We start from the raw sequence: 72089 nt of genomic DNA, 5'->3' as shown, positions 1-72089 counted from the left end.
TTTTTAAGTGAAAATGTAACGAGAAAGGTTGTGACAGCAACTTTTAAATTTCATGTGTTTCTTCTACTACTAAGCTGCCCATGTTAAGAGCGTTCAATTTTGTTTAAATAGGAATGAACCACAACAAAATTTACCAACACAACCAGATTTTGTTTCTGCCATTTGCTTTAAAGACAGAAATCTAAATCCTAAATATTGCAGTGTTTCTTTTCTACATTCTGGCTGTATTTATAAGTGCTAAGGACTGAATGCCACCCCTATGGCCAAGAATGTGTATTTTTATATTTAATTTAGTTCTTTGAACATGAAAATATCCCTTAATTCTAGGAATTTTCCAAATGTCTATATAAAATTTATTAGATTTTGTTTTGTATGTAATTATAGACATATATGTTCTCCTTTAGAAAATATTCTGTTGTAAAGGAACTATTTCAGTCAATCAGATGTTTCTAAGTATACAGTTATTAAATAACATGGGAGAAAATCCAGATGGCTTAAAATACATTTTGGTAAAACATGTAGTGTTTATTGTGAAGAACATAATTTTTCAAATATTAAATTTGTGTCACCTAAATATATTTAATATAAAAATATTAGTTTTATTTTGTAACTGATTAAACATTTTATAATGTTATACCATATGCCAGATATTGGCATTATGCCAAAGAGCCAAAAACCTGACCCACAATATGTTCTGAGACTGATTATAACATAAGAACTCTTATATAAAAGATTGAGTGCAGTACTATGGGAAATAGAAAATAAAGACTTGGTCTTTTTTCTTAAAGAACTTCTAATTAATAGGAGAGGTAAAACATGTTACTAGCAAGTACAGTGCAAAACAGAGCATGGTAATGCCAGAAAAGAAGTGAAGTGTTCAAAGAAATTAGTGAAGTTAGAGGGAATTTGCAGCTCCAGGGACAACATTTATTTCATTGATAGTTAAACCATATATTTGAAGGACCAGTGTAGGTCCTGTTGCTATTACAAAATACCTGAGAATGAGTGATTTATAAAGAATCAAGGTTTATTTTGGTTCATGGTTATGGAGGCAGGGAAATTCAAGAAAATGATCTGCTTCCCTTCTGATGAGAGTTTTATGCTATTTCAACTCACAATGGATAGTAAAAGAGCAAGCAGGCATGTGTGGAAGATGAGAAACACTTATGAGAAAGAAGAAAAAGCCAAGGAAGCCAAATTTGTCTTTTAAACAAAGCACACATGCAGTAAAGAATCTGGTTCTATAATAATCAGGGCATTCTTGCAAGGAGGCATCAACCCATTCTTGAGGGCTCCACTTCTATGACCTAAACATCCCCGCTAGGCCCTACCTTCCAACCCTGTCACTTGGGGGAACAAGCCTCAACATAAGCTTCGGTTGAAATGAACCTCATTCGAACTTGTAAAAGAGTCCAGTAGGAGGAGCTGAATTCAGGGAAAGAGTATTGTTGGCAGATGGAATAACATAATAATTAGACTTAGTTTGCCAAACCACACATGGAGCAATATAGTCCATTATGGGCAAATGAAAAATTTCAACTGGAAATATATACAGAGGAAGGCAGCCAGGTTGGCGAGGTGATTGAAAACCATGTGATGTGGTGCATGGATAAAGGTTCAGATGCTATTTAACTAGAATAGAAGATAATCCATCAAAAGAAATGTGATAGCTGTCGTCACATATAGTGCTTCAAAGTCAGCAGTGTGACAGAGGGATTAGCCATACTCTGCATGCTTCCAGAGGCACAGCTAGTGCCAATACTAGAAACTACAGGAGGACAGACTTCAACATAGGAAATAAATGTGTAATGATAAAAATTATTTGAAAATGGAAAAGATGGCCTCAGGAGGAGGATTTTCAGGCAAGAAAAGATATAGAGTATGTAGAGCCATTTTACTAACGACCAACCCTTTCAAGCTGTATAACCTACTAACATATCCTAAGCTTCTGTTTTCTCAGCTCTAGAAAGGGGAAATTAATTAAGTATCTACTTCAAAGAGCTATTTTAATTATTAAGTGAGTCCTTAACCTGCACAGGCACTGGCAAATCACAAATGCTTTCCTACAAGCCAAAGACTGGGCAGTCTCTTAACAGAGTCTTTATAGATGCAGATTTAGCACAAAATGATCAAAGTTGTGTTCCCTCTAATCATTTGATTCTAAATCAGTTATAAATAAGAAATTAGCACTATTTGAAGATAGTGAAATTATCCAAACATTTTAGTCAGTTTTTTCCACTGCTGTGACCAAAAGGATCCAACCAGAACAACTGTAGAGGAGGAAAGTTTATTTGATGGCTCATGGTTACAGAAGTCTTAGTCCATAGAAGGCCAGCTCCATTCCTTGGGGCTGGAGGAGAGGCTGAACATCATGGTGGGAGAGTGTGGCAGAGGGAAGCTGCTCTCATCATGAGCAGAAAACACAGAGACGTCTTCACTTGCCAGATACAAATATACCCCAAGTCCATGCCCCAATTCCCACCTCCTCCAGCCATACCCTACCACTTTGGGTAGGACTCAGTTAATCCCTATCCAAGGATTAATTCACAATTGGGTTAAGACTCTTACAACCCAATCATTTCTCCTAGGTACCATCTTGCATTGTCTTACATGCAAGTGTTTGGGGGGGTACCTCATATTCAAACCAAATTGAAACAAACATATAAAAAGTTGCAGGATATAAAATAGATGGATACAAAAAACAAAAAAAAGACTCATAGAGTTATAGATAGAACTAAACAAAGTATCCCAGTGTCACCAAAGGCAAGAGTTCTTTATACTACAAGGAAAAGTATTAACTGTTGGACAGACTTCAAGAAACAGTTCAATGAGCCTTGCAAAAAAAGAAGGCTCACTGGTAATTTTTCAGATTTCAGTTCATAAGTCAGATTGCAGTTGATTAAGAAGTAAGTGGAGTTGAGGATGTGGAAGTAACTGGTGAGTCACATGCTTCTGAAAGGATAATTTATTATTTACCAGGCACTCATTTAATTAGTACAGTGGTTTAAAGAAGTACATTGAAAAGAAGTTCCCAGTGGCAGAAAAGCAAAGGAAATTTGGAGAACATTGTTTTATATACAAAAGAAAAGGTTTCACTGGGTGGGGAGCTGTGAAGTTTCAGGGGAGGAAGAGGAAATAAATATTCAGTGGATCACTGAAATCACACATTGTTCTCAGAACTTTGGTCCATTTTATATGCAAGGATATATTGAAATCACAATCTGAACACTGAATGAGGCCTTCATTACTGGGGTATCTTTATTTTTTGACTGTTTCAGTAGACTTAGAAAATACATATACAAACTTGGATAAAAAATATAAATATAGAGGCAGATTGCACCTGGTGAATCATAAATGCAATTTTGTATCTATCCTCCTATTTTGATGAAAATCTATTTTTCCTGATTTAAATGCCATTGTTCTTTTACGTTTTAGTTTCATAATTTCATGAAACTAGAGAGTGTTTCTTCATGATATTTTGTACGGGCAACATTTACCTAGATTTACCTATGTCATTCAGTTTCTGTGTTCACGTTTCTTGCTTGCATGAGTCTCGTTCGGCATGAGGTCAATTTAGTTTTTTCTGAGGTATAAGATCCTTGAACTTGAGCAAAGATCTGCTGATGGTAACCTCACTTAGTTTTTCTTTGATTTAACATTGCTTTATTTCATCCTGGATCTTGAAAGATAGTTTCTTTGGGAGTATCCAGTTGAAAGATGTTACATATAACATCTTTTAAGTTATTTCAATGTCGTCTAGTTTCTATTATTCTTGGTCAGTTTGATAGAGGCCAGTATAATTGTTCTTTGTCAATCTTCTCTTTCTTCTTTCCAGGATGATTTTAAGATTTTGACTTTGCAGTTTCACTATTTCTTGGGGTGGATTTCATTTTAGCTTCTTTGGTTTAAGTTAGGCTTTCTTCCCCTGCCTATGAAATATCAAATTTTATGCATTCTAGATATTCAAATACTCAAATAATATCTATCTTAATAATATATAAAGTCCCTCAGGCTCAGATTAATTGTCTATTTTTGTAGCTGTCATGAAACCATGGTATTTGTTATTTGATTAAATTTTGAACTTTTTTCATTGTGAATTTACATTTGGTTAATCTTAATCTGTCCATGTCCTGAAAGCCCAAATATAAGATGCTTTTTTGCAAAGGGAAACCATTTGCTTTCATTGGAAACCACAGAGCATTATCAAATTGAGACTAAATTGATGAAATTTAGGAATCTTGGCTTAACAATGTCTCAGGATTACTCTTCCCATTGAGAGATAATCCTAAAGCTATGAGACTCCAAGCCTTGGAGTTGGTATCCACTATCCTCAGGCTGACTGATTTCACATTTACTCTTCACTAGCCTTAAAGATTTGCTGCATTATTTTCAGCATTGCATTATAAAGTGTGTTTCTTGCAATTTATCTAGCATGTTCATATTGTAACAGGAAAGTAACTCAGCTTATCTAGTCCAGTGCTTTTTGGAACCAGCTATCCTTGAATAATTTCTTTCAGTTTATATAAAATTCAAATGTCAATTAAAGCCACATTCTTTGTTAGATTTTTTTTTTTTTTTTTTTGAAGTTGAAAATGTGTCAACACCACTGGGGAATTTTGAAACTGACAAAAAAAGTGTATGCTCGATTAATTACGTAAACAACATTTAACCTGAGAGTTTCTGATGGGAGCCTGCTCTTAATTATTATAAAAGCTTAATTTTATAACTCTTGGTTCTCTGTTTTTTAATAAGTTAGCCACTGGACAGATGTGGCTATTAAGCATATGAAATATAGATAATATGAATTAAGATATTTCTCAATGGTGAAATATCCACTGAATTTCTAAGATAGTACCGATAGAAGATGTAAAATATCTTGTGAATAATTTTATAATTATTGCACATTAAAATGATAATGTTATTATCATTTGGGTGAAATAAAATATATTTTTTAAAATTAAGCTTTTCTGTTTATTTATGTTTTTTAACAGAACTCCCAAGTTTAAATTAAATTTGTGGCTTACATATTTGTACTAGAAAGCATGATAACTCTAGCCAGCATTTTTAGTTTCTTACAAATTTGTTTATATTTTTTAAATATCATTTTTAAAATTAAAAAAAATCCCATTCACAATAGCCTCAAATTAAAAAAAAATGTATCTGGGAATCAATCTGTCAAAATAAGTCAAAGACCTCTACAATGGAAAAAACACTAAGGAGAAATTGAAGAAAACTTTAGAAAATGGAAAGACCTCCCATGTTCTTGGATATGCAGAAGTAACATTGTCAAAATGCACATACTAAAGAACAAAATCATGGCAATTGCAGGTAAATGGATGGCGTTGGAGAAGATAATGCTAAGTGAAGCTAGCCAATGCCCCCAAAACAAATGTTGAATGTTTTCTCTGATATAAGGAGGTTGACTCGTAGTGGGGTAGGGAGGGAAAGTATGGGAGGATTAGATGAATTCTAGATAGGGAAGAGGGGTGTGAGGGAAAAGGAGGGAGCAGGGGATTAGCAAGGATGGTGGAATGTGATGGACATCATTATCCAAAGTTCATGTATGAAGACTTAAATTGGGTGTCAACATACTTTATATACAAACAGAGATATGAAAAATTGTGGTATATATCTGTATTAAGAATTATAATGCAAAAAAGTACATGTATAAAGACATAAATTGGTGTGAACATACTTTATATACGGAGATATGAAAAAATGTGCTCTATATGTGTAATAAGAATTGTAATGCATTCCACTGCTGGCTTGTATTTTAAAAAAAAATCAATAAAATATTTTTTAAAATGAGCATACTACCAAAAGCTCCATTCAGATTCATTGCAATTCCTATAAAAATTCCAATGATGTTCTTCATAGATATAGAAAAAGCTGTCATGAAATTCATTTGGAAAAACAAGAGGCCCAGAATAGCCAAAGCAATTCCTAGTGAAAACAAAAACAAAAACAAAGCAGGAGGCATCATTATAACAGACCTAAAATTATTCTATGGAGCAATTGTAACAAAAATAGCTTAATATTGCCACCAAAACAGGCAAGAAGACCAGTGGAACAGAATAGAAGACACAGAGACAAACCCACAAAAGTATGGTTACCTCATCCTAGACAAAGGCGCCAATAATATATATTGGAGAAAAGAGACCTTTTAACAAATGGTGCGGAGAAAACTGGAAATCCATATGGAGCAGAATAAAATTAAACCCCTATCTCTCACCCTGCACAAAATTCAGTGGATCAAGGATCAAGGTGTTAGATCTGAAATGCTGCACATACTAGAAGAAAAACTAGACCTAACACTCTCCATATTGGCACAGGAACTGATTTCCTTAATAAGACTCGTAAAGCACAAGAAGTAAAATCAATAATCAATACTAAAAACAATCAAGAACGTGAAGAGAGAGACTACAAAATGGGAGAAAATCTTTGTCACCTGCATCTCAGAGCATTAATCTCTAGGTTATACAAAGAACTCAAAAATCAAAATAACCAAAATCAAATAACCCAATCAATAAATGGTCAAAGGGACTGATCAGGCACTTCACAGAAAAAGAAACATGAATGGTCAACAAATGTATGAAAAATGTTCAATATCTCTAGAAATTAGAGAAATGCAAATTAACCTTACACCAAGATTCCATCACTCCAGTGACAATGGCAATTATCAAAAATACAGGTAACAACAAATGTTGGCAAGGATGTGGAAAAAAAAAAAAGTTACACTCATACATTTCTGGTTGGGCTGCAAACTGGTTGGTGCAACTACTCTGGAAAGCAGTATGAAGATTCCTCAAAAGTTATCTCAATCCTTGATATATATTCAAAGGAATTAATATCAGCATACTACAGTGATACAGCCACATCAATGTTTATAGCAGCTCAGTTCACAATAGCTAAGATATGGAACCAACCTAGATGCCCTTTAACAGATTAATAGAAAAGGACAATGTGGTATTACTCAGTATTACTCAGCCTTAAAGAAGAATGACTTTTTAATACTTGAAAGCAAATGGATGGAACTGGAGACAATCATGCTAAGTGAAGTAAACCAGTCCCCCAAAAGCAAAGGTTAAATGTTTTCTCTAATAGGTGAACCTAACCCACAATAATTGGGGGTGAGGGAAAGAATAGAAGTGCAGTAGATTAGACAATAGAGGATGGAGGCCAGGGAGGGGTATAAGCAAAGACAAGACAGTGGAATGAATCTTATACATATATGAAAACAACACAGTGAATCCCACCACCATACACATCCATAAGAATGGGACTCTAATTAGAATAAGATATGTTCCAAGCTTATATAATTATATCAAAATGGATTGTGTTGCCATATATAACAAAAAAGAACCAATGATTCATAAAACAAAATATTGCCTTTAAATATAAATATTATGATTTCATAATCTTTCAAAGGATAATTCCAAAGAAGTTTCAAATAGTAAACAAATGCTATAAATAGACGTTACATTTCTTATTTTATATTTGTTTTACCAAAGAAATGGCTTCATTTTTATTGTATTTACAAATATCATGAATTCCCATGTTAAAAATTCAAACAATTTTGACATTTATAAATCAAGTCAAAACCTAAACAACTCAATCCTAAGCATTCTGAAATAAATGAAACTACAGCATTTGATCTTTCAAAATTGTTAAAATTATGTCCATATGGTCATGATTTTATATTAAAGTCTCATTTCAATAGTGAGCAGTATATACTCCCCTCTAGAAAGTTGGCAGTAGAGGCTAAGATGGTAGTGGGGAAAGGAATGGTTAAAGACTAAGGATGGGCACTAAGTTATGGTAGCACAATAGCAAAAATTTACAGTGTGCTATTGCACTGTAGGATGACAATAAACACAAAAATTGTATGCATATTTCAAAGACCTTGAAGAAAAGATTTTGAAAGTTTTGACCATGAACAAATGAAAAGAGTGTGAGAAAATATAAATGCCTAAACTGATTTTTAAATATATAATATACACATGTATCAAAACATTGCATATTACCCCATTAACACATATTATTTTTGTGTTTTTCATGTTATTAGTTAAAAGTAAATTTTAAAAGAGGAGGAAATTGTTAAGAGGGTAGATCTTATATTAAGGGTACTTAGCAGAATAAAGTAAAATAAAATTTCCCAGAAAAAAAAATATATATATATATGCAAGTAAGCCAAAAACTATTTTAAAATTGGTCTAATTACATACAAGATTAATGTATATTTTAAGAGGTGGCCTTAATTTTTATGGAATTGATTTTTCATGATGGTATGCCATTCTTTCTAGGTGTGGTGGAAGACATTTTACTGGGTAAAGAGCTCCAGTTACTGAGGGAAAGCCCTGGGTGGATTGTGTGCATTGCATAAAAATGTTCAATTCTAAGATAACTTTAGAAAGCCACTGCTAGAATTCCAGTATTTTCTAACTGATGTGACTCTGTGAAATCTAATGATAACTTCTGGTTATAATCGCTAGATCTATATGAGTTCTATTCCTTGTCCTCTGCCTTTTTCAAGAGCACCATAACAGGAACACAGGAACACCACTGATGTTCTGCCCCTACTGAGTCTCACAATGTTTCTGTGCACAAAGTCATTCAACACTGTGTCATTGTTTTTTTCATTCATCTTGACAGATTTTGCAAGGTTTTGAAAATGAGTTTTGAAACTTAACAATCAATATGAATTGAGAGAGAGTATTTGAAGTCAAATCTAGTATTGTATTCAACTGAGAACTGCAGTGATCTTTTTGTTGATTTTGTTTTACCTCTGAGGGTTCATTTGCCTTTACTCATCTCTCCTGGTCTGGCCTAAACCAAATGTGGTGATTTTTGACTTTGAGTTACATTTCAGTGGCTTAATAAAAAAATGTTGATCTTTTTACTGTTGTGGGAAATTTAAAACCCATACAATTGCCCTTAGATTTAATTTCAGTTTTGATTAACAGCCCTCTGGCATGTACTCTTTTCTAATTAATAAGTAGTATACAGATTTTTAAGATAAATTAAAATTATTAGCATTTTTTAAAAACTTGGAACAGAGAATATTGTGATAGGTTTATATGAAAAATAAAGTATATTACCTAATAGTTTCTGGAAGCAATATTGGTGGTAGGAAGCTTTCTTTTCTTGTGATGATCTGGGGTGTGAGGCTAGTGGTGGAATAACAAAGGAGATGGCTTGACAGTATAACCTCCAGGAGAAAAATATAAAGGAAAGAAAAAAAAGTAAAGGAATGGAATGGATCTAGAGGCAGGCATTCACCACCAACACCTATCAGGAAGAAGGCCTCCAAGAGTCCCTTGTGGGAAGGGCAGATTCATGCAATCTGAATTGCCTTATCCATCCCTCATTTTTCCCCTTTAATTAACAGAACAGTGTCTCTTTATGCTTGGTCATTCTTGTACTAATGGAAAAAAAAATAGTGGTTATAAATTTTGAAAGCTGGAAATATATTTGAAAGTATATCTGATTTTATTTTTTACTTAGCTAAAACTTTTGAAACTTATAATTGCATTTCAACAGCAAAACAATGTAATAATGAGGTCCTGACTTGGGTAGTACTGGGGAAGGAAATATGTTGGCAACATTTCAGAACCATACCCAGCAGGCTTTGGTGAGCAGAAAAGGAACGAGGAGAACTTAAAGATGATGCAAAGGGTGGAATTAACTCAAGTGAGGAAAAAAGAAAAGCAGCTCAATATTCATCTAGGCACCTAATCTATAAGGAAGTGAAAAATCAATTATTTAATCAGAAAAAAATGAAATTACAGTATAAGTCAATTTCTCATCTACAAGCCCAATGTTGTCAGTAGGTATTGTCTTAAGTGATGACTATATTATTTTATATCTTATCAATCTATGTAAACTGAAATGGCATCACATAGTTCATAAAATTCACAATTAAAGCACATTAATTCTTGAATTTACACATGGGCTAGGAAATGGAGTACTTAATTATAATTGAGTCAATAAAACTAGTTTATAGACATAGAACTTCCTTTACAATGCCATAAAACTTCAAGAATCATTAACTATAAAAACACTCAAAGAATCATCTTCTATATTCACATCTGTGAAACGGGATGATTTGTGCTGTTTTCATCTCTGTTAGAATTTAATGTAAATATATGTAAAGTAATATTGAAACATTTAGGAGCAAGTTCCTACAGATGGTTTTTCATTGCCTAATACTTCTGCCTGTGATTATTTGTTCTCCCATAAAGGATCATTTTTAACAGATTGCCTGGAAAACACACACACACACAGACACACACACCCATCATACTCCCTATGTAATATTAATTACTTTGTGTTTATACTTCAGTTCTCATACTGTACATAGATTAAGCAATGCTATCTTCCTAGTTTTTTCAATTATTTATATTCAATATTACAACCATATTACTTGCTCTAACTTAATGTCATAATGAATGATGCAGTGGTGTTTAAAAACCTTTTTTTCTGCAACATTATTTTCCTTATGTTTATATTCACACATTCTGAATAGATAAATTATAAGTTTGACTACCTTAAAAACATATTTGAGAATTGCGTTTCACATTTCTAACTTCTCATCTATAAAAAAGACATGTAGAGAAGGTGAATGAATTGGCTAGTTAACTGTAAAAGTTTGCCTATAAAAGTTATAAAAACTTTGAATAAATTACCATCCTTATGACACTATAATGTCTTTTCTAAACATTTTAATTGGTTGCCAGAACAACAGTAGTGAAAATTAGAAGCATCTACTTTTTTTCTCCACCAATCATTGAGGAAAAAATACCTGACCTATCATTGAGCCAACGAAAAGCTTTGCAGTATTTACATAATCTAGTGAAAGCTTTAACATGATTATTTATAACCAGTAGACACATGGGGCATGCCTCTGGATTGGAGTTTTTGTGTCTTTTTTTTTAAACTTACTTATGAAAAACAGTGAGCTGATTATAGCCTTTTACTTGATTTATGTTGAACTAATTGTCTGAGTTACCAACATTTATTCATATATTTAACACATTTATTGAGCTTCAACTATGTATGTGGCAGGGTTTTAGGCACCAAAAACCTATTATGCCTAAAGTAAATTCCTAACTCATGGTGATTGTATTCTGGTGTGAAAGGAAGACAATAAACTCATAAATAGATAATTAATAACAAAATACCAGAATATAGTCTGTGTTTGAAGGAACACAGGGTCAAGGATGACAAGCATGTATGGCCAGAGTGGATGCAGATGGCAAGGTTATGCAATGATCTAGAGAATGAAAAGGAATTTCAATTTTGTTCTATTAGAGTGGAAGCCACCGGAACTAGGATGATTAGAAAGTAAACACTTCTGTGTTTGTTTGGAATCTCATCTCTTGGAGTCAATTGGTAACAAATGAATCCTAATTACATAGTAACCCAGGACATAATCACTCCAGTCTTGAACGGAATACATGATCTGAACTACACTTTATAAAAATTATTTTCACTCTTCTTGACCAGGAGGGTGAGAATTAGGAGAGAGAGGCACTGGTTAGCTCAGCTGGGAAGTGATAAAAGTATTCAGAGAGGCTGGGGAGAATAGACAGGGAGGAATGGGGGAAGTCCAGTGAATGGGTGCAAAGTAACAGGAGCAAGGAGTCTTGGGTGCTATGCATGGTGGGGTGCCTCTAGATAACCCTAATGCACTGTATACTTCAAAAAGCTAAAGGAAAGGGTGTGGAAAGTCATATCCCAACATTCTACATTATACATCATGGTGTGCACCATCACATCAGCTTAAAACTACTCTCTTCTCCAGTCAACATGTTGTACAATAAATCATTGGAAGTGGGATTGCTGGTTATTTTCTTTTCCTCTTTGTATTAATCTATAATTTCTAATTTTTATGATTAAAATGCAGTTTTAACAAATATGTAAAATTTAAAGATTAAAGATAAATTTCAAAATATGTATTAATTGGTCTTCATTATTTCAGTGACCACAGATTCTAAACTTGTACAACTTGTAACAGTCTTTCTTGTAAACTTGCAAACTTGTAAACTTATAACAGTTGATCTTGTTATTGTTGGTTTATTTTTTCATGGAAATAGTTTTCTGGTGTTTTTTGTTTTGTTTCTTTTTTTCTTGACCAGTCACATATATTTCTAGGAGGTAAAGTGGCAACAGTCATATGTATTTCTAGAAATGGCTTATAAATTCTTCTTACAGGATCTGATTGAAATAATCAAGGAGAATTTTAAAAATAGGGCAGAAAGTTTAAAATTCACAAAAATCATTTATGAACAAAGAAAAATTTTCCCACAGAGTGGAATTTTCACGAAGGGCAATTGGAACTAGCATTTAACTTCATTTCCTGAGAAAGCATTGCCGTTTTAAGTGAAATTATAGAGAGATGTAAAGAGGTGCTGGTAATTTACTACATAATTTATTTTTATTATATTTTATTTTTTTAAATTAACAAAAATTTATAAAATATGTATATTTGTGGCATACAACTGCATAATGGCTCAATAGAGCTAATTAAGATATACCTTACCACACATGCTTATTGTTCTCTCTCTCTCTCTCTCTCTCTCTCTCTCTTTCTTTTTGTTCCAGGGTTTGAACTCAGGGTCACTCAATCACTGAACCACATTCCCAGCCCTATTTTGTATTTTATTTAGAGACAGGGTCTCACTGAGCTGCTGAGCACCTCATGCTGAGGCTGGCTTTGAACTCAAGATCCTCCTGCCTTGCCCTCTGGAGCTGCTGGGATTACAGGCATGCACCATCACACCCAGCTTAAAATCTACTCTTTTAACTTCAGTCAACTTTTTGTACAATCATTGGAATTTATCCTCCCATCTAACTGAAATATTGTACCTTTGGACCAACATCTCCCCCACTCTGCTGGCAAACCACAGTCCCTGAAAATCATCATTTACTCTCTGCTTCTCTAAATTCAATTTAAGATTGCTCTTGTAAGGACATCCTGTGTATTTGTCTTGCTGCATCTGGCTTAATTCTCTTAACACAATGTCCTCCAGACTCATCTATGCTGTCACAAATGACAGAATTCCCTTACTAAACTGAGAATTATTTCTCTGTGAATGTACCATATTTTGTTAATGCACTCATTTGTTGATGGACACTTAGATTGATTCCATGTCTTGATTATTGTGAATAATGCTGCAATGAATGCAGGGATACAGATGTCTCCTTAATATACTGATTTCATTTCCTTTGAATATAAAACCAGTAGTGGAATTACTGGACCATATGCAAGTTCTTTCTTAATTTTTAAATAACCTCCATATAGTTTTCCATAATGGCTATACAATTTACATTACCACAAATAATGCACAAGAGTTCCCTCTTCTCTACATCATTGCCAATGCTTATTATCTTGTCTTTTTGATAATAGTCATCTTAACATGTTTAAGGTGATAACTCATTGTAGTTTTAATTTTAATTTTCCTGATTATTGGTAATTTTGAAACTTTTCATATACTTATCCAATTGTAGATCTTCTTTTGAGAAATGTCAATTCACATCATTTGCTCATTTTCAATTGAGTAATTTGTCATTGGTGCATTTTTTTTTCTTCTACTAAGTTCCACATATATTTTTTATATTAACCCCTTATCAGACATATGTTTGTCAAATATTTTCTTCAATTTCATGGGTTGACTATTTAGCCTGTTGATTATATTCTTTTCCATGAAGAAACATTTTAGTTTGATGTAATCCTATTTGTCTATTTTTGCTTTTGTTGCCCATGCTTTTAGAATCATATCCAAAAAGACTTTCCCCCAGAGCAACATCATAGAGTCTTCCCCCAAGGGTTTCTTCTAGTAGTTTTACAATCTCAAGTCTTATCTTTGAACCTTTAACTCATTTTGAGTTGATTTCTATGTTCAGTATGAATTTTGGATCACATTTCACCTTTCTGCATATAGCTCTTTAGATTTTCCAGTATCACTTATTGGAACCATCCTTTACCTATTGTGTGTTCTTGCATCTTGGTCAGAAATCAAATGTTTGGAAACTATGGATTTATCTAAGGGCTTCCAAAATTTCCTAATTCAAAGTGACAGAAGAGAAAGCATTCTGAAAACCATTTGAGACACTGTGCTTCCTATATTCACATTCCCATTCTTGATTTTGAAAGAACCAAAGTATTGAAGAGCAGTGATGTATTTCATCAACATATCTTACATTGTTTATTTTTCCTTCAATGTTCTAAAAAGTTATCCAAAATATTCTTTCCTGTCTTGATATATGCTATCAAAATATTCTGTCCTCTTCTCTAGCTTCTACATACTTTATGTCTTTTCTTCTTCTTTATTTCCTTTGACAAATATTTTAGTGGTCTAATATCTAATATCTTTTTTCTTTCTATTTATCTTGGAATGAGTTTAAACCTCTAGAGTCATGCTAAGAGTCAAGAATAAATACTGAAGGAATCCCTTTGATAGACCTGTTGGTCTTCAGCTGCAACCCCACATTACTTATAGAAGAACTGAAATAGGAATTACAGCAGACTTTTTTTACAAAAGTTATGGAAGCTACAAAGAATTAAATGGAGAGACATATTCAAAGTGCTAACAGGAAAAAAAAGACAAGAAAAGGAACTAAATAAAAAAGAAAATTGAAACAAAAAAAATTAGCCTCAAATGCTGTGGTTAGAGAAAATATCTGTCAAAATGAAGCAGATATAAAATATAAAACCTTTTCCAGATAAATAAAAAATAAGAACTATTGTCAACAGAACAGCTCTACAAAAAATTTTAAATTAAGTCCTTTAGATAGAAGCAATGATCCTAGACAGAGATGAAGTATAAACAAAGAAAAAGAGATCTCTGGAAATGGTTAAATGAAAGTAATCATGATAGACATTTTTGTTATCTCTAATACTTGAAACAAAAATTGTATATCTAATGTAAAAATAGTAGCAATATACTTTGCATTCAAAGCATAAATAAATGACAACAATAACACAAAAAATTATAAATGAAATTGGGAGACAAAAGTTCTTACTCTCCATCTGAAATTTCATGATGTTAGATGTTTAGAGTGAGATGACATTGACTCGTTTATAGTTTTAAGGATGAGTCAAGGGAAATGGGATGTTTAGCATTGTAAATGCCAGTATAATCTGAGAGAATTTTTTAAAATTTGTTCTTTTTAGATACACATGAAAGTAGAGTGTATTTTAATATATGATATATATATATGGAGTATAACTTATTCTAATTAGAATCCTATTCTTGTAGTTATACATGATGCGGAGTTACCAAAGTTGTGTATTCATATATAAGGTAGGAAAGTTGTGTCTGATTCATTCTACTGTCTTTCCTATTCCCATTCCTCTCCTTTCCCTTCATTCTCCTTTGTCTAATCCAATAGATTTATTATCTTCACCTCTCCCTCCCCTCCTTTGTTGTGTGTTAGCATCCACATATCAGAGAGGACATTCAGCCTTTGGTATTTTGGGAATGGCTTATTTCACACCACATGAGAGTCTCAACCTTTACTGGCAAATACCATAATTTAATTCTTCTTTATGGCTTAGTTATATTCCATTGTATATACAGATGACATTTTCTTTATTCATTCATCTGTTGAAGGGTACTGGGTTGGTTCCATAGCTTGGCTATTATGAATTGAGCTGCTATAAACATTGACATGGTTACATCACTGTAGTATGCTGATTTTAAGTCCTCTGAGTATAAACCAAGGACTGGGATAACCGGATCAAATGGTGGTTCCTGTTCAAGTTTTTTGAGGAATCTTCATACTGTTTTCCATAGTGGTTACACTGACTTGCAGTCCCACCAGCAATGTATGAGTAAATCTTTTTTCCCACATCCTTGTCAACACATTATTACTTGTATTTTTTTTTATAATTGCTGTTCTCACTGGAGTGAGATGGACTTTCAGTATAATTTTAATTTTCATTTCTCTAATTGCTAGATATGTTGAACAGTTCTTACACGCCAATGACAAATCAGCTGAATGAGAAATCAGGAAAACTATCCCATTCACAATAGCCTCAAAAAATAAAATACTTGGGAATCAATCTAACAAAAGAGGTGAAAGACCTTTACAATGAAAATTACAGAACAATAAAGAAAGAAATACAACTAGACCTCAGAAAATGAAAAGATCTCCAATGTTTTCAGATAGGCAGAATTACTATTGTCAAAATGTCCATGCTACCAAAAGTGCTATACAGATTTAAAACAAGTCCTATTAAAATTCTAATGATGTTCTTTATAGAAATAGAAAAAATAATCATGAACTTCATTTGGGGGGCAAAAAGAAAGAAGCTCAGAATAGTCAAAGTAATCCTCAGCAACAAAAGAAAAGCAGGAGGCATCACAATACCAGAACTTAAATTGTACTATAGAGCTATAGTAACAAAAATGGCATGGTATTGGCACCAAAACAGACATGAAGACCAATGGAGCAGAATTAAAGACACAGAGACAAACCCACATAAATACAGTTACATCATACTAGACAAAGATGTTATAAACATAAGTTGGAGAAATGATGGCTTCTTCAACAAATGGTGCTGGGGAAACTGGAAATCCATATGTAATAAAATGAAATTTAATGCCTATTTCTCACCCTGCACAAACCTCTGCTCGACATGGATTAAGGATCTTGGAATTAGACTAAAAACCCTGCACCTACTAGAAGAAAAAGTAAGTCCAAGTCTCCATTATGTCAGCTTAGGAATTGACTTCCTCAATAAGACTCCTAAAGTGCAAAAAAGTAAAATCAAGAATCAATAAATGGGATGGTTTCAAAACAGAAAGCTTCTTCACAGCAAAGGAAATAATAAAAAGTGTGAGCAGAGAGCCTACAGAATGGGAAAAAATCTTTACCACCATACCTCAGATTAGAGAATTAATCTCCAGGATATGCAAAAACACAAAACACTTAACACCAAATAAACAAATAGTCCAATCAATAAATGGGCAAAGGAACTGAAGAGACACTTCACAGTAGAAGATATATGAATGGTCAAAAAATATATGAAAAAATGTCCAACATCTCCAGTAATTAGGGAATTTTTTTATAACCACTAAGCTATAATCAATCATTTTGAAATAACAAATTAATGTGTCTCTTGTGATAAAGAATATTAAATTCTAGAAATGATATTAAGTCATTTAGGTAAAATATAAATTTAAGTCTATAATCAGGACTTTAAGTTTTAGATTTATCATTTTTTGTGCTTTTTTGCAGTGATTATACAAATTTATGAAAAAGATGTACAGAAGCATAGTTTTACCAGGAAACCAATAAAAAAAATCTGTTACAATATATGATAAAAATGATCTCCAAAAGAGAATGACAAATAAGATTACAAGAGGAAAAAAAACCCAACAACAACTACAAATGGAGAGTTGGAAATTTGGCAAGGACATAAAAGAATAATCATGAATTCTACTCTCATTAAAATAATATGTCAAAAGAACGTGAAAATAATAAAAATAATATGTCAAATCTATAAATTTAATATAAACTAAAGTTGTGAGCAAGCTGAAAACATTTGCTTGAGTACCTGTATCACTACAGATCTCTCTGTTACTAAGTTATTAACTCAATAAATGAGTGTTGAATGAATAACCAATTCAGCACCAATCATTATATTTGAATATTTAGAGAAAATGTGTGTCCTATGCTTAGCCATAGCTTAAGGCAAAAGGAACAATTGGTCACACTGCTCTGTGTTTATTTAAAATTTGATATTTTGGTCATTATGAATTTTTTAAGGTTTTTTTTATTGTTACAGATATGGCACTATACATTCCTTGTCTTGATTACCATATTTTCCACAACCTCCTTAAATTTTGTGTTCCTCACTTCTCATCCAGAATGAGCACCAGACTGTGTCTACTGCTAAAATCTCATGTGTTATTCTAATTATAAAACAAATGAAATCAATATGTGACAAATGAGAACCCATACCATAACAACTTTATCTTCAATTAGGAATATGACCCTTTATGTACTAAAACTATAGTGGTTAGAAAGCATTTGAGATATGAACTTTTCTTCTATTATGAAAGAGGAAAACATTTCTTCCCATGAATAACTTAGAGGAAGAAGGCCAATTAGCATCTCAGGGTTATGTATTTCCCTGTTTTTGTAGAACAGAGGTCACTGGCTGAAAATCAGACACACTAGAATTTTTGATTCTCCTCCCCCTGCTACTAATGCCTCTGGGAGAAAGAATCTGGAAGACTGCCAGCCCAGTAATTTTTTCATTGTCTAAGGGGCACTGTGAAGAGAACCTGTCAGCAGTAGAAGAGACACAGGCCTCAACCAAATGACTGTTGCACAAGTGAGAAAAATTCATGCTTAAGGAGCAAGGATTCTTTCCTAGAACTGGTCAAGCTTATAAAATTTGTCTCTATTTTGTAAAACAGCGTGAGAACATACATTTGTCTCCTTTCATAGAATGTCTGATTCCATCATCAGCCATAGTAATTGAGAGGTAGATTTTCAATAAATATTGATTGAGAATTAATACAAGTATGATATAAAACATTATTATTGTTCTCAAGTTAGAGTACTGTTGACTTAGTTCATTAGAATGAGACATTAATTCTTTATTAGAAGTGATTATTAAATACATCTAAAGTGAAACTGATGTCTAGAACATATTCCGATGAAAAAGAAGTCATTCAACCACTCACTGCTGTGTGATGTGTTCAAGTGTGCTGAGTTGGGGTGCTTTCTTGTTTTGATTTAAAGCAGAAAGTTAGAAAAACAGGATGAGACAGAAATTTCAGTTGAGGTTCAGTATCTTAAATAAAGAGAAAGTAAATGCTGGGGAAAGCAAAGAGAAATAGAAGTGAAAAAGTTAAAAAATGTGGTTGACTTGAGAAATTTCAGGACAGTTGAAAGTGTGAAAAATATTATTAAGTAATTATACCTCTTTGGTGGGACTGCTTGAGAGGTTTGAAAAAGAATTATGAACTGGAGAACTTTGATCATATCCAGTAATAGGAAGGAAGCTGCCATTATTTCATTTGTAAATAAAAGGAAACATTTAAAATGGAGTTTTTCATCATTAAAAAATCCCAATTAAAATGAACAAATATATTCTTTAAACAAAGTTTGTGAAAGGTAAAATTGCTGACTCCCACATACTGTCAAACTCATTTTTAATCATTGGCAAAATTTTAATTGACTTTAATATTGTTTATTTTCATTTGTTTCTTAATTATTCTTTTCCATTTAGTTTTTGCTTATTTTTATAACATATACTTAGAATTGTTCCCTTTACCACATTGTTTGTGCTTTAAGATTCCTCTGCTAATTTCTTTTTCTAGAGTTACTTCTTAGTTAACCACACTGGACTCTAGCCTTGGTTTATATTTTTGCAACATAAATTAAATTCTAGTTTATTCTACTGGGTCAAAAATATCCCCTTTTTTTTCCTGAAGTATTATTTCCAGGCATATTTAAGTTCAGTCCCTTAGGGCTCTCCTTATTTTACTCAAATTTTTCCCACATTAAAAAAAATAAACTGTTTTCTTTTAGCAAAGTTGAGCAGTTTGACATATAATTTTGCAATACTTATTCTTAATTTGGCTCTTATTATTCTAAACATTTGGATACTTTTAATTTAATTTATTAGGACAGAAGTGATACTTTTCACACTGAAATGCACTAACATGAAAAATAAAAACATACAAATGCCTTGTGTTAGGCACGTGGAAAGTCTAGTTTGGGACTTGCAGTTTTTAATTGCTCAGAACTAAGATATCTGAGTCTGCATAATATTCTGATACAGGATTTTTACCTTACTCATTGTGTTAGTTCATTTTCCATCACTGTGACCAAAATACCGGGTAAGAACAACTTAAAGTAAGAAAAGTTTATTTTGGGTTCATGCTGTCAGAATTTCAGTAATTGGTGGGTCAACTCCATCACTCTGGGTCCAAGGTGAGATGGTGCATCATGGAATAAAGGCATGGTAGAGTAAAACTACTCAACTCATAGGAAGGAAGTAGAGAGAGGCAGGAGGCAGGAGTCAAGACATAATCCCTAAGAGAACTCTCTCCTCTAGCTATCCCCTGTCTGCCTATAATTACCACCTAATATAGTAGTCCCTTCAATCCATCAAATGGATTAATCCACTGATTAGGTTACAGCTCTCATAATCTAATCACTTACCTCTGAACATTCCTGCATTGTCTCACACATGAGCTTTCAGGGAATTTTCCTATAACCAAACCGTAGCATCTATTTGAGAAATTTTCTTTATTTTCCCTGGTGTTTAAGTCTGGGTCAAAAATGTTTGTGTCTGTGTGCATGAAAGAGAACAATGATTGATACTGTCTTCATATTTTGAATTACACAGTACTACCTATGAAATAGATAGAAATTATATCCTTTGTCTCTGAAGCCCAAAATTTTTCAGTAGAAACATTAAAAAGCACATTGTCTTGTCATTTTATATAAGCATACATGATATTTAAAAAACATATCTGAGCAGCATAGTTTTAGTATTGGCATATGGGAGATGGTTAATAGGTATGTAGTGGATGAACCACCTACCTACCAGCATTGTTGCCTTAGGTGTAGTGATGACTCTGCATGTGCTCTATTTTGGCCTACATGTTACTTTCTTCATCTGTTAAGATACTGCCAGTAACCATTCAGGAACCAGCAAGCACAGGAGCACATTCAGTAGAGCTCTTTACTAGAAGACACTACATGAACAAAGTTCCAGAACCTAGAAACTATTGACAATATAAGTAAAAGACTTACTATTTCCCCATGTCTCCACTGATTAGTTATTTGGCCTTTCGGGTCCTCACACTGTTTATCTGCAAAATGTAAGAGCTGGACTGGATCTCTTGTGTTAAACTGTATTTTTTTGGGTGGGGGGCAGATACAGGGAATTGAACTCAGGGGCACTTGACCACTGAACCGCATCCCCAGCCCTATTTTATATTTATTTAGGGACAGGGTCTCACTGAGTTGCTTAGCACCTTGCTTTTGCTGAGGATGGTCTTGAACTCATGATCTTCCTGCTTCAGCCTCTCGAGCCACTGGGATTACAGGTGTGCACCACCATGCCTGGAGTTAAACTATATTTTGAAGAGCCTTAGAATTGAGCAAAGATACACTAAGGTCTGCCTACAAGAGAAAACCTCAGTAAAACAGACTCTGAGGTTTCCTTTAGCAGATAGATTTCTTATTGCTTTTCTATTATCTATTATGGGTATTAGGCTTTCTATGAGAGTATGTTTGAAATAAGGTTTTGATAAGTACATATATTTGAAACCATCCAATGGCCTTTTCCATTTTAAAAGCTGATTTTCTTATGGATTAAATATAATATGTTAAATAAATCATATATATTTTATTACAGCTTTCAGCTTTTATATGGTTTCCATATTCACCATTATTTAATTGGGTGTTAGGGCAGATGTGATTCCTGTTTCACAACAGGGGCTCAGAGCCATCACAGGACCTGTGCTGTTAACACAGGGACTAGAATCCAGGCCCTCTTCCAAGTCTGCTATTCTCCACCATTTCTCTTCCTCCTGTGTCAGATACAATCAGAGAGCTGTCATTCTTTATACTCTTTGGACTTGTTCATCCAACAGAATGATTTGTACTAATATTCTTGCAGCACGTCTGAACTCAGTGTTTGTGCACTGTTCAAGTTGACTTATAGGCATTATGTAATTAAGTGAGTTCATTACTAACACATGTTTTCATTCTATGTATGTACGATTAATGGATTCTCAATTCCACATAAAACACCCTATTCCCTGTGCAAACCCTAGCCAAGTGTGTCCACAGGTCACTGAACACTGGTGACCACTCTGCATGTTGATCTTCATTTCCCTACATCTATTTTCTTCCACCAGTTATGCTTATCAAGAGGAAGTTGTGTTTGTTCCCGAAGTTGGTTATGCAATTTTTGATAGTATAATTATGCATTAATTATGTCTTATAAAACCCTATAATATATGGCTTTGGAAGAGGTTTATTTTATTTTTTCTTGGTGAAATATTGAGGGCTTGGTGGAGGTTTGATGAAAGAAAGGTACTTAAAATGCTATCTGATTAGATACAGGTGAGGAAACAATAATAAAGAAAAATAATGCACATATGGAAGGAGTGTTGCTCTTAAAAGTAGTCATTATTTTGTCCAAATAATCTCATAGTACTTTAAATGAGCCTAGTAAATTGTCTAATATTTACCATATAGATGAATTCATCCTTTATTGAGGTCCAATACCAGGTCCTCAAAGGATTCATAGGTGGCATTTAAAGAATAAATCGGCTACTTAGACAACCACCAGGAGGCTCCAGAATTAAAAATTACTTTCAGTAACCTAATTACAACTTTAAAATATCAAAATGTTATATTTATTATTGCTTATGGTTATCATGAAACACTTCATCAGCCAGACATGGTGGCACACACATGTAATCCCAGCAGCTTGAAGGCTGGAGGATCCAAAGTTCAAAATCAGCCTCAGAAAATTAATGAAGCCCTAAGTAACTTAGGGAAACACTATTTCAATGTAAACAAACAAACAAACAAATGATAAAAAGGGCTGGGGATGTGGCTCACTGGTAAAATGTCCTTGGGGTTTAATCCCTGGTACCAAAAAAATTAAAACAAACAAACAAAATCTTGTCATCGTCAACCTAAAACTTCAGATCTTTCTGCTTAAACCAAGAAGAACAAATAGAAAAAACTAAGAGAATTAAAGGAACCATAGGACTGAATATAAAGTAATTATCTTTACATTGATTAAAGTGATCATTTTGATCAATTATCAAGAAAACTGGCACCATCTAGAAAATAATTTGTGTTGATCCAAATTGAGATGGGAACATAGCCTTTTAAATACATGTTTTAAGTGCCTGATGAAAAATCTATGACATTAATAGTGCTTGTAAAAAGGAAGATGTTTATGTTTCTGAGAATTAGAACATAGCAAGCAGTTATTAATCTGGTGTCTCCTTAAATTCACAGAAGAATCAAACAGTGTTCACATGAAGAGGACTTGACAAACACAGACACAGGATTTGGGGAACATAAATGAGATACTCAAGCCTTTCTGAAGTGTCAGTGGTGATTTTAGAGAGAAGGTACTTGAACTGTGTCTAAGAGAAGCAATTTCGAAGGTGGGGAAATGGTGAAAGCAACAAAGAAGTGGTAGGGAGGGATCCAGGGAGGCAGCAGGCAGGACTCAGAGTGGACACAGTGTGGAAGGCATTGGCAGGTTTCATAAATGTGAGGCAGGGAAGTATGAGTTTTCCAAAATATGGCTTTCAGTTTCTCCAAGTTTATCTTGGATTTTCATTCTCAGTCTAGGCACAGACATACAAACAACTGGTAACTCTGATAAAATGGTACTCAACAGAATGGTGCAAAAGCCATGATTTATGTTAAAGGATAAAAGAAAGACAATTGCACCAGGTGTGGAGCTACACATTCATTATGGTTTCATTTAATACTTAAAATTTTAGGAGATGGATTATTATTTTCTGCTTTTTAAGTCAACTGAGTCTTTAAAATGTTGATTGTACTGGCTTTCAGCGCAAAATCCCACAACAGCCACAGGCAAAAGTCTGTGCAGGGGCAGGCAGGTGTGATAGGCTACAGACAAGCAGAGAAAAATGCACAAATTTGGCTGGAATTCCCATGAACAGAGGCCTTTAAGCTGTGGAGTGTGTGATCTACAGGGGGCCACACACTGGTAACAGAGAGAACTAGATTCTTCTGACTGACATCCTAACTGGATGAAGAATGAGTCCACTGGACCCACTGACTGGATACATTAACCATTCAGGCTTTACCAGAGGTCCAGGCACATGAATGCCTCCATTTTCAAATATTACTGTTGCCTCTCTAAATTCACAGAGCATTGTGGACCCAACCCAGACACATGGGGCATAGTTTCAACACTCATGTAAATTTATCTAGGATGAGCTCAGATGGTTTTATGTATAATCACTCATTTATGCTGGAAAAAAAAAAAACAAGCAATTGTAATCAGGTACAAGTCATCCCTTTTAGTGCATAAAAACAAACACACATTTAACAGGGAGATATGTCTGTAACTGAGCATTTATTTACTTAATATTTTTTAAATGATTGGAATTTCTATGAGCAGCCACAGTTGTCTTTAAAAATCTAACTGTGATCAGGTGGGGTGGTGTACAGCCGTAATACCAGCAGATTGGGAGGCTGAGGTAGGAGGATCACAAATTAAAAGCCAGCTTAACCAATTTGATGAGGCCCCTAAGCAACTTAGTGAAACACTGACCTAAAATAAAAAATAAAAATGGCTGGGGATGTGGCTCAGTGGTTAAGCATCCCTGAGCTTAATCCTTGGTACCAAAAAAAAAAAAAAAAAAACAGAAAATCAATAGATCAATATATAAGATTTGTGCATACTCTGTGTCATAGAGATAAACTTTTAATTTACATACAGCTTTTGGTTCTGTATTTAGTCAGATATATGTTACTTTCAAGAGCTTTATAATTGTACCTGTTAATTGTGTGTCTGAGATATTGCTAATTGTATGTGTAATGAGGTACAAGAATCAATAATACACATTATAATTTTATTAGTAATTTAATCATAATAAAATAATATTAAATTTGGCAATAATAAATTGTATTAATTATGGAAATCTATCACCGGTTTTCTTTGAGGGAGTGATTCCAATTCATCTTTTTACTTTATATTTTAGAAAAATAACTAAAATTTTCAAAAGTAAATGTAACACTTCATAAAAATCTTCTCGAATTATTATAAATTGAAGGGAGCTAGATCACATTATTTTAAATGTTTTCAATTCTTCTTTCAAAGAAGGAAAGAGACCTGTTAAAAAGTCTTAATTAAATATGATGGTTTGAAACATAAAATGCCTTGCTTGTCATGATGCACTTATGCAAACTGGAATATCAATTCAGTTCCTGGCGGAATGATTAATGCATTTACATCAAGCCTCAGGGAATGCGGTGGCAAAGGGGTTATAAGTGCCTTTAGTTTGCCATAGGAGGAATAATTACTCTCGCGTTTGTGCTTCCACCTGGGTCTTCAAAAATCAAAGGATAGCATTGTCCAGGTGTCTCATAGAGCTTCTGTATATAGATAAGGTGAAAAAAAGAAGACTCCCAGACGCCATTGTTTCAAATTATAGCAGCACTAGCCTAATTATTACAGAAACAATAAAAAGGATTTGACTAAATGGCAAGTGATGGGCTTAAGATTCCTTACTGGGCATGAGGAATGAATTAATTTGAGGAAGATGGATCAGAGATAGGAACAATTCGATATTGTCATTCTGGGCCCACTACTGACTGTCTCTTCTTAGAGTTTGCTTTTTGACATACAATAAGATGCATGTGTTTTACTTCTGGAAATCTGAGTCTTTTTAGTGTTTGTAACAAAATCTTAAACATGTACACCCATTTATTTATTTATACAGTATAGTTTTGATAGGAGAATTCTCTTTCAGGATAACATATTAGTAAAAATATTGGTGAAAATAAACAAATGCAATTTTGCTGACCAGAAAATTCATTCAATATCACTGTAAACAGAAACTTTCTTCCAGCATCATTTTTTTCCCTTTATATAGAAGTCTTTGCCTTTATCTGTCTCTCTCTTGTTTATCATATTCCTTTTTTCTTTAGGTGATGGGAGATTTTTAAAATTACAAATTATTGTTGTTAAACAGAATTTCATCTCAGTCCATCCTCAAAGGCCTTTTACATTTCCAACGAATTTTATTCTCTTTATAAAGTTTCTGACCACATACAAAATGTCTTAGTAGAGTTTCATCAATAATATTTTTCATATAATTAAACTCACCAAGTACATATTGTCTTTCAATTTAAAGCTCAGCAAAACAGATGTTATTTTCAAAAAAAATTAAAGAATTGAAGAGAAAATATGCTAACTAGATTGAAAAGAAATAGGCATACAGTGAAATGGAATGGCATAAAGAGAAAATAAAATTACATTATTAATTTGGTGTATATTTCTTTTTTCCTTTTTTGCCATTTGAAAGGCCTGAGTGGAGCCAGAATTTCATCACCTCTTTCTGCACTTAAGGATATGTGTAAAAAGCCCTGAGGTCTGAAAGGTTTATGTGACATTTCCTATAACACATTTAATTTAATTCACCTATGTTTCAGGAACTGTGATAAACACTAGGCAGCTGAGATGAGTGGGCACAGTCCTTGCTGAAAGAAATCCAGTAAAGATTTTATACACACACACACACACACACACACACACACACACACAAATATAATAATTGATGTTTATGCAGGATGCTAAAATAGCACAGATTGTAGGCACTTAGTCTGGGATATGGGTTCAGGAAAGGTCACTGAAAGATGATTCCTGAAGGGTAACTTTTAGAGAATAAATTGAAGCTGGAGGAAGTAGATGTTTTCATTGTTCATAATTATGACAACATTGTCATTTGTAATAGCAATGTTACTATTTTATTTCTGTTTTTAAAACCAATTTTGAGCCATTATTGCAATTTTGTAATGTCAGAGATGGAAGGCAAAATAATAATTCAACAAGCAAACAATGCTCATTTAACAAATATTAACATTAAGAATCAAATTGTCTAAAAAGAATATTTGCCAAGTTAACAGTATAAATGCTATTCAAATGTCAAATAGTACTTAATATTAATATGAAAATTGAATTTGCATTTAATTTTACATTTTAAATGGGTGAAATATATATGCATATTTTTTTAAATTTCTTTTTTCTTCAAAAATAACAATTTTTAACCCCAGGGACATCAAGTCATTTTTACCACATTTTGGAAGATAATAGAAAAGTATTTAAATTTTAAAATACATACATGCAAAAAAACACAGAAACAGATTAATTCATTGGGTGAAACTAAGTCACATGATTGATAATTAATTATTAAACTACTTATTGCCAATAAGAAACAGTCCTATATGCATGCCCAGTGTGGGGAGTTTTATGTATAAAAGCTTACTATGTATCTGCTATTCTTAATTATTATATCATTTTTGTCTCTGTGAATTTAATATTATCAACCATTACTTTTTCTAATAAAAATTGACTCACTAAACTGTGAATTGCCCATGACATTTTTCTGTATCATGCAGAATTTTCTTAGGGATAATGCTTATTTAAAAGTTTTTTGACCTAATTGTCTTATTTCCTTCAGTTCTACAATGAATAAAAATCCATTTTAGTATATCTTGCTCATAATATGCATATTCACATTTCATATTGTTTTCATTTATTTTTAAGAAATGCATGTGCTGCTTTCCCAGGTAAAGACCTCTTTTCCTTTATTTTACCAGAACCAATTCCATTCTCATTCCCAGATTCAATTTAACTTTTACAAAATGTAATACCTCTACAGATTATTTGGAATTGCTTAATAATTTCAAATGGAAAATTTTCAAAAGTCTGTGTATGTGTGTATTTGTGTGTGTGTGTGTGTGTGTGTGTGTGTGTGTGAGAATGAGAGAGAGAAAGAGAAAGTGTTTGATTTAGAGATAAGTTCTTGCATCAATAAGTAAAGTTTGACTAGAATGTGAAATATTTTAATTAATTAAGAAAACTGGGGGGATAGTAAAGGATAGGAAAGACAGCAGAATACAACAGACACTAGTATGGCAATATATAAATCAATGGAAGTGTAACTGATGTGATTCTGCAAGCTGTATACGGGGTAAAAATGGGAGTTCATAACCCACTTGAATCAAAGTGTGAAATATGATATATCAAGAACTATGTAATGTTTTGAACAACCAACAATAAAAAAAAAGAAAGAAAACCGATCCCTGCATATTTCAAATAAATTTTCTTTACAAACATAAACCACTAGTAATTTAGAAAAACAAAGTTTAAGCACTAAATATTTGGGGGGTTGGTACCAGGTATTGAATCCAAGGGGTACTTTGCCGCTGAGCTGCATCCCAAGCCCATTTTAATTTTTATTTTGAGACAGAATTTCACTAAGTTAATTAGGGCCTAAACAAGTTTCTGAGGCTGGCCTTGAGCTTTCGATCCTCCTGCCCCAACCTCTAGAGCTGCTGGGATTACAGGCATGTGCCATCATGCATAGCTTGTACTAAAGATTTTAACTGTGATTTTTTAAATGATGATAAATACATCAGAAAGCAAGTGTAAAAAAATCTCATATTGAATATAAAAAAAAATTAAATACAAGAAAATCCATCGTTCTGATTTAAATGGCATGTATTCCCCTCTCTCAAACACGATTCCTACTGAAATGTATGCTATTCTATTTGTCTTTCATTTATATATTTATTTTTAATTGATGCATTATAATTTATATATAAAATTGGAATGTATTGTTTCATTTTCATGTATGCACTAGTATAAATTGTTCAATTTAATTCCCTAGTTCTTCCCTTTTGCCTCCCGTCCTTAGACCTCCTGGGTCCCCTGCTTTATGCTACTGATCATTCTTCTATTTTAGCAAGAACTCCTTTTTCCATTCCTTTTTTGTCTTTAGCTTTCATGTATGAGGAAAAACCCTTGACTTTCTGAGTATGGCTTATTTTACTTAGCATGATGTTTTTCACTTGCAACTATTTACCAGCAAATGACATAACTCTTCCTTATGAATGAGTAGAACTCCATTGTGAGTGTATATGTGTGTGTTTATATATATATAATATATATATCTTACATATATATATATTTATTTATTTATTTATTTATTTATATCTTACAATTTCTTTATCCATTCATCTATCAATGTGTACCTACGTTGGTTCCATAACTTGGCTATTGCGAATCATGCTGCTGTAAACATTGGTATTCACATGACACTATAGTATGCAGATCTCAGTTCTTCTGAATAAATACCAAGGAGCAGAGGATTTGGGTCTTATGTTGGTTCCATTCTTAGTCTTTTGAGGAATCTCCATTCTGCTTTTGAAATGATTATATTAATTTGAAGTCCCACCAGTGATGTATAAGGGTACATATATTTCTGCGTCCTTACTGCCATTATCTTGATTTCCACTCTACCTGGGGTGAGATGAAACTTGGGTTTATTTTTTATTTTCATCTCCCTGATTGCTAAGTATGTTGAACAATTTTTTTAACATATTTGGTGGCCATTTCTATTTCTTCTTTTGATAAATGTCTATTTAGATCTTTGGCCCATTTATTAAGGAGTTTAGTAGTTTTTTCAGTATTAAGTTTTTTGGGTTCTTTATATATTAGGTTATTAATCCCTTGTCATAAAAGTAGCTGGCAAAGATGTTCTCTCATCTCTAGTTTCTTTCTTCATGCCTTTGTTTCCATTGCTGTGCAGAAACTTTTTAATTTAATGCTATCTCATCTATTGATTCTTGGTTTTATTTTTTGACTTTAAGGGCTTTATTAAGGAAGTCAGACCCCACAGCAGTATGTTGGAGTGTTGCCCCTATGTTTTCTTTTAGTAGCTTCACTATTTCTGTTCTAATTCCTAGGCCTTTGATTCATTTTGAGTAGATTTTTGTGCAGGTTAAGAGGTGGGGACTTAGTTTCATTCTTCTATATATGGATATTCAGCTCTTAAAGCACTATTTGTTTAAAAAGTTACCTTTTCTCCTACATAGGCTTTGTCATTTTGTCAAGGATCAAATGACTGAATGTATGTGGATTTGTCTCTGTCTTCTAGTCTGTTTCATTGGTCTTTCTGTTTTTATGCCTATATCATGCTGTTTTTGTTACTATAGCTCTGGAGCCTTAGAAAATTATTGATTTTTTCTAGGTTGATCTTGTACCCTTCTACTTTGCTAAATTTGTTTACCACATCTAGAAGTCTTCTCTGGTAGACTATTTCAAGGATTAACATATTCAAGGAACTGTTGCTATAGCTGGTTAGAAACTCTGCCTTTTAACTAGGCTTTTTTAGCAAGTGAATTTGTCTTTTCTGCTGAATATTTACTAAAGGTTATCTATCCTAATACATTTCAAAGTCCTAGGAGGAAATTAATTCACTTAATTAGAAGGAAAATTCTTTTTTCATTACCTTTGGTCTACGAAAATGATATCTTCAAGTTGTAGACTGAATTATTGAGAAAGTCCTATCCCAAGCTTAAAAGTTAATAAATGACTGTACAATAATTCAATAAATGCAAAGTTAGTCTTTCTATTTGAAGTCCATTTTGCCACTGATCTTCCCTGAATACTAACTAGGTATCTTGTAATTGTTTCGGGCCATCCAGCACTCAGAAGAATATGAGTATATTTTATACATGTATAGACAATATGTGTGTACATATATACAAAAATACACTCACACATATATGTGTATGTGTGTGTATATATATATATATATATATATATATATATAATATATATTATTCATATATCATATTTTGTTTATCCATTATTTTGAATAGTTAAGTAAAATAAATAATCCACACATGCATACACAAAGGGTTTATATGTATTTTATATTAGCATTATAAATACTGCTAACAACCTAAAAATAGTCTAATTTTTCATCCATGAAAGAATGGCAAAAAAAAAAAAAGGATGGAATGTCAATTAAAAGGATGGAATGTCATTTCATATAGAGATTTTTTAAAAAATTGCATTGAAAGATAATAAAGATGTTAAAAATTCAGTTGGATTTCAAAACCAGTGCGATAAGCTGAGCAACTGAGAGAATTATGTAAGTTTTCTGAGCCCCATTTTTCTCATTTTAAAAATTAGGTGACAATCGTGTTTTTCTGAAGATTCAATTGTCATTACTAAATGAAATGACATATACAAAGCACTTCTGAGTAAATGTTAGCTTGCCTAGTTATTTGTGTTATTATCAGTATGCAACTTATTGCCATATGCTACAATTAATCTGATAAACAACAAAGAGGGACAAAGAAACAACAAAGAATTTGAGGGACTCACATTCGAATGGAGAAAAATTCCTAAACTCAGAAATACATGTTGGGGTTTCAAGATATCTTCATGTGTCCAACACAGTTAGTTCTCACATCTAAAAATGGTTTTGTGAAATAATATTAAAAGTAAAAATCAGTACAAAAAATCTAGGAGATACAAATTGATTACAATTATTCAGACTACATTCAGGTGCAAGCATATGTACACATACATACATATGCTCCCCTCAACCAAAAAGAATCAATATTCATAAAATTTTACATGTAAAATATCTTAAAAGTAAGAACATAAATACTAACAAATGCAAAAGATCATTTTAAAGATCTTAATTATGGTGAGGTTTCAAGAATTTGGGTTAAGTGAGTGTGTTTTCACTCTAGAATCACAGAAGGTCGTTATTAGTAGATTTTTAGTCATGATTTGGTCTCAAGTCTTCAATGCATAGATGAGAATCTGAAATTGACAGATGTTTGAAGACTTGTTGAAAATATTGCACCAAGTAAGATAGAATTCAACCTATAGGCTGCTAGTCCTAAGGCTTCTCCTCTAAACTACAAATTTACTTCTGAATAGACTTCTGTAGAGCTCATATTTTGGAAGACTTCAATGTATTTTATTGTGCAGCAGACTATTTTCTCTTCTTCTCAATCAGATGAAGCATACAGAACTTGATGTAGAGTTGTCTCTGTTAATTCATTTTCAAAATTAACTTTCTTAAGAATTTTATAAAGAAGAGTCTTTATATTTACACATAATACTTCAGGCTCTTCATAAGATTTATTATACTGTTTATTGCAGTACACAACACTGACAAGTATTGAAGGCAATATAATTTTTAATTTTCAATTTTGTTAAAGTCATGGAAGGCATAGTGGTGGTAAATATTCTGATAGCTGATAAAATGTGATTAATAAGTCAATGTCCCACTGGTTGTTCCTTGGTCTACGGTATTATTATATTGGTACCTTTTTGATTCTTATTCAAATGGGGATTTGCTTCCTTATTGCTTTGAAATTTCTTTCCTGCATTTGATTAAGTGACTCAGTGAATTAACTTTTAAAACCTTGTTAGCATGGCAGAAAAATAAATTTTCAAATTTTTATTGTCTGTATATGTTAACTTTATTATGAGTCACATAGTAGAGATCCTCTCAGAGGATGAGAGTACTCTAACTTCATTTGTTATTTCATGGAGATCTTTCCTGAACTCTTTTTCCACCCATTTTTATTGGAAAGCATACTGCTTCCTAAAAGACTGATAGAGAAAATTTGAATGATAATCCAAATATTTTCTTGGCTCACTGAAAGAGATAGAGTCTTGGCTTAGAGAAAGCCTCTTATTTTGCTATACATTTAGAAAGCATCCAGCATATTTTCTATACAGTCAACACAATCTTTGAGGCCATCTGCAGTTTGCAATAAATTTATGATATAGTAGCTTAAATTGATGGGATAATGAGCTGCTGACAGACATGTTTTTCTAAATTGATATTTAAGCATGGTGCAGCCAAAGTACTTGGCATGAAATAGCAATGGAAATGAGGGTTGTGGGGCTCCATACTGCAATGCAAGCTAAAAATACTTAAAATCTAAATTTTACCAGTCTGCTTCAGTTCTATCTTATAATCTTTGGTAAAATGTTACATTAACTATTAGAGTGTAGTACCTATTTTTCTCTTCTATGTACATAAATACAGCATTCCAATGATTGAAAAGTCTATTGAAAAAGCAAATGTCATTTTAAGTCAGCACACTTTGGAATAACTTACATGCATTGACTCATTAAATATAAAACCAAAATCAAACAAACACAAAAATAAACCAATCCAGTGGGGGAAAAAATATATATGGTGGGGAAATAGTGGGCAGGGATACTTTTAACTTCAAATTATTTTTCAGGATTCAGTCTGTTTATATTTTAATGTCATTTTCTAAATTTTTAAGAGATTTTTTCAATTGTATACACACACATACATACACACTCATATGTTAATACCTCAAAGGAGCAAACTATTTTATAGAAACAAAAAAATTGACAGTATTTTTTCTTTGTTTTTATTTTTAGTCTTTAGTTTGAAGCTAAGTAATGATACTATGTTTCTGAGAGTATGGGTTAAAGACCTCTGAACACCTCTCAGTATAGTTTTTTAAAAAGAAAAGATTTTTTTTCAACAAAATATTTGCACTAAAACAGCTATATTTACACTTTTATTTTAGGAATTTATTGTTGCTATTGGATATTTAATTAACTCAATCCACAGATCCTTATTAAGTCTTAATATGTAGAGATCCACTCATGCTGCCCTAAGGCAGAGTTTTGCCAGTCCTGCATGTGAGTGGTCTTTTTCCTTAGAGTCCCATGATGTATATCCCAGGTCAAAGGCAAGACTCCATAGATGTGTACTCAGTACAAAAGCAAAGGGAGGGGTGTCCTGGGTGCCAATTCTGAAGTTTCATTTGCCTTCCACTTTCCAAAATTTTAATTTCCTGGTATAAAAAATCCTCATTTTTATTTATACTCTCCCCACCTGCCCCTCCCCCCACACACACACTTATACATATACCCTGACCAGGTCTTATTCCCATATGTCTTGGGGGCAACACCATGTGTGTTGTAAGCAGATATATACTATAGAAAGCATTCTTGTGTATAAATGGATTTTGGTTGATTTTAAATGTACTGTTTATCAGTAAAGGAAACAACTCCAAATATAACCAGGTGCTACCCAAACTGCTAAATGGAAACTAAAATACTATAACAGTAAACTAGGGCTAAATTAATATGTAAAAGTATTAGTATTATATTAAATTTAAACTGTGAAGCCTGTTTCTCTTTCCCATAATTTACATTCACAAAGACATAGACTGGCACCTCAGTTATCTCAGAACCACTCTTCACACTTAAATATCCTTCCCAGGATATGTGTTGTTTGCAGGTGCCGATGACCACTTCATACAGTACTTGCAATTACCATGCAGAGCACTCAGTTCTGAGGTTGTGTGAATTTGTTCAATTTCAGGTTTCATTAAAACTCAACAGTCTGCTTAGCTTTTATAACATTCATAGTAATTACAGAGGCCACATATTGCAAGCACTTGCTCTGGATTTAAGTTCTTGAAAAATATTGCAAGTGATATTTTGTTAGCTTTGGATTGAGTCTTTCAAAAGAAATTCAGATAGACAATTGTAAAAATTTAAAACTAAATGAGTGAAGTACTTTGATGTATATAAATCTAAAATTTAAGAAAAACTAACTAGGGGCAGGATTTTTAATAGTGAAAAAGTTAAAGATCATTCAAAAAATATTCATTGAGCATCTATGAGGCATTAAATACTTCTTAGGCCCTTGGGGTAAAGGTATGAGCCAAAAAGCATCCGGGCCCCGGCAAAGGCACTGATGGTCCTTCCATGACTCCAAGAGTTGGTGAATTCAAAGAATTCAATCGTTCCATGTTGCTGTAAAAAACAGGGAGAGCATTTAAAAACAATGTTATAGAAGTCACCAAGGCAAGGTCATGAAAGGTCCTTAGGCCATGTTTGAGTCACTCCAGTATCCAATAAGTACAAAATCCCCTTGAAATAATTTTCACCTAGAGCAAAAGAAAAGTGCAGTCATCCTTTAGTATCTGTGGGGCATTGGTTCCTGGATCTCCCACAGACACCAAAATTTATGAATATTCTTTTACATAAAATGGTACATTTATTTGCATATACTCTATACTCAGCATCCCATGTGCTTTGTCATCTGTGGATTACTTATAATACTTATAGTACCTAATACAATGTAAATTCTGTGTAGATAATTGTTACACTGCTTAGGGAATAATGACAAGGAAAAAAGTCTCTACCTGTTCAGTACCAAATCAATTATATTTTAATATTCTCAATCTGTAGTGGTTGAATCTGCATATGTGAAACATGAAGATACGGAGGGCCAATTATATAGACAATTTTTCCTTTAACATCATTTAAAAAATGTTAGATACCTACCTCAGAATAGATGTAATGCAGTCTGGTCCTGTCGCACACCCTCTAGGACTTCTTTTATCCTTGTGTCACTCCTGTCACAACCATCTTGCCCCAGCTGAGTGATGACCTCTTACCTTGAGCCTAAGGCTTCCCTGAAATTGCTGCATGGGAGGCCTGTGGAAGCCACCTTGGTACCCTTCCTGCCTATGCTGAAGGTGGAGAGACTAAGCACCTCAGGGGCAGCCTGGACTAAGACAGGAGCTGGTGATCAATGCACCTCATTTCCTCTTGAGCCCAAATTCTGAGGTATATATTCTATTTGGTTCCATGGAAGGTCCTGGCAGATTTTAGCTCCAGCTGTCTTCCAGATGTCTTCAATAACTATAGGCGTTCTCTTCCTCCCTGTTTCTCCCCAGATGCTTTGTTCTGTTTCCTGGAATTACTTCTCAAAGCAAACACCTGCATTTCAGCCATTGTCTTGGGCTGTGTTTTCGTGGAGAAAACTCATTTTATTAGATAGTAAGTGAAGAGACTTGCAGTATAATTATATAAAATACAACACCCTTGACTGCACCAGCCAACAGAACAGTTAGTCTGTTATCAAAACTCAGAGCTCTCACAGCTTCCTATATGCCCTCCCATGACAAGTCTCTCTTCCCAGGAGTTCTTTCAGTATCCCCAAAGGCCAGTTAGGAAACCACGGCCACGACTTTAGTTTTATTATTCCATTGGGTTGCTTTTGTGCTTTATCATGTGTTTGTGTGTATGTGTGTGTGTGTGTGTGTGCGCGTGTGTTTACGTTTAATTTTTTTAAATTGTGTAAGTGCAATTATAGGCAATTTACTTTTTTTTTTTTTACTCCAATTTGTTTGTAAATTCACTCCTATGGTATGAAGTTATAGTTTTAATTCTGCATGGTAATATAGTTCAATATTATTATATCACAGTCAACTCATTTACTTTCCTGCAACAGGCATTTAGGATTATTCTCCCCATTGTTTTACTATTTTGTACAGTAACTGAGCATTTTTTGTAAATGTATCCCTATGCACACATGTAAGGGATTCTGTAGGACTGCACTGACCAATACTTTGCTACATGGGACTGGTGGACATTCAAAATGTGGCTAGTCCAAATCAAAATTTGCTGTGAAGTGCAGGATATGTACCAGATGTTGAAGACTTAGTATGAAAAAGTATGAAGATACTTTTTGAATGAGTTTAAATATCAATAAGTTGAAATTTTAGATATATTGGATTAGGTATATTATTAAATTTAATTTCACCTATTTCTTTATGATGACTAGAAATGTTAAAATGGTATATTTAATTTGCATTCTGTTTCTATTGGACATTGGACAGCACTAGTCTAGAGCACTGCTACTCAGAGTGCATCCCTGAGGAGTGCCAGCTATACTGCTGGGAAAGGCAGGATCTCTGGCTCTGCCTTGAATCATCTCCATGCTTTACAGCACACCAGAATTTATTTTTTAAAAAGTGGGGGCAGTGAGAGTTAAGCAAAAGAAAGAAGAAGACAGAATTCAGTGAGCAGGAAAGAAATGTAACAAACAGAGCTACTGATTTAGATCAAAGCAGAACAGAAATCTGAATGAAGATTTCCAAAATAATAATAACAACAACAATAATAAAACAGTCAAAAGGATAGATTATAAAAGAAATGTAGGGTATATTTATTATAAATAGTATGTTGAAAAGAATGATTAGAAACTTCAGGGAAAACAAAGTGTCAGAATAAAAAATGGGAACATTTTCACTCTGATTCTTTAATGGAAAATACATACAATGATGGAAAAACAATGGAGAGGAGATTGTACCCTTCTTTTATAAAGTGAAATAACAAAGTGACCATCTGTACTTGAGAAAATATCAGAAGTTAATACATTACCTACCAATACAAAGGGATAATTTTAATTGTTTTTTTCATTTTTAAAATTTGTTCTCTAGATATTCATGACAGTAAAGTGTATTTTGATATATTTTATTTACATGGAGCATAACTTATTCTAATTAGGATTGCATTCTGGTGGTTGTACATGATGTGGAGTTACACTGCTTGTGTATTCATATATGAACATAGGAAACTTATGTCCAATTCATTCTACTGTCTTTCCTATTCCCATCCCCGCTCCCTTACTCTCATTTCCTTTTGTTTAATTTGATGAATTTCTAATTCTCCCTTATAGTGTTTTAGCATTGGCATATCAGAGAGAACATCCAACCTTTTATATATATATAGGCTTATTTCACTTAGTGAGAGTCTCCAGTTCCATCCATTTACTGGCAAATGCCATAATGTAATTCTTTATGACTGAGTAATCTATTGTGTGTGTGTGTGTGTGTGTGTGTGTGTGTGTGTGTGTTTGTGTGTGTGTATGTATATATCAATCACATTTTCTTTTTTTACTCATCTATTGAAGGGCACCTAAGTTGGTTCCACAGCTTAATTATTGTGAATTGAGCTGCTATAAACATTGATGTGGCTGTGTTGCTATAGTATGCTGATTTTAAGTCCTCCAGGTACATACTGAGGAGTGAGACCATTGGGTCAAATGATGGTTTTATTCAAAGGGACATTTTTTAAAGGGAACTAAAACATGAGAAGAAATATATTTCTCCAATATAAGAGGAAGAAAGCTAAAAATCTGACGAAAAGGAGATGAATTTTCATCTGTCTTGGTAAAAGATATTTACTTACTTACATAAGTAAAATGATAGATGGAGATCTAGCACTGGAAAATATTATTTTTCAGAACAAAATGATAAAGAGATGAAAACCTTTTCTTTGGAGGAACAAGTCTAGCATAGGAAAACATTGCTAGAGAAAGCACATAGGAGAAATGTTGCTTCTAATTCATTTGTATAGACTGGTTCATTAAAATAAAATGTGGTAAATTATAAAATACCTAATTATTTAGATTTTAAAATACTTAGGTCCTAATATGCAGTAGTATGCTACATATGTATATATCTGTGGTTATATCTGTACGGAGAGCTCTATGGTATATAAGTATATACTACTTATAGTTTACAGTAGTCAATTATTATAGTAACTTCTTATTGGCATGTATTTGCAATTTTCTCAAGTTATGTTGTTTGTTAAGATATATGTTTGTTTATTTTTATAATGTATATATCAATGCATATACCTTGAAAATTTGTGAATTTTTTAATGCTTTTTATATTTTTGTTATTGGACCTTTAAGATCAGAAGAAAAATTTTCATAGCAAGTATTGTGCTTTTACCTTTTTTAGTGCTGGTGATCCAAATGAGGGCCTTGCATAAAAAGACACACATTCTCTGGAACAACAACAAAAAAAAAATGAAATTGTGTTTGAATAGTTATTATGAGAAAAATAAATGGTTTTAACTAATTAACTGATTTCTTAATGTATCCCTCAAAAGATAAAAGTCACTTTAAAAAGTAGAAACATCTCAGGGTTTTTTAAATTTATATTTCTGGTGTTTTAATTCTCCCTCTATTTTTTGCAGTGATTAATAAGTGCAAGCCCTAACCAAATACATAGCCCAAGGTCCTCATATATCAGTGAGATTTACAAAATGTTACCAGCAGAATTCTTATTTTGAGATTTATGATGCTGGATAATTGCTTTCTCTTGGGTTAGCATGCTAATTTATGAAGATTCCTTTAGTTTGATCCTATTCAAAACTAGAAAATGTGGTAAACCAGAACAGCAATGCAAATAGACAATTTATTTTTGACATCTTCACACTAAAGTGTTAGCTTAATTTTCATTTGAATCTAGATGAAAATTTTGGTTGTATTCTAGTTCATGTGTCTAAATTATTGGGAATAAGTTAGTAAGTACACTACAGCCTGACTGTGAAGTGCTCATTCAGGGCACAGACCATGCCTATGCTAGCAGCTCCTTAAGTCTGTGTCACCCCTGGCACCAATCTTAAAAACATCAGAAATAATGGCATCCACACCAAAGGAAAAAGGGATCAATGAATACAACCCATGGGGTTATTTATCAATAATTCACATATGGCTATTATTTCAAGAAAACACAGCAGTGGTTATATTTACACAAACTCTCTCTCTCTCTCTCTCTCTCTCTCTCTCTCTCATTAGTTTTTAGAAGACTAAAACAGTAATTACGAAAGTTTCTAATTGTCTTAGAACAATTAAGTCCAACACTTCAAACTTCAAACATGCTTGTCTGACAAAGTATGTGCACTTATTTTTCAACTTAAGAGCTTTAGGCAAAATCTGAGTTTGAAAGCAGTCACATCTATCAACTGAGGGAAAAAAATGCTTAGCTTTTCAATTCAAGGAACTGAAGGACTACTGAATCACCAGTAAACTGACTTGGTAGGATTATAGATGTTTGTTGACTATCTGTTTATTTTCAGCCACTTAGATACCTCCAAACATACCTGGTTCACAAAGTGGTGGAGTATTTGTCTGGGGAGAACAACTGCAATGGCTTTTCAAGAAATGGGCAGTGTTCGAATTTATTTAAAATATTCAAATTTTCATATTTAAAGACAATGTATTTTTTGTATAATAATACAATGATAATTAGTATTCCCATGTAACCTCTGTAATAAGAGTCTATAGATCTTCAGTAAGGCTTTCCATTCATTAACTGAAAGCAGGACATTGATAATTCTTATCACAGAATTTTCCTTTTCAAATATATTAGTACAGATTTTGCTCATAATCTTTTTTTTTTTCTTAAAGAGAGAGAAAGAGAGAATTTTTTTAATATTTTATTTTTAGTTATCGGCGGACACAACATCTTTGTTTGTATGTGGTGCTGAGGATCGAACCCAGGACGCACGCCATGCCAGGCGAGCATGCTACCGCTTGAGCCACATCCCCAGCCCTTGCCCATAATCTTTTAATTCAATTCACTAGTCAGATACATACCATTGTCCTGCTTCTGAATCTTTTAAAATTGTGTGCAAAGTTTATTTTAATTTTATTACATGAACAAACTCTAAATCTAAATGTTCCATTGCCTATAAGAAAATTAGTGAATAAATAATTCACTTAGAATTAATTTATTCAATTTAAATATCTGCTTTGAATTTAAAAAGATATTTAATGTTTCAAACACAATATACTGATGCATATGTTATTATAGATATGAGAAATGAACATTTTTTATTCTTTCCAAAAAATGAGATTAATATTTCATACTGATATTATAAAGTATAATTATTTTATATCTAAGTTATTCCTTAATATTTGAGCAGATAAACTGATAATTAAAAATAAAAAATAACAATAAGTGAACTATATTGGGTAAGTTGGTGACCATAATAAAAGGAAAACAAATAAGCTTTAGAAATTATTAAATTCCATTTAAATTGTGACATTTTTTTAAAGGGAGAAACAAAACCCTCCCAATCTTTTCATTCAGTAGTACCAAATGCTTGTTTTACTCTCCCTCAATTTCTCTGTCTCTTTCTCTCTCTCAATTTCTCCCTGCCCCTATCCCTTTTGTTTTATTCTTTCACTGAATTGCTCATAACCCATTTAGAGTTTTCTTCTTTCCCTTTCCATTAGCTGAGATAGACTCTTCTCTCAGATTGATTTTACACAAAGACAACCTCCATGTCCTTAGGTATATAATTCTCTGTAGGACTGCTCTGTGGCTGATTGTTGGAGCCCTTTATCACCTGTACCACAACTTGCCTTCTTCTTTGCAAACACATCCTGTTTCCTGAGGCTGCAGGGTTTGCCCTGCACTTGATTTATTCACTACAGAACTTGCGTGTTTTTCCCTTTCTGTGTTGCATGGTATATAAAATACCCTTAACTATTTTACTTTCTCTGTAGACTCTATTTGCTACCAGAAATTTAGCAACTGTTTTCCCTTTCTGTGTTGCATGGTGTAATAAAATATCCTTTACTATTTTACTTTCTCTGTAGACTATTTGCCATGGAAAATTTAGATATTATAGAAACAATATATAATAATAAACCAGGAAACTGAAATATATTAGAGGTCTATGTCCTCTATAAAATATTATTTTTTCAGAGTAAACACAATAGACTGATTTGTATCAATCATAATAAATGTGGCATGCTAAGTATAAACTGATATTTATAAACTCACTGAAACTACTAAGAATCATGCCAAAATTGAAATCATAGTCACACATCTCATTACATGACTAAATAGCAGTCTACTTGCATTTTGAATTAATACATATGCTCTTGTTCAAGATTAATTCCAACATTTGCATTGAAACTTAGAAAATCTAAGCTGTTTAAGAAGGAAAATCTCACTATTTGAAGATAACAGCAATGAATAAAGATGATTTTGAGGGCCAAGCAAAGCCTTTTGGGGGGCCAGAGGAAATAGTAGTTATCAGAGATGAAGGCCCTTGTCCTCAGGAAGATGGCAAAGTAGCCAAAAGATATCATCAACATTCAAATCAACACTAGCAGAAGAACAATGGCAGTGTGGGCAGAAGAAGGAACTCAAAGGAAATGCTGCTCCCAAACCAAGCATTCAACATCAGAGCAAACACGGAGGACTTTGACAGCATTTAAAACTTCATGGGACACCTAACAAAAATATCCCATGTGGAGCCTACAAAAGATAGAGGTTAAATCCCTGGGTAGGGGGCCTATAGAAGTGAAGAGCAAGAGAAGGCCTGGGAGAGACAACACAGGTTCAGATGCAAAATTCTTGTGTCTTATTCTAAGCTCCTCCCCCTCCACATTACCTTGGTTAAGATTAATCCGGAAGTAATTAGCTGGAAGGTCTGAGCAGGATAGTGCACTCTCTATCTCACTCACAAATGTTCTATGAGACTTGTCAGGAAGGTCCAGAATTCAGAATACTCTCAACCCAACAAACAGATTTCCCCAATGTAGGAGGCTTACAAAACTTTCCAGGAAAGCATAATCCCAGGACCAAGATCTTGTAGATGAACATTGTGAATCATGGACGTTGGTTATTTGTAATACAATGAGGTTTAGCCATGGATGCCCAATAGAACCCTGAAGGATATGGGGCTTTATAAGGAAGAAAAATACCAATTTCCAAATGGTATAATTTCCAATTATAATAATTTCAGGAAACATTCAAACATTGATATTTCTTAATTAGCCCCACAATGGTTATAATGTATAGCAAGGATTGAGGTGATTGGTTCTAAGACATTCACAGGAATACTTAAAAGCTACTGTAGAAAGATAAGAAAGAAAACTGGTCTCTAAGTAGGAAGGAAATAACTAACTGAAGTGGCCTAAGTTAAAGAGCATTCTAGTAATGTTCTGTTCTCTTTCTTAGACTGCCCAAAGAACCAATCTAGGAGCTGCCATCAGTCAGAAATCTGGCACTCCTCCATGATTTCATAAACTTAAGTTGGTGTGTATTAGTTGGTCATTGAAATCTAAGCACTTAGATTTGCAGACATGCATACACACATACATACAAAAAAAATAAAATCACAAAATGAGATGGCAGACATAAGTGTAGAGTCAATAAATGGGCAAGAGTACATTTTTTAAGAATGATAAAATTAGTCAAAAGACAGTTCTCCAATTTATTTAAAAAGCTACAATATCTCATTTGCAAAATCAATATTTAGAACAATAAGAATCAGAAAGTTTGAAAGCTAAATTTTGAAGACTTATAACAGAAACACAGGAAATAAAAAAAAAGTCAATGTTACAATTTTTAACATAAGGAAAAGAAGATGTTAAAGTTGAAAACATCATAAGGGACAGTGTGGATAATAATTACTGTTAAAATGTACAGTACATCAAAGGGAGATAACAATCACAAATCCATATGTATTTCACCAATGTAGACTCAATTTTAATTTACTTATCAGGAATAGGGTCTGAGCATGATTATTTTGTAAAAGCTGATCAAATGATTTATTTTTACATAGTTAAGAATTACTAATTTACACAATCTCTAACTAATAAATACAATACAGTTGATATTTCAAAACAATCTACAAAGTGACAGAAACTATAAAATATAGAAATTAGCTTTATGGAGAGTTCACATGGTCTTTATGACCAAAATTTAAAATTCTATTGAAAGGTCAGTAAAGAACACACCCCCCCCCCCACACACACACACAGATAATAGAAAATGAAACAAGTTAGTGTTATAATAGAATGTGGATAATTTCTCCACAAATACGCCTGTACACTCGTGCAATTCCAAAGAAATATCCAACTAGAATTTTGAAGAAACTTAAACTAATTCTAAAATGCATGTTGAAGAATAATATCCATGAGTTCATATGATCATGAAAGGCAAAAAATGGCGAGGGGTCGGGGGATGGGGGGAAGTAGCGCATTGCTTTAATCCCAATAGCTCAGGAGGCTGAAAAGGGAGGATTCCAAGTTTAAGGTCAGCTTCCACAATTCAGCAAGGTCCTAAGCAATTTAGTGAGACTCTGTCTCAAAAATAAATGAATGAATAAATAAATAAAAAGAAAAAGAACAGATGATGTTGTTCACTGGTAAAGCACACCCAATGTAAATCCCTAATACCAAAAAAAAAAAAAAAAAACAGATGGCAAAGATGAGGTTGTCCCTACCAGACACAAAGACACATTACAAAGTCATAGTAATTGAAAGAGGATGGGACTGCTGGAGAAATTATCCACATTCTATTATAACACGATTTATTTTTTTTAGTCATACATGATAGCAGAATGTATTTTGACATATTATACATACATGAGATGTACATACATCAATCACAATGTCTATTCTATTCTGCTGCCCTTCCTATCCCTCCTACTCCTCCCCTCCTCTCCCATCCTTTCTCTCTATCCAATCTAATGTGACACACTTTTTTTTCTTTTTCTCATCACAACACCATGTATGTATTCTGTATAACAATGAGGTTCTCCTTCCATCTTCCGTGCAACTTCCCTTCTCCCTCTTTTTCCCTCCCATTTCATTGGTCTTTTGTTTTTACCTCCAAAAAAAAAAAAAAAAAAAAGAGACCAATGAAAAGATATTTATAATACAAAAGAATTATGGCTAATAACTGCAGTAGAAATTATCAAGAAAACAAGAAATTGTTTTTCTAAACTCTAAAAAATATGCTTCAATAACATCTCAGGAAATAGACATCACTGAATAGTAAATCGTTAAATGAAATGTTGATGTGAACTTTTCAATGAATGAGCAAAGCTGACACCACCTTGGGTGGCGGGGCATTGAATAAAGGAAACCTTGACAATATTAGTGTTACTGTTTTTAATTACAATGTTTTTCTCTACTGGTATATTCAGTCATATATTCCACATTTTTTAAGGGTACTTACTACTATGTCAGACACCGCGCTAAGTCCTTACTTAACAGTAAACAACAATACAATTCTTCATTTTCAAAGGCTGAGAGTAAGATTTTTGCTTTCTTATTTATTTATTTATTTTTGTTTCCTTTTGTTTTTGTTTGTTTGTTTTCAGGGAAAAATTCCAGTTTAGACCCTTGACATAATACTCAAGCATCTGCCCTGTCCTGCATTGATGTATATACATTACCCAGTGATGTTGGTATTTCTATCTTAATCCTTCCAAATTCCCAGAAAAAGGAGAACTTTCCATTTAGTGCTTTTTTCAAGCTACCAGTTACCATTCTTTCCTCCATGCCTGGTAACTTCCACCTTAGCAAAATTTCTAGCTCCTACACCTTTACAGTACATCATAGTTATTCACCCTAGGGATCCTGAGATGGCACAATGAGAAGTGGAAAGCATTCCTCTGTTTCTGAATATGAATCCCAGGAAGCCTGGCAGAATGTACCTCAGAAATATCTGGAAAAGTTTCCCTATCTTGGGACCTCATACTGGTAGTGGGACCCAAATGAAATTCATTATTTTTACCAAAGTGATGATGTGATTGATAGAAAGAAAGGAAGGAAGGAAGGAAAGAAGGAAGGAAGGAAGGAAGGAAGGAAGGAAGAAGCTTATTGGCCAAGTTTATATTTGCCTTTTTTTGGGAATTACTATGCAAAGCACAGTTTTATAATTGGGAAATATTTAAAGGTTGCCACAGTTGGCAAGAGAGTAGGAAATAGACATGGGATCAAATTCATGGAACATCAAGCTTAATGAAACCTCTAATTGGTTATAAAATTTGAAATCCAACTTGTAGTGAATAAAATTACATATTTTTAGATAATTATAAAAGGATCTTTAAGCTCTCTGATCCTAAAAAAGGGTTAATGTTGGGTAGTTATTGTTGGGTTTTCTTTTCTTTTTTTAAACCAAAGGACATAAAAGAGTTTTATACAAACCAGGTTTGGTTTTAAAAACAAGATTTCAGCTTAAAACATCATGTGTCTGTTTCCTAAGTTCCCTTGGAAGGCCCAAGTGGCATCATAAATTTAATGTACTGAAACTTGAGCTTCTTCATGCAAGAAAGCAGGCCAGAATATGTCAGTTCACTCAAAAAAGCATATTATTCTTGGAAGTTAAAAATATTTGTTCTGAGACTACAATCATTTTAAAATTTCCTTCATTTCCAAGCATTCCTAGTGGGACCCATGATGAAGCTCCCCGGTCTTGGCAGACACTGAGTAACCTCTCCAGGAATCTCTGTGGCCTGGACGTTAGTACAGCTTTGTCCCATTTCTCTTCACCTTTGGGAAGCATCTAGGAGGAAGCAGTGACTCTCCTTTCTGCTGTTGTGAGACACATGTAATCTCCATTCTAATGAATAGTACTCTGAAGGATATGATTGCATGAATAAATTCTTCAGTAATCTGAGGACAACATTGGGCAAAAGTTTACAAGTAGAGTGATAAGAAACTCTTATATTATTTAAATGAAACTGAAAAACAAATCACTGCTAGTGATTCTGAAAGAATTCCTGTACACACACAAAAGAATCTACGCAATTGAGAGTCACTCAGGAGGAGTGTCACATTGAAGCCACTGTTAACCTTATAAGAACAGATGCCTATGGTGCTGTCATAAATATTTCTAAACATAGGCACACCATCAAGGGTATACTGTATGATTACAGAGGGCTGGATTTGGCTCTTTTAAGTGATCTTGTTTCTCTTCCTTTAATTTTCTTTCATACCAATTCATGAAGAATTGTATGGTTGTCATCTCTTTTCTTTTTTTCTTTTTTTTTTTTTTTTGTTTTGTTCCAGAGGTATGACTTATTTCTTTTAAATTGACAAGAAGTCCTAGAAACATAGGATCACAATTTCTATGCTTGAAAAATGTTAAGGAGACACTAAAATACAGAGAGGTTAATTGACAATGCTAGCTGATGATTAGGTTTCCTTTCTCCCAGTCTGAAACCAGCCTGTTAGAGTAATGAAGACTGCTTCTACCACGACTCAGAAGAATATAATAGATTTTTATGTTTCTGTAACTCAAAAACTTGGTACATAGGAGGAAATTTTAAGCAACCTTAATAACTTCTACATTGTCCCCCAATTGCCCCCAGCTGTAATATATAAGTGAATATTCTCATTTTCTTAATCCATCTGTTTGGAGTATGTTCTGGTTATAGAAGTAAAATATGTTCAAACTTTGTAAGCTGGTTTTAAAGATGTTCATAATTGTTGGCAAATCTGAAGTAATAAATGAAGGAATTTTGACATAACCCAGCTGCTAGCATCATCATCGCATAAACATATTTGATATCTTATTACATCTCTCTAACTGCAGGAAGAAAAATGTTATCGTGTTTCTAAAGTCTGTAACTATAAAAGAAAAGAAAGTATTTATTCCAAAGAGCAAAATGAAATTATTTCACTCTGAAGGATTCCTTTTGCAAGAACCTTTGAGTTTGGATGAATGTATAATGTATATAATATATTAGATAGAATTCACATAATAATGTGAGTTGTAATTGAACTTCCATTACCCTAAATTTGTGTAAATGGACACAATGAGGGCTTTGAAAAGGATAAGAGTGTTTCTAATGAAGAGCTCAGGTCATTACAGCCATCATTATGTTCTTAAAGCTGCTGGGATGAACCCCTCTAGCAATCTATTGCATTCTCAGGTGTCTATGGGATCTTTGGACACATTATTGCCACCCAACTTCACTTGATAATGCTATACTTTTAATAGTAGATAGGTTGGGATACACTAACCAAAAGATACAAGATGGTGTGAATGGGTAGGAAGGTAAATTACATTTGCCTTAAGTAAAACTAAATACACAACAAAATCATAAAAACTAAGGTCATCATAATTATGGTTTTCCTGGGGAAATTCTATATTAAGCTTCATGTCTTGTTTAGTTTAGTACTTGTCCTAGACAAAATTTCTGAACAGAATTTGATAATAAATTACCTGGTTTTCTAGTAACAGCTGACAACATTTTAGTGTTGATCATATGGTCTAAATATAACATATTTCATCTAATATAATTCTTTCAATAGCACTATGCACTTTAAATTATTATAGCCATTTTACAAATAAAATTAACTAAACTCGGAGTTTAGAGAATTTTACAAATATCACCCTGCTTCTAAGCAAAGGACTTAGGATTTCTGACTCCTGTTTTTTCGTGATTACTTCTTGATTGTGTTATGACAAATAAGTGTTTGTGAAGATAATCTTCAATAGTCAAACCTTAAATTTAGTAATTTTTAAGTAAATTAAATGTTTTTAAGACAAGCATTGTAACTGTGGTACCTTCCCCTCCTGAATGCAGCCCTTATTGCTCTAAGGCTTATTTAAACAACAACAACAACACATTTCTCTCTCTCTTCAAACCTCTCCCCATCCCTAACCAGGGAGACAGTGTTATCTTTTCTTCCCCTAGTTAATTGCCCTTAAACACACACAGGAAGGAGATGCCAGCTGAGGATCTGGAAAGTGAATAGCTCCTAAATTAACAAGTGAATCCTAAGCCATCAGGGCACCCTGGGGCCCTAGACCAGAGCACACCTGGAATGTAACCCTTGAAATTGCTTTAAAAAACCCTTATCCCTCCTGATTGGGTGCATCACAGACTCTGGGACAGGAGTCCCTTGTGTTTCTCCTTTGCTAGCAAAGAAAAACAGCTTTTTTCCCCTTTTTCTCAAAACCGTGTCCTCATTATTACATTGGCATTGACTGGCATTGGAACAGGGACTGAGCTTTTCAGTTACAGTATTAAGTGGGATCTGATTGTTACTTGTAAGACTGTGAAGGGTTTGGAAAGAGCAGATAGTTCCTTTAACAAGTCTGGGAGTATGAGAACAACAATCTATCCCTTAGATCCTTAAAAAATAAATTAAGTAGAAGTGATTCAAATCCACTTTATAAAGGGAAAAGCTATTGGTGGATCTCCTTGGAAGTCAGGTGTTGAAACAGACTGAAATCCAGCCATGCTTGGGTTAACAACTCTAAGGGCAGTAAGTTAAGAGTGAGTAGGGGTAATGGAATTGGGGTGGAAATATGTAACTTTTTAAACATGATTTAAGGAAGACAAGTGAAACCTACTCAGAGCACACTGGAACCCTTAAAGGCCTAAGCATGAGTCTCAGCTAGTTGGGTAGTTTTTGCTATTTTCTCATAATTGTTGAACAAAATCTCTTAATCTACACAAATCTCAAATAGCAGTTACTAAAAATTAAAGAACAATGTTTATAATCAGTATATTCTGGAATCTGGCAAGTTTTTCTTTTCAGTTAGAAATCTTCATTAACCAGCATTGTATTTCTTGAGATATACAATTATAAGTCTTTATGAAGAATTACTTAAAATATCTTCTAATTTTTTAGAATTACACTGAAGATAATTATTGGCTCAATTTTCTGCAAAAAAAAAAAAATGCTAATCTTTGAAGGCAGATATAGAGTAACTGTTATTAAGAAGATTGAATTAATTTGAATATCCCATTTCCTTATCTATACATCAAAGAGTGTTCATTGATATGTGCACAAATTTTTGTGTAACATAAGAAAGTTTCTATTTTGTTGTTTTGTTTGTTAAAATAGTATATAGTCACTCAGGTCAATAAATTTTGGAAAACTTGTTATTTAAATAAAGGGAGTCATATGTATATTTTTGCAAAATCTCAATATTAAAAAATGAATGTTTTTTATGTAAAGTATTGAAATATACATTCCATTATTAAATGTAATTTTTCCATATGTTAAGAAACAAGGACAAATGAGCCAGAAAATTAGAGGAGTAAAATGTGCTAAGGGCCTATTTCTCAGAAGACAGCAACTGCATTTAAGGCATTTTGATGAATAATTGAATTACATGTTATGTAGAAAACAATTAACATTCTTCTTGGCAGGTGGTGCCAGAAAGTGTTAACTACTATACTTCAATATTGAGAGTACCTACCAGAGAGGTTAAACTAAACTAGCTCTAAGAACCCAGGACTTGCCTGTACAAGCAACTTAAAATTATTTTGAAGAATATTCAGATAAAAAGACAAGCTGTGAGTGGCTCCAACAAAGGTTGTATAAAATAATTATGCTACAAATATTGTAAAATAAATAGAATTTTATAACATTTCTTGTTTAGAAATTTATAATTCAGATGTAATTTATTTATTTATTTATTTATTTATTTAAAGAGAGAGTGAGAGAGAGGAGAGGGAGGGAGAGAGATAATTTTTTTAAATATTTATTTTTCAGTTATCGGCCGACACAACATCTTTGTTTGTATGTGGTGCTAAGGATCGAACCCGGGCTGCACGCATGCCAGGCTAGCGCGCTATGGCTTGAGCCACATCCCCAGTCCCAGATGTAATTTACATCCAGGCTTAGTTATTTTAAGATGACTACTAATACTGTATGTATAAATTTCAGTTGAAAAGATTCCCAATATTCATCTCCTGAGAGTGATTTAATTAAATATGTACACACACACACACATTCATATTTGTATGTGTGTGTGGGGGGGGGCTGTGCATACATAGAGGTAGACCTCATTTTGCATAGTAATGCAAGGCTGTGAAAATGTCCACACAATCTGAAACTGTGAAAAATGATAGTGATAATAAGAAAAGTTAAAAATCATCTCTTACATATAAACTATTTTGCTAAGAGCCACAGCCAAGTAATATGATGCATGGCATTTTTGGTTGAAAGGTGACGCCAGCAAGCCATTGAGATGATATGATTATGTTAAGATTTCCATTCATATGGATATTGGACTCCTGCTGTTCACCTCAGCCTGCTATGGGACTCCTGGAGAGTTCCCATTGGTTGGGGAAGTGCGGTAGGAGGGAATTCTGGAGGAGGGACTTGCTGTTGGGAGAAAGCATGGGTCGGTCGGCAATCTTCCCGGGAGCATACGGGGCATTGGCAGCAGTTTCAAAAATAAAGTTTGTTCCTGCTTGAGTGGCTCGTGATTTTGTGCCCAGCCAGACTGCGGCACTATTTGTCAAAATATTAAAAATTTTCTTCATGACAGTTTTTAAATGTATAACCAATGAAAAATTTTATAAAACCACTATGTATATAATATACATTAAATTTAAACCATCAGAAACATTGAGAATTAAAGTGTTTCTTTCTAAAAAAAAAAAAAAATTTTCAAGAGTGGCTTGAAAATCACTTGCTTTCTTATAACTTAACAGAGGAATCAGAGCTACCATCATTTTGAAGACTTGGAACAGCCATACTTCTAAGTTTCTATGTGCTTATGACATTTTATCTTTTGTGTTTTCAATACTGTGAAACCTCAGAGTGTCTTTTAATGTGCTGATTTTTTGGCAGCACTTCCTCTGGGACAATGCCATCCTTTTTGTTGCCATCACTTTCTTTATCCGTGTCAAAAAGTGTACTTCCCATATACCTCTAGATTCTCTCCAATGTTAGCCATGTCAACATTTCCACAGTCAGCTATTTATTCTATATACCTATTTTCATGTGATTCAAATTTTACTTCCAGCCTTATCATGTTTTTTTTTCCCCCCATTTACTGCACTTTGATCTTTGTTGGAAAGTTGTGTCTTTTTATTATCCATTTTTTGATAAAATGTCTCATGGGTTTATCACCACAAAACTAGGAGCTGAGGCAGCTACATTGTTGTATGCCTCTGGGGAAACTGAGTTACAGATGTGCAGTGATCAATCATTGACCAACATTGAAAGAAGAACATGATCATTTCTTGATCTTGAGGCACATCTGATAATTATACAGTGAAATGTAGAGTGAACAAAAACATTGAAGTTTGTACCCGTGTTAGTCAGTTTTGTGTTGTTGCTGACCAATATACCACCAAAAAAAACAGCCTGAGAAGGAAAACTTTATGTTGGCTCACAATTTCAGGGGTTCAGTTCATGATCAGTGGACCCCATGATTCTGGGTCTAAGATAAGTCCGAACATCATGGTGGAAGATGTGGCAGGGGAAGGCAGATCAGAATATTCAAGCTCAGAGCTTGAATATAAAGAGCCAGGAATAATATAATTCCCAAAGGTACGCTACTCTCCCACCCTGCAGTGACCTACTTCTTCCAGCCATACCCTGCTTGCCTACAACTAACACCCATTAATCCATTCAAATTATTAATCCATCTAATGGATTAATTCATTGATTAGGTTATAGCTCTTATAATCTAGTCATTTTACCTCTGAATATACCTGAATTTTCTCAAAGATGAGCTTTCAGGGGACATAGTACATCCAAAGCAAAACAGTATTTTATTAACTTACTTACAGATACACACTGTGATAGTTGAAATTTGGGTATAACTTTTGGTAAGTTGATGTTGCTTAATTCTAGTAACTGAATTTTCTGCAAACTAGAATTATAAAAAGATTTGAATGCCTATAAATTTCTTATTTTTCTATCATTATGCATGGGTAATGGCTTGTTATTAGCTATTTAAATATAATAAAACTTGAAGCAAATTGACTTAAGGTGGAATACATGTGAATTAACCTTGAGGACACAAATAAAGCATTCAATGTTTAACAAACATGGTAAATAGAAAAGACAATTAGAAACACACCTTCCTCTTGTATTGCTTGGAAATTACTCTGAAAATTAAAATCCATCCACACATGACTGAGAAACAGCCTAAAAAGCAGGCAGAGTAACATGGTCAAAGTATCTAGACTACACAAAATACTGTGGTTATTATTATAGGCTTGTGAGTTTTGATTTAGTAAGGAAAAATTTTCATTGGAATTGTTTTATATGAGAATTAACATGAGTATAATGTACAAAATAGATTGTAGGTTTTGTGAGATTTCTTAGGAGGCTATGTTGTTATTTTAGTAGGGCACAGAATTATTCCTGAGAAATAGTTATTGAGGCAATGACAGAGATAATGGAGACATGAAAATTACAGAGGTATAGGGGTTAGGACTTGTCATCTATTTATTTAGAGATTAAAAAAAGAAAAAGCAATCATTTAAAGACAACTATGGTTTCAACTTTTAATAATTTTCCAAAACCTGAAAATATATTGATCTTCACCAGATGCCAGTAATGTTTAATGCAGCTCATTTGAACCAAGTAAAAACAATTATAAGGTTATCTCTCAAAGTTGCACAGGTCATCATTTATAGTTATTCATCTCTACTGATGGATCACTTAATTTATAGACAATCATAAAAATTAGACAATCATAAAAAGAAATGAAAAACAGGTGGTAAGATCTACTTACCCCTTTAAACTTTATGCATACAAAGTGTATAGCACATTTTAGGCAATATAAGCTTTTCATTTTTTTTTAAATGCAAAGGTAATTCCAAATATTTATTTAAAAATAAATTTTTCAAGAAGAACAGAAAAAAATAGATGTGTTCTATAATTTTTTACTTATGAATATTTTAAATATTTAGAGGCATACTTGAATTCCTCCATCTTGATCTTCGTGAGATTCCTTATAATAGAGTTAACAAATCAAGACTTTCCAATCTTCTCACATCATGGTCTTAGAAAATCAAAAGTGTGTGCATATTTCTTGTATTTTTTTAATCTATTTGTCATCAGTGATCATATGGTTCATATATTCTGAGCCTCACTAATGCCATAGTACCTCTTGCCTTCATTTTAAAATGTGTGCTTGCCAACTTTTGTCTGCAAAGAAAAGCTTTTATAAATTCCAACTTGGTATGGCAATGTTAAAACTCAGAAAATGTATAACAATAGAAGCTGAGCATCTGGGAATGACTTAAGAAGGAGGGTGAATACTTGAATACTTGGCAATATTAGAACAATATTGTCAATAAGGGGTTATTAATGCTCTTGTTATCAGAATCCATTTTTCCTAATGGCCATAATATATTATTTTATAAGTCAAGCATTTAAACATTGTGCATGATTCCATTTTGTACCCCAAAGTACTGGTGTTTTAACAAACTAGAGGGAGTCAGATATACTCAGCTATGGCATATATATATATATATATATATATATATATATATATATATATATATATATGTTAGAGTAGACAATACTTTTCTGTTTTGGGAAGCATGGTTCAGCATATTGAAGCAGGAGAAACCTGATGTCCAATTCTGACTCTGTCTTTCACTAAACTATATGATCAAGGAAGAATAAGAGTACTATGCTAGCTTCAGATACTTTTTATAATTTGGGATAATAACAATTCTATTTAAGTCAGAGCTTGATGATGAAAATTGAGAAAGGAATATAAACCTTATTTTATAAATGCATAAATCACTATTAAAACATAAGTATATGTTATGATGATGATGATGATCTATAAGTAATTCTTTTGTATTGGAAAGTACAACATGTATAACAATCTTCACAGTTATCAAACTCTTTCATATAATTTTTGATGATAGAGATAAAATTAAAGAAGGACCAACAATAGTCCAGGCACGGTGGCACATGCTTGTAGTCCCCACTACTCAGAAGACTAAGGTAGAAAGATCACTTGAGTTTATGAGTTTTAGCCCAGCCTGGTGATACAGAAAGACCCCCATCCCAAAAAAGCATATATATATATATATATATATATATATATATATATATATATATATATACAAACATGGAGAATAAATAGGGCATTAAAGAAATTTCGGAAATTTCAGGACTTCCAGTTTACTTTCTGTTCTACCACTTGAAGAGACTGGTGACATTTTGTCTTAACAGAAAGTTGAAGGGTGAAGAGACTGGGAAATGAGCACAGTCAATTAGAACATTAGAAGAAGCGAGGTCATGGGGAAAACCATGCCCTAAAATTGGAAAGCCAAACAGGTAAAGACAGAGCATTGCAATTTACCTGAATAGAAATCTCCACAGGAAAACAAGCCAGGATAGGAATATGTGAACTGCAGTTAACGATTTGCAAAGGTCTCAGTGTGAACAAGTCTGAGAGATAAAATCTCCATTGGGACCCCATTATGGTGCTAAGGGCACACACATCTGTGAGTCTTCTGTTCTTGAGTTCTACCAATTTCTCATGGTGAATAGTAAAAAAAAATTTACTCCTGCTCCTGGAAGAAAAGAGAAAAAAGAACAATCCTGAAGTTAGTCAGAGTAGCCTATTGTTCTTAATAGTGTCTGCTCCTTGGAGAAACTATTGAATCAGAAACCAAACTATTTAAGTTTTTCAGAGCTCAACCAACCTTGTGGAAGAGAAATACCCAACTTTAGTCAACTTTAGTATTCCATTTGGAGGAAGAAAACTATATAATTTCAATCCCTTTAGCTTTCTTTGAGAGAAGGGAAATATTCAACTCTAGCCCAGTGTATCACGCAAGGTACAAAAAGACCAAAAATGACAGATTGAAGAGACAGGTCATCAAAGTCAGATGCAGACATTGCAGAGATGTTAGAATTATCAGACTGATTTTAAAACAACTATAATTAATAAGCTAAAGGCTTTAATGGATAAAGTAGATGACATGCAAAAACAGATAGATAATTCAAGCAGAGAAGAAGACATTTTAAGAAAGACAGAAAAGAAATTCTAGATAGTCAAACCACTGTAACAGAAATAAAGATTGTCTTTGATGGACTTATTAATAGACTGGACAAAACTGAGGGAAGAATTTTTGAGGCTTGAAGCAATCTTGTATTAGTCAGCTTTTCATTGCTATGAATAAAACATCTAATAAGAGCAATTTAGAGGAGAAAAAGTTTATTTGGGGCTTGCAGTTTCAGTAGTGTCATTCCAGAGTCTACTGATTCTATTGCTCTGAGTCCAAGGTAAGGCAGAACATCATAGCAGAAGGGCATGACAGATAAAAACTGCTCAGCTTATGGTAGCCAGGAAGCAAAGTGGATGGGGGGTGGAGAGAGATGGGGGCTGGTGGGACAAGATATAATCCCCAAAGGCACCCTCCCAGTGAAACACCTTCTTTAGTCACATCCTTCCTGTCTACATATGCCACTAAATACAATAGTCCTTTCAAATTATTAATCTATCAAGTGGATTAATTTACCAATTAGGTTATGGTACTCATAATCTTCTCATAAACTTTCATGGGACACCTCATATCCAAACTATAACACATCTCAATTGAAAATTCTCAAAACCAAAAATCAGAAAAGGAAAAAATGAGTGAAAAAAAAATACGAAAAGAATACCCAAGAACTTTGGAGCCACTACAAAAGGTGCAACAAGTATATAATAGGAATAACAGGAGGAAAAGATAGAAAGAACAGAAGGCCTAGTTTAAAGAATAACAACTGAGGATTTTTCCATAATTAGTATCAGGCAGCAACCATAGTTCCAGAAATCTCAAAGAATGCCAAGTAAACAAGCAAACAAATAACACCTAGGCATATAATATTCAAACTACAGAAAATCAAAACTAAAAGATATAAAAATTCTGATAAATACCAAAATGGTGAAAAACAATGTTAACTAAGAGGGAGCAGAGATAATAATTTCTATCTATTTCACAGAAACCATGAAGTACAAAGGGACTAAGGTAAAATAGAGTATTTAGAGGAATAAAATACCAACCTAGAGTTCAGTACACTTTAAAAGTGAGGAACAAAAAGAGATTCTCAGATCAAGAAAAAAAAAAATTGAGTAAATATGTTGTCAATAGAGCTGTTTTGCAAACATTGTTAAAAGAAACATATTATAGAAAAGGAAAATTATGTCACTAAAATACTTAGATCTATGTAAAGAAAGTAAGAACACCAAAAAGGGAAGATATAAAGGTCAAATAAAAAAATTTTATTTTCATATTCTTAATTGATCAATTAAGATCAATAGCTTAAAATAGCACTGGCAATAATTTATTCAATTATATATAATTTATTCAATTATATATATATAATATATATATATACACCCATATGTAAGCATATATATATATGCTTACATATGGGTGAAATGAGTGATAGCAATGATTGAGGGACAGGAGGAAAGAATTACAGTTACTTTGTTATTGTGAGATACTCTCATTATCCATGAAGCAGTATAACGTTACTTGAAAGTGAACCTGGATTAATTGTGAATGAATATTAGAAAATCTAGGGTAACTATAAAGAAGATTTTTAAAAACAATAATTACTGCTATAGAAGGGGAATAAAGTAGAATTACATAAAATGCTCAATTAAGAACAGAGAACATAATAAAAAGTAGAAGGTAACAAACAGAGAACAAGGGCAATAGGTAGAAAATGTATGGCGATAATTTAAAATTATTGATAATTACTTTAAATATCAATGTGATAAACACATCCATTAAAAGACAGAACTTATCAGAAAGGGTCAAATAACAAGACCAAGTTTTCTGTTGCTTATATGAAAATTTACTTTAAATACACACACACACACACACACACACACACACACACACACATAGATTGATGGGGAAAGATATGACATATTAACATTAATCAAATGAAAACAATGCATAGCCTTATTAGTTTTAGATACAATAGACATCAGAGTCAAGAAAAATCCATATCTGTAATTCATTTCTCTCCTTGTTTTCTTTTTTCCTCATTCCCCTCACAACAGTAGATGGGGTAGAGAGAGAAAATAGGAGGGGAGGGGAGGGGGGATAGTAGAGGATAGGAAAGGTAGCAGAATACAACAGTTACTAATATGGCATTATGTAAAAATGTGGTGTGTAACCGATGTGATTCTGCAATCTGTATTTGGGGTAAAAATGGGAGTTCATAACCCACGTGAATCTAATGTATGAAATATGATATGTCAAGAGCTTTGTAATGTTTTGAACAACCAATAAAAAAAAGAAAAAAAAAGAAAAATCCATAATGCTAGATGTGCAGACACATGTACAACATGGAAAAAAAAAAAAAAAAGCGAAAAAAGTGCACCAAACAAACCAAGATACTCCAATAGTGGACTCCATTGATAACACAGTAGAAGGAATGTCAGAGAAGGAGTTCGGAATAAGCATAGTTAAACTGATTAGCAACATGAAGGATGATGTAAGGAGTGGAATCAGAGATAAATTTCAGGAGGTGAAAGATAACTTTAATAAAGAAAGCCTTTTAAACTTTTCAAAATTCATGATGAAATAAAAACCTTCCATGATAAACAAAAGTTAATAGAATTCACAAGAAAGACTGAACTACAAAATATACTCAATAAAATGTTTTATGAAGAAGAAATGGAAAAGAAAAGTGAAAACCAATAAAGGGAGGAATTACACTAGAATGATAATCAATGAAAGGAGAAACTAAAGTAAAAATAAGAAATAAATCAACATGCCAGGGAATGGAAATCATTTTTCAATAATAACATTGAATGTAAATGGTCTAAACTCATCAATCAAGAAACAGACTGTCAGACTGGATTAAAAAACAAGACCTAATAATGTGCTATCTTCAAGAGACTCACCTGATAAGCAAACACGTACACAGGCCAAAGGTAAAATGATGGGAAAAAATATATCATTCACAAGAATCTTATAAATAAGCAGAGGTTTTCATCCTTGTATGAGATAAAGCAACTTCGAGCAGAAGTTAATCAGAGGGACAAAGAAGGACATTTCATACTGATTAAGGGAATCACACAACAACTAGAAATGATAATCATAGACATTTTTGCCCCAAACAATGGAGCATCTACGTACATCAAACAAACCCTTCTCAGTTTCAAGAACTGAATAGAGCACAACACAATAATACCAGATGACTTTAATGCCGCAGCCCGGCTGGGTGGGCAAAATAGCCGGGGGGTGATGAGCAACTTGTGTAGATTGATACAGTAGGAGTGGGAGCCGTTTATTGTAGGACCAGAGCAGTATATATACATTCCACACAGCTTATCTTAATTAACATAAACTCGATACAGCAGCAACCAATAAGGAATCTCCACACTTAATGGTTCGCTGGCGTTACTTCACAAACTACTCCCTCTGGCAAAATGCCAGGTGCCATCCAGACTTGTTTACAGACTCTAACATTTGCCAGGTGCCATTCTGACTTGTTTATAGACCCTAAAACTTTAACACACCTCTTTTAGCACTGTTTAGATCCTCCCAACAAAAACTAAATAAAAAGCCATAGAACTAAAAACTACAATTCATGTATATATATATATATATATATATATATATATATATATATATATATATATATATTTATATAATTATATAATATATAATATATAATATTTCAACCATCAATGACTGAATACACTTTCTTCACAGCAGCACATGGATCCTTCTCTAAATAGACCACATCTTAGGCCACAAAACAACTCTTAGCAAATACAAAAAAACAGAGATAGTACTTTGCATTCTATCAGATCATAATGGAATGAAATTAGAAATAAATGATAATATAAAAATAGAACTAATCTAACTCCTGGAGACCAAATAATATGCTATTGAATGACCAATGGATAGCAGAAGAAATCAGGGATGAAATTAAAAAATCTTAGGAGTAAATGAGATTAGCAATACAACATATCAAATTCTATGACACTAGAAAAGCAATTCTAAGAGGAAAGTTAATTGCGTTGAGCTCATTCATTAAAAGAAGAGAGAGCCAGTAAATAAATAACGTAACATTATGTCTTTAAGCTCTAGACAAAGAAGAACAAATCAACACTAAAAACAGAAGAAGACAGGAAATAAATAAAATGAGAGGTGAAATCAGTGAAATTGAAACAAACAAATCCAAAAGATCAATGAAAACAAAAAAATAGTTCTTTAAAAAAAATAAATAAAATTGATAAAACCTTATTTAAGCTAACAAAGAGAAAGACTGAAAAAGCTGCAATTACTAAAACTCATCCTATGAAGCTAGTATCATCCTGATATCAAAACCAAAGACACATCAAAGAAAAAAAACTTCAGACCAATATCCCTGATGATGAATATACATGTAAAAATTCTTGATAAAACACTGGCAAATTAAATGCAAAAACATTTTTAAAACATAGTACACATGATCAAGTGGAATTCATTCCAGGGATGCAAGGTTGGTTCAACATACAGAAATCAATAAACATAATTATCACATCTATAGACATAAAAATAAGAATCACATGATCATCTCAATAGATTCAGAAAAGACATTTGACAAGAATCAGCATCAATTCATTCTCAAAAAACTAGGGATAGTAGGAACATACGTCAACATTGTAAATGATATATATAATAAGCCCAAGGCCATCATCATTCTAAATGGAGAAAAAATAAAAGCATTCCCTCTAAAAACTTGAACAAACAGGGATGCCCTATTTTACCACTTCTATTCAACATAGTCCTGGAAACTCTAGCCAGAGCACTTAAACAAAAGAAATAACTTGAAGGGACATAAATAGGAAAAGAAGAACTACAACTATCCTATTTGCTGATGAGATGATTCTATATAGAACACCCAAAAAACTCCACCAGAAAAATTCTAGAACTCAGAATTGAACTCAGCAAAGCAGGATTTAAAATTCACACCATAAATAAATCAATTGCATTCCTATACATCAGTGATGAATCAACTGAAAGTGAAAAGTAGGAAAACTATTCCATTCACAATAGCCTCAAAAATAAAATATTTGGGCATCAACCTAACAAAAAGGGTGAAAGACATCCACAAAGAAAGCTATAAGAGACACTAAAGAAAGAAATTTAAGAAGACCTACACAAAACTCATCTCAAAGTGGATCAAGGACATAGGCATTAGACCAGAGACCCTGTGCCTACTAGAAGAACAATTAGGCTCAAATGTCTATCATGTCAGCTTAGGAACTAAGTTCCTCAACAAGACTCCTAAAGCACAAGAAATAAAATCAAGAATTAAGAATCAATAAATGGGATGACATCAAACTAAAATGCTTCTTCACAGCAAAGGAAACAATCAAGAACAAGAAGACACAGCCTACAGAATAGGAGAAAATATTTGCCACTTGCACCTCAGTTATAGGCTTAATCTCCAACATATATAATGAACTCAAAAAAACTTAATATAAAAAAACCCAACCAAACAAACAAATAAGCCCATCAATAAATGGGCAAAGGAACTGAACATATACCTCAGAGGAGAAGAAATAGAATCAATCAAAAAATATATTAAAAAAATATTCAGCATCTCTATCAATTAGAGAAATTCAAATTAAGATTACACTAAAATTTCATCTTACTCTAATTAGAATGAAATTATCAACAATACAAGTAACAATAAATGTTGGTGAGGATTTGGGGAAAAAGAAACCTTCATACATTGCTAGTGGAACTTCAAATTGGTGTAACCACTGTAGAAAGCACTATGGAAATTCCTCAAAAATCTAGGAATGGAACCACTTTTGAATCAGTTACACCACTCCTTGGTTTATTCCAAAAGGACTTAAAATCAGCATACTACAGTTCACAATAGCAGCTCCGTTCACAACAGCTAAGCTATGGAACAAAACTTGGTGCCCTTCGCCAGATAAATCAATAAAGAAAACGTGGAATATTACTCAGCCACAAAGAAGAATGAAATTAAGGCATTTGACAGTAAATGGATAGAACTAGAGACTATCAGACCAAATATTCTGATATGTGGATGCTAACACACAATAAATATATGTGGAAGAAAGAATAGAAATTCATTGAATTAGACAAAGGAGAATAAAGAGAAGTGGGGGATGGGAACAGGAAAGACAGCAGAACAAATTAACTATAACTTTCCTATGTTCATATATGAATATATGACCAGTGTAACTCCACATCATGTACAACCAAAAAATTTGGAAGTTATACTCCATATTGTATAATATGTCAAAATTCATTGTACTATCCTGTATAATTAAAAACAGCAAGTAAATATTTTTTTAAAAAAATTTTTAAATGCAGTAATTGCTTTCCTTAGTGTTTACCCAGAGGAGTTGTTATGACTTATAAGCAGCCAAGAGGGTTCTCTGTAAATGATTGAATAAACAAATTGTGATAACTCCAGATAATATAAAACCATTCACTGCAACAAATAATTGAACTATCAAGCCATGAAAGGACAAATTTGAAACTTACATATCACAAGTGAAAAACAAAATGGACAACCCAAAAAGCCTATTTAATATATGATTCTAATTTTTTGAAAAAGATAATCATATGGAGAAAGTGGGGAAAAAAAGTTTCCAGTAGTTGAGAGAAGAGAGATAAAGAAACAGCATAGGATTTTTAGGGTAATGAAAACTACTGTATATGATAAAATCATTACTGATACATGTGTCCAATCTATAGAATAAACAGTAGGAGTGAACCCTAATGTAAACTACAGACTTAGAATGATAATGGTGTGTTAATATATACATCCATTATTTGTATTCAATTGTGTGGCAGACAGAAGCAGCTCATATGATGACCAGAAAACAGATAGAGACACTCCACTCTCTAGATGCAAAATATCGACCCTATAGCCATACCCCAGTGAGCCACTTCCTTCAGCCATATCCCACCTCCATCCAGTTCTTACTCAGTTAATCTCATCAGGAATTAATTTACTGACTAGGTTAAGGCTATATATAACCCAATCATTTCTCCTACAAACCTCTTGCATTGTCTCACATGTTAGCTTTGGGGGGACACCTCACATCCAAACCATAACATAAATTTATAAACTCTCACAAAAAGTTTTAAACAATGATGGACAATTACAAAGTCTATTAAAATATGTTGCTGATTGACCTTCAAGACACAACACCTGAGTTTTGAATGAAACATTAGAATAATGGCAGCAATATTTACTTCTCAAGTATGTCCAAAGACCAAATATAAGTCTAATACTGCCGTGGCATTCAATCAGGTAATTATTTTTTATGTATTTGTTTTTCAACATTGCTCAAATATAGCACATTTTATATTGAAAGAAAAATGTGACCAAAAATCTCCTTTTTTTCTGGAAATTTCTGAAAAATAAAAACAAAGAGGAGGTCTCATCTTATCAACTTTTAATGCACATTTCCTACAGTGGTAAATATATGGTACTGGTACAATAAAGAGACAGAACCAAGGGAAAATAATAGACCAGAAACAGATTATATTTAGATAAGATTGTTATTTTATTGTGGTCAGAGCACAGGTAAGTGGAGAAATGTATTTTTAATTGATTAATTGATGATAATATTGTTTTTATATATGAAAAAATAAAGTCATTCTCTTCTTTTAATCAGCATAGAAGAGTAAATTTCAGAATAATTAAAAAAGATCTAAGTGGGAAAGATAAAATTATAAAGCAGACAAAAAATATATGATATTTTTGTGATTTGGGAGTAGAAATTTCTTTAACAAAATGCAATAGCACAAAGCAAAGGGCAAAATAATACAGGCAAATTTATACAATTTGATTATATCAAAATGAACAATTTCTATTCAATAAAGAATATCATAGAGCTAGTAAAGGAAACTCACTGGAAGAACTTATTAGTAACACCTAGATCTGAGAAGAGAATAATCTCTATAATTAACAACAACAACAAAAAATTGCCATGAAGCAGTAAGAAAACTGAGGCCAAGAAACAGAAAAATGACCCAAGGACATGCACAGATAAATCACAAAATAGGATGTAAATGGAGGATTAGCAGGATTGGCAGCTCAGGTGATCAGAGAAATGCTAGTCTCTTACTTTTCTCTATAGAAACAAACATCAATTTGTGAATGTTCAATATTAAGTATTGAAAAACATAAGGGGGAAAAGAAACTTTCATAAATTGCTAGTGAGAGTGTCAATAATTACAGCCTTTCTGAAAAACAACAGCTTATTTCCTTTGATCCAGCAATCTCTTTTCATAGTATATCCCAGAGACTGTCTCTCACAGGTTCATGAAGAAACATGTGTGTGGGTGTTCACTAGAGTATTTTCTGGATGGTAGAGAAGTTTATATAGTGAAAATAAATCACAGTAGAGTAGGTAGCAATCAGAAGCACTGAAGATGATAATGTCATTGTGTGCATGCGTATATGGGTTAAATCTCATTATCAGTAGGTCCTAAATACATGATGTTGGGTAGGAAAAAATATATATAACACAAAGCCATTTTCCAAAAATAATATGCTACAAACAATCATAAGTATTTCAAGAACATATGCATATTGAAGCCATATATTATACATTAAACTGAGTTCCTGTCAGTCATGGAGCAAGGAGAAGTAGAAAAAATAATGGCCTCAGGTAAAACAGTGATAATAATGTGCCCTAGACTGAAGACTACAAACTAGCTAACCTAGATATTATATTCACAAAGCAAAAAGCAAACCTTAAAACAAAATGTACTTTAATTAATTAAATAGAGGATATTGAATTTAATTTTTACAAGTTTTTCAAAAACCCTTTAATATGAACATATTCAAACAATAGAGATAATTTATATTGGCAAAAATTGGTAGGAGTCACAACTTGAGAAGTGGTGATATAAAAAAAAAAAGAAGTAATGATACAATACATTTGATCTGTTAATATAAAAACATAAATATTTGAAGATGGTACAAAATAACAGTCATACTTGAAATAGCAGGAAAAGTCCAATGCTATAGAGTGGTGGGAAAACACTGTCAGAAAATGGTAAACACTAGCTGAAAATACCTAGAATTGCAACTCTGAGTTGTCTCAGCATACATTTCCTGAGGTAGGCAAATGGAGAAATCCCATTACATAAATATTTTTAAATTGGTCAAATCTGAACATTTTATTTTATGCATGATTTCTAATATAAAGAGGCAAATTTTCAGACCTTCTGAAATTAGATTATGAATTTATATTGATTAACCTTTGTTGTGGACTGAAAAGAACCTTTGTAATCTGAAAAGTTTATTTTGCATCAAAAACCAAGATTCATTTATTAAGCATTATTAGTAAGTTAATAATAATCATTTGTGTTACTTTACACGTAGACAACAATAGGTACAAGATATTTATAGACAAACACAGGTTTTTAAAAATGCTTTTGCACAACAGCAGGTTTTTGTGCCCCTGAGTATTGTGGATGACCCTTGTTGCCTAGCAACCTCACTTTATCACAGACAACCTGATAGTCAACAGAACTGGAAGAGTCAGAAGTTAAAAATGGAAAGGATGGTAGTTATTTGTCTAGATTGAAATTTACCTGGTTTTCTATAGCTTGTGAAAAATACTGGACTTCAGGGTATTTTTTTTTTTCATGTTTATAACCCCATTAACATAGTAGGAGCAGTAGGTCAGGAAACTCGATTATACCAGGCATGTCTATTTGTAGGAATGGTCTTAGGCAGCTGAGGTAATTGTTTGATATATTTTATCCTATACAGGTTCAAGCAGAGTCAAGAATAATCAACTGAAAAATGTTTCAAGTAATCAAACTTTAAATGTTTTCTTCTGAATTAAAATTATATTTTGAAGCAACCTGATCACCTGTTGCTGAGACACCAGAAAACATTCCACTGCCTTGCCTTCATTCCCACTCTTTCTCCATTTGAAGTGTATTGGTAGATCTCCAAGGCAGGAATAATGTTCCGTGCAAAAAATAGGGGAGGGGAATGAATGACCATACTTTACATCCTCTTTTTCATACTTTCCTCTCTCTTCCCCTTTCAAAATCAGCAAGCTTGAAGACAGAGATCAGGAAACTTAAACAGCAGTTGCATGCCAAAGCAAGATAGGTCATTGTTTTTGATAAAAGTTCCAGTTTCAATAAAATAGTTACAGGAAAGATCCACTTGAATCTACCAACCCACTTTAACTTCATTGTTATATTTTAATGAAACAGAATTTCATTCATGAAATCTTAATTACCAGGATCCTGTTGATTCCCACTCAAAGTCTAACCTTCTAGCACTTAGAAATCTATCTCCCATGTACCTGTATTCCCTTTCTTTCCCATATTTCCTATTATTATCTCTTATCATGATCACAATATAGACAAAAAAGTTGAATGGTTTCTGCCCCACACTCTCCACATCCATTCAGGCCACCGGTTTCAGCCAGACGAACCTCTCTTAACCCACTCCTAAGAGTCTCCATGGGTGTTCTTGGTAGACCAGCAACATTTTAGTTTTTTGAAGCCAGTCTAAACAATTAAAAATTATTAGTCAAACTCTTGTAGAAACTGCCACAGGAGTCAGTACTAGTTGCTACTAAAAACTCTCGCCTCTTTGCTTCTTTTCTTCTCGGACTCAGGTGTCTTGTGCAGCACCACTGTTTATGGGAAACATTTACTTTCCCTGGCTATTTCCTTTATTATCGTCACAAAGCAAAGTTCTCACAAGTATGAGAAGGAAAAGCAACCTGTGCTGGTGTTAGCCCAACACTGAGCCATGCTCTCATACCCTGCCTGTGCTCTTCAGCTTCTGGTCCACCTGGCCCTGCTTAGCTCCACATTCCACCCACTGGCCATCAATAAGCCTGTATTTTATAGAAATAATAAATTTAATGATTATTCTTGACTTAATGAAGCATCAGTAGAAAGTTCACAGCAAACAGGTTAAAGTCATCCTGTGATCCTTTCCTAAAATATTCCCTTTTGCCCACCTCCATCAAAATCTTATCCTTCCTGGAGGTTTAAATAAGGCTCAACTTTCCTCCTCTGCCTCATTTACCACCACAGCCTGCATTGATCTCTTTGCTCTGAAGTTTATCCATGAAACCATGGTTGATGATATTGTATTAAGAATTTAATATTTTTATTTTTTCCAAGTGAATTATGAAGCACAAGTCAAAAATAGGATACAAGCTTTGTGTCACTTCTGTGAACAGATTCTCAGTAGATACTTTTGAATGATTATGTGACCAATTAGAGATACAATGAGAAGACCACCAAAATGGGAATTGAAAATGCTGAATTCCGGTAATTACCAGTAATTACCTGGGTTGCCTAGGACAAAAATATTTTATTTCTCTATGTTCTCATAAACAACAGGAGACTTAGGTCTGCAATTTTATGAAGCAATGAATGGGGCAAATCAATGGGAGAATTAGAAAAGTTAAAGGTTGCCAGTCGGTAAAGACCAAGTATTCATGAGACATTTAATGCTGTCATGTTCTCATGTGATCCAAATTTAAACATTAAGACAAATATTTTATACCCTGTTTATGAGAATGATCTGTCATACACTAAATTCAGAAATGGGGGTTTAAGTTCAGCATTTCTATGTCTTGTTGTATGAACCAGAGTCATTGATTTTTTTGCTTTTGGAGCCTGCTGTGGTTTGGATGTTTCTTGCATCCTAAAGGTTCATGCATTGGAGCTTATTCCTAGGTGGACCTAGTGGGAGATGGTTAAGGGGATCTGCCCTCAGAAAGGATTAGATAACACTTGTAGGACCCTAGTAGGTTCCCAGGATACTGAGTGGTTTTACAAACCAACTGCCACCCTGCCTCTTGATGTCCTTTCACCTTCTCAAATGCATCCCCATCATGTCATCCACCATGTGGCCCTTCCCAGAGGCTGAAAAAATGGGGCTTCCCAGACTTGGAATTTAAGTCTCCAAAACTATGAGCTAAATAAACGTCTTTTCTTTATATGTAACATAGCTTCAGTTATTTTATGATAGCAATAGAAAATGGACTAATAAAGAGCCTCAATTTCTTTCAAGTGTAAATGTGGAATATTATCAATGATAGGTTTCTCATGATTGTTAAAAATTATTTATGAAATAAGTATAATTTCCCAAGCAGTAATTGCAATAGTTTCTGTGTCAATGACATATGGTTGCATATAATTTCTTACTTTTTGATCAATACTTATTTAACTAGCCTTGTTTATTTTATTCCAAAACCTTCATAGGCTAATTTTATTTTGGATACTTTTGTAAATAACTCAGAGCTTTCTGGAAATCATTTACAAAGAAAACTAAAAAATATTTAATTCTGTATCAAAATATATTTGTTGCATTTATTTCTCTGCACATCTTGGAGTATAGGATATTGTTTATCATTTAAAATATGTCAATAATTTTTTACTCATACATGAAAAATACAAATTGAGATTTTGGGGGGTCATAAATTATCTGCGTGGGATTAAGTGTTATTTTAATTTGTAGTGTACGTTTTGTGTTCATATAGTTTTGGTATATTGATAATTATCTTTTCATCCTTCTCCATGAGATATTCCTAAAAAATACCTGGTATACGTTATTTAATAGCATGTGTTCTCATATTGTTGAGTTTTGTGTAATAATTTCTGGTGAATTAAGACTGATTTTTTTATTCATCAGTCTTTTCCAGCCCAGAGAATATTTACAGATAATCTGACAGGTTGGGGTCTATTTAGCTAACACAATGTTCTAAATTTTTAAGTGTTAATATGATTTGTCAGATAGAAATCTAAATATTTTCTCTTTTTGTCCATGAATACAAATAACTCATACTGGAAGGAAGATGAGACTGGTGCTTTGGGTCACAAAGAGAGCATCTTACTGTGCCTCTCTGTCATCTCCAGTGGGTGTGTTTGGTTAAAATGGGGAAGATGTTTCACAGGAACTAACCATCTGTAGCAGAAACCTGAAAGTTAAGAGACAAGCCTTTTCAACATCAGCCAACTCAATTGATTTCCCAGCTGATACTGAAGTAAAAATGCAGATGGTTGCAAGAAAGGTTAACAAATAATAAGACAAGACTTGGGTGGGTTTGTACACAACTCAGTTCTCTGGGAAGTGGGAGGGGCAGTTTCCTGCACAGGAAAAGAATTTCTAAATTGAACAAGATTCTTCCTCCTCCAAAACATTGACATACACTTATAAGCACTGAGTGAGGAAATAGGTTCAACGTTTCAGCTGCTTTGATCATTTAAGTACAGAAAGCTCAAAAAGCTCAAGCTCAAGCTTCTTGCTTGTATCACATTCTTTTCCTCTCTCTGGATGTTAAGAGTATTCTCGACTAAAGATGCTAAAAAAAAAAAAAAAGAATCAGTATTCAATTCCTTTATTTGCACCAAAAAGTCTACAGGAGATTGATATCAACTAAAGAGAATTCTATCTTTATTCAGTTAAGATTCTACAAAAACTAAGTATGATTTCTAACTGATGTTTGCTCTTCATTTATTGGGGGAGCCCTATACACATTACTGTTCTACATTTCATCTCAAGCTAGCATGACGCCAGTTCTGCAGATTTTAGACTTACCATCCTCTGTGAGTCAATTTCTTATAATAAATCTCTGTATATGTACCTGCCTTGTATTGGTTCTGTTTCTCTAGAGAATGCTCGCTAACACAGTGGTAAAATTAACTGGAGCTATTAATTCAAAAAGAAAAGGAACCATATATGATTTGTGACTATGAGAAAGCTTATTTAGTAATTTCAAAAATAAAACAATGGTATGAACAATTATGAAGTATAGATTACATCTGATCACTTTAAACAGTGGAGAAAGAGCTTTATTGTAAAATAGTGTTTTGCAAGTGTTTTCTGTAGGACTCAATCAGAAATATTTTAGAATTTGTGGGCCATATGTCCTCTGTAGTACTACTAAAGTCTGCTTATTTAGCACAAGACCACATCTAAATGAATGTATATTGCTATCTTCAAAAAAAAAAAAAGAAATCTTAATTTATAAAAAAAGGTGATGAGCCTGATTTGGGCCTGGTGCAGTAGATAAGTAGTTTGCTCACTCCTACTGTATAATATTGATATTTGAAAATTATATTAATATTTGAAAATTATGTTTTATAACTACTTGATCATGCAATGAAAAGTTTTAAGATGCCAACTTGAAGATGTGCAAAGAGGTGCATGATATTTCCAAAGTCTTTAGGAGACACAAACTTAAAGGATTTTGCAGACCCCATGCCACTCTTGTGAAGAAGAATGGAGGGGAAAACAGCAGGGCCTAGCCAGGTAAACAGGAGAAAAGAGACACTCAAGGAAATGGGGTAGGATGATCAAAAGCACAGAGAAAGAACATGATGCACCCCCCTTTCCTTCAACAACTTGGTGTGAGAACACAAGACATGATCCAGCTCAAGAGGTGGATTTGTGTTAGCATCAGGGATCAGATGCAAAATTTTGAATTTATCATGTGGGAAGTGAAGTGAGAAGTCACTGAATTCTAAAGAGTAGAGTGGCACGCTTGAGTAGAAGGTTCTGAGGATGCAAGATAAGCTGGGCAAGGCAAAGTTAGAATGAGGAAAAACATTTAGGAGAGGATTGCTCACTTTCAAGGTGTTTAGATAAGTATGGAAAAAAGATACAATTTTAATGAAGAAGTACTTTATGAAAATTGTGAAATTTGTTAAACGAATTAGTTTGAGTTTATCAGTATCCACAGGCCATAAAGAAAGTGTCGTGCTCATTAAGGATGACAACTAGACCCTCCTGAGACAGAATGTGTCATGAGGAACTGGACTCACCACTCCACCTTCCCTGCATTCTGCCTCCAACCAAATAAATTTGTTGACTCTACTAGTTTTCTATTACTGTAATAAATGATCACAAATGTAATGGCTCAAAACAGGCACAAATGTATGTCTTACAGCTTTATAGGCCAGAAGTCGGAAGTGCGTCTCAGAGTGCTGAAATCATAGTGGGCCGACCCTGTTCCTTCTGGAGGCTGCTCCTTTGCCTTTTCCGGCTTCACAGGTTCACCTGTGTGTCTCAGCTCAGGGCCCCCTGCCTGCATTTTGAATCCCCAAATGGTAGTTGAGTTCCCACTTTGCATCACTCTGACTTTCACTCCTGCTTCCCTCTTTCACTTCTAAGGCCCCTTGTGATCACATCAGAACCAGCTGTGTGTCTCCCAGTGACCCCCTTTGCCGAGCCTCCCCTTCTTACAAACCAAGCTTCTTGCAATTTCAAAACTGTATAGTCAGCTGTGTGAATGCACATGCTGTTCACAATGAAACCCCACGTGCCCTCCACCTCACGACTCACCTGTTATTCTTTATTCAACACTCAACTCAGAAGCCCCTTCCTCCAGAAAGCCTTCTTCCATCTACTCTTACTATCCCTCTCAAGTGGTTACCTAAATAATTTTGTTTAACAGCATCATGATATTCTGTCTGTTTCTGTGTACATAAAAGTATTTAACACAAAGAATTCTCTTTTGCAGTTCCGTGCCATTGTCATTTTCCTTTCCTTGACTCTGAATTTCTTAAGAATTGGAATAATTTGTAATTAATACTGACATGCCCAGTATCAAATACACTAGCTGATATTGAGCACAGGATTGTGGATCACTACCTATTAGTAGATGGGTCATGGATTAAGATTGGCTTTGAACATTATTCATTTTTAATAGAAGGGAATATATAATACACATGTGTGGGTGGTAAAATTATTGTTTTATGAAAATTTGTTTCAGTTGTATACGGAGCGGTGATTATATCATCATGCCAAATGTATGATTTATAATTAATTGGTCATGAAAAAAGAGAAGAGTAGAAACTTCTAGTTTAGTAATGTTCAACACATAACCATGGAATAATTTATGCACCATTTATTACATTGTGCATTTATTACCTTGTGTCTGTACAGACTTTTGGTGACTCTTCTCAGTAAGGAAGTTGAGTCAGATTTTTCCTGGCCTTTTCTTTACCTAAATGTATTCCTCAACACGCAGGAAGAGTTTTCTACATATTGGATGTTTTCATCTCTACTTGACTGGCTGCAAAGAGGTTATTCCCATGAAAGGCTGAGAAAAATTCCTCTTAGGAGTCCTATTATTGATTTATTTTCCAAGAATATTTGGTAAAAAGCAGCTTACCTTGACCAGAGTCTGCAGAATGATTACAGTGTGCCTTCCCTCAGTCCTGAGGCAGGAATGGCCCCCGCTGGTCTGAGCCTGGAAGACAAACCTCTCACCCCACAACCCCGCACAGCTTGCCCGTGCTCTGAAGTGGTTGCTGTCCCAGATCACTGAGCTAAAAACATTAATTAAAAAAAAGAGAAATAGGTCAAATCTGTATTGCTGAAGGCAAACTCAAATTGGAAGAGTGAAGAGTCCTTGAATCAAATTTCTGTTTCTTTAATCAGCTCTGAGCAAACATCCACTTCTGTGGTTAACTTTATTTCCATGTATTTGCTTATTTGTCAGTTTTGAAAGAGTTCCTGAGGTAACTTAACCTCTCTGGGATCCTATGATGTGAAGGCAGAGGGAAAAATAGATGAGAAAAACTGTTTAGAAATTAAAAAAAAAAAAAAAAGAAAGAAAAAAATTGTATTTTGATATGTCAAGAGAAAGTGAACTCTTCCTAGCCCTGACCTACCATGTTCACAATGTTTTTTGGAAATTAACAGAAGGGGAAGGATAAAATTATTTGATTTGCAAAACTTCAGGGAAAGGGCTATTTTTCAGCAATGTGTGTGTGTGTGTGTGTGTGTGTGTGTGTGTGTGTGTGTGTGTTTCCGTGAAACTGCGACGATGGGCAAAAATCAGTCCTTCCATACTTAGTTACAACCATTTCCTGTTATTCCCCTTCAGTTTAAGGGATATAAAACCTGCTTCTCTGTTGGAGACAGTCATCTTCTACCCCTAGGCTGGAGTCAAAACCAAGAAAGCCTACAAATATAAAAACAAAGGCATACTATTTCTCTCCTACTTCCACTTATAAATAATGAGTCTTATTTTAAATTATATATATTTTTTTCCTTGATAGTTAGGAGCAGACGTTCCAAACTGACTTTGTATTTGGTGGTGTCTCTGCCGGGGAGTGGTGTGTGGTGCATGACTGACCAAAGCTGAGGAATAAAAAAAAAAAATGACAGTAGAATAATTGAACAACAGAGGGAAAGATGAGCGCAAAAAAGGTAAGAGACTAGAAGACTTTTAAACAAAACCTACGTGGGACATGTCTCTGAAAAATTAATTCACAGTGAAAAGCATAGTAGGAAAATAAAATTGGAACAGAGAAAAGAATGTTAAAGAATGAAGAAAGAACAACTAATGTTTGATGACCTGTCAACTTTCAAATGAAA

The sequence above is a fragment of the Callospermophilus lateralis genome, chromosome 6 (assembly GCF_048772815.1).
Source record: "Callospermophilus lateralis isolate mCalLat2 chromosome 6, mCalLat2.hap1, whole genome shotgun sequence".
Lineage (NCBI taxonomy): Eukaryota > Metazoa > Chordata > Mammalia > Rodentia > Sciuridae > Callospermophilus > Callospermophilus lateralis.
The sequence above is the reverse complement of the archived record's forward strand: the minus strand, read 5'-3'. Positions refer to the sequence as shown.